Source organism: Eurytemora carolleeae, unplaced genomic scaffold (genome assembly GCF_000591075.1).
Source record: "Eurytemora carolleeae unplaced genomic scaffold, Eaff_2.0 scaffold1636, whole genome shotgun sequence".
Classification (NCBI taxonomy): Eukaryota; Metazoa; Arthropoda; class Copepoda; order Calanoida; family Temoridae; genus Eurytemora; species Eurytemora carolleeae.
In genome coordinates this window covers 1-61,111 of record NW_019397525.1, presented here as the reverse complement: position 1 = coordinate 61,111, position 61,111 = coordinate 1, and the positions used below count along the sequence as shown (strand labels likewise).

Below are 61,111 nucleotides of genomic sequence, written 5' to 3'. Positions count from 1 at the left end.
CAATAGTTCAAAAATCAAACGGCAGTATAGTTCAAATGAACATTAACTACAGCCACACATGCCCATCATTCATTTAATTAGCGATAAATATCACGAAAATTATAACATCATTTCAATTCGGCCGAAACAACATGTTTATATAATAAACAAACAAGTTGCGGCATTCTCTCAAACTTTTGCATTTAACCGAGGGCCCCGAAAACAAACAAAAAATCTAAATTTTTATAAATAAAAAAATAATTAACACTAAACTATAAAACAACGATGAAAATGTAGGAACATACAAATTTTTTTTTAACAAATGATTATCTAATTAGGTTTCAATGTGTCTTCAGTGCTATCTATCGATCATCATTCTATCTATCTATCTTTAAAAAAATCCACCAATAGGAGAAAAATAAAGAAATTTAGCGGCGATATCAAATGGACTGAATTACTACTAATCATACTAGGGTGTGTATGAGACGCAGGATGGTTAATACTTTATGTAGAAACCACAGTACAATAATAATCAAGTTTAAAGAGAAATCAAGGATATCTCAATTATTTTTTAACATAAAAAACCTTTTAGGATAGAGATTCAAATCGGACATGCTGCTTGGTATATGTAGGGTCACATAAAATCAAGTTAACAGTCCCTTTAGTTCAAACTTTTGTTAAGAATTTGCGTAACAACATATTTACATTTATTTAGAAGTTTTAAGAAGATTATGTAATCAAAGTACATAATGCAAGTTTCAGAAAGCAAATTCAATGTAAATGATTTGGGAAAAGTTTCAAACTCTATTTAAAACTTTATTGGATTTAATTTTCTGCAAAATCTTTGATAAATTATGTATGCATTTACATACACACACCATTATCAATCAAAATAAATTGAATTGCAATTTATATTTCAGAAACTATTCAAATCCAATAAAAAAGTCACTTGCCTCTAAATCCCATGTTTGATGTCCAAATATGACTAATTATACATCATTGGAAAGCTCTACTTTTAGAATCTGCATCAAAAAATTGAAAATTTGCAAAATGTTTGCAAAAAATAGTGTGCAAAAAAAATTAAAAATACATTTTGAAAAACCCTTATCCATGCCATTCAAATATGCAAAAAATGTTTGCAAAATTTTAGATAACCTGATGTGTGATTAATAAAAACTAAAAATGTGCAAATTTCTTTTGACGGGTTGTATGCAAATAATTTGCAAAAATTTCTTTACAAAACTTGAGCAATACCTTTCCTTATTTCATAGGTTTAAAAAAATTAAAATTTATCAAAACCGGTCAAAACAAAGATTTAGTTTGTTGAAGGAAAAAGTAGTCAGTCAGGCGGTTTGTCTAGGGACTCATGTAGTTAGTATTAAAGCCTGGTTTTTTACCTAAAGGGAGGGCAAAGGAAAAATTCAACAGCCTCAGACCAGTACTTTTTCAGTTATGTAAAAAAACTATGGAGGGGTCAAATTCCCCCCCCCCCCATAGCAGAAATAGGGTTAACTGTTTTCCTGTAAAAGTTGGATCAAACCTTGAACTGAAGACAGGGACGCTCTTCACCAGCTCTAATCATGATCCTACCTAAACAAAGTGGATTTTTTTACAATTTATTATTAGTTTATTTTAAAAAAGAATAGTATAGATTAACATGTTAAGAACGGATTGAGTTGGAAGTGTTACATCGCCCCTTGGTCTTTGGTTTACCTCGCAAATGTATTTCCATTTTTTGTGGTCCTAGACATCCAAATTTAAAATGGGCCCGTTTCTAGATTTAGTTTATAAGGGGTAATTTGCAAAATCCTTTTTGGGTTCAAAAATTATCTTTTTAATCGCTTTATTATTGGTTTGTAAGATCTACAAGTGGATAAACACTTCTTCAAAAAGGTTTTTTTTCATGGGTAAGATAATAATCAAACGTTAACATTTAAAACTAAAATGAAAGGACACAGAGGCATCTTGAATGCCTAGCATATTTTCTTTCTCTTGGCAAACTTGTTTTATAAATACTCCAAGAAATTGTCCATTTGTGTTCACAGCTGTTTTATAATGCATCCATTTAGAAAAGCAATAAACATTTACAATATAAACGCATACAACCCCTACTTTTGAATTTGAGGATAACTAATTGATCCCTCAATCAAAATTATTCATGCAGGGTATATTCACATGGTACACCACGTGATATCGAAGTTATCAAAGAGGAATTAAATTAATCAGTATTCAAAGCTTTTTAAGACTAAATATTTTTATTTTCCGTATAGAAATATTCAGCCTTAAAAAATTATTATTCAAAGCTAACAATTTTCTTTCTGCATTGCAAAAATGAACTCATTTTTTATTTGTAATAAAAAGATATTTTACATGGGTGTTTTTCAAAACCATTTGTGTCTTGTTTGCCATTACCTAAATCTTAAGTTCATTGTTTAGTATTTTAAAGCATTTTTTTTCATTTCTATCTTTAAAATAATGATTTTTGAAAAATTTATTCCTTCATAAACTGTTTTAGGTTTAAAAATTGCTGTCTAGAGGAACATAGTAGAGTAAAGAGATGGCACCAAACGATTTAATGAACAATAATTTTGAAAACAAAAGAAATCAATTTTTATAACGATTAAAAAAACAAACGTAATGAGTTATTCGCAAACTATGAACGAACCAAATGAATAAAAGTCTCTACTTCCTGATTTTATTACAACAGGTTACTGACTATTATGATATCAATAACTATTTCAATATCAATAAAACAAAAGTTTTTTATTTCAACCAGACACTGGTTGTTCCATATATTTGAACATTATGAGTCGTCCTATTCTCTTCAAGGTCCATTTCTATCATATTGTTAAAAAATCATTATCGATTGTAAAGTAACGATTGTAAAGTGTTCTTAAATATTAAATTTGGATTCTAAATCGATCAATTCCATGGCTGTCATTATTTTTGATAGTTCTTACAGCAGGCTACATAATGATTACCTATCTCTGTAATGTATGCCGCGTTGTTTTCATATTTCATCTCAGCGCCTGACTCTCCCTCGTCTTCCTCTAATGCAGGGCAGACCATTAGATGGATCCCAGCTTCCTTAAGCCGATCACATGTGCTCCTTCAACAATTTTCAGGGTGCCCAACCTTGTGGATTAAATCCCCAGAAGTGCCAAATCTGGGGATTTTGAAACCCCTTGGGGATTTGTAGATATTCTGGGGATTTTAATATTTATTCTGATATTTCTGATATTCTGTCAAAAATTAATGAAAAACATGTCTCGAAATTATAGGAAAGTTTTCAGAAATAAATGTTAAAAACTCTCATAAACCCTCCCAAAAAACTCTAAAAAAGCTGTTTTCTGCAGGAAAAATTCAGGATTTTCTGGGGATTTCTTAGTTATTTATTGAGGATTTTGTGGATAAAAATTTGCCTTTCAGTGGATTTTTGACAATTTAGAGTTGGGCACCCTGACAATTTTACTCAGAGCCCGAAACTTAAGTATCGTAATAAAACCCAGTTTTGGAAACTCGGTTTCAGAATGAGGGTTAGGCAGTTTAGTAGATACAAATATTATTAGAAATATTAGAAATATTATGCGGTTTCTTTACATTCTCCTTTTGTTTTCTGAATTCTTAACTTAAAATCTACACAAATGCAAAGACCTCAAAAATCAAACTCGGGAGTTTCGTTTAACGAGACTCTCTTAAATTTCCGGCTCAAGGCAACTGGGACTTGGAAGTAGCACATGATTACAGGATGTGACTTCAGAGTTGACCGTAGAGAGAATTTTTTCAGCCTTCTGTCTTACATTTGTGTGGTTCACATCAGCTACGAGCTCTTTTTTATCAGATAATTTATGCATAATAAAATGAAACACAAATTGTAAAACTTGGTCTCCTTTTGATAGAGTACTCCCTGTCACTATGTTTTAGATATTGCAGTGAAAAAGTCTGTTCACTATGCCTGAAGAAATCGAGGTAAAAAGTAGGAAACTTATATGCCTGTTTTCCACCATGTGAAATATTCTTTAAACCCTTGTAATTCTAAAATTATAATGTTTTGATTTCTACATTTTACTAAATAAATATTTAAATCTTAGAATTTTGTCTTTCAAAGACAATAGGTTACTTATATTCCAAACCTTAAAATGTACATTTATCAGGAAAGAGCAAGCAATATTTAGATGTGTAAGAAATATTAGGAATTTTGCCAGAAATAAAAAAAAACAGTTTTCTGTTTTCAAAATTTTTTAGTGTATACAGAAATCAATTCCAGAAATGCCTAGGCTAATGGTCCGTTTTTTAGAAATTTTCTCTCAGATAAATTTTTTCTTTTTATATAACACAAAAAATGAATATTGTGGTACTGAAAAGAGTTATAAAAGTATGTTTATTGCTCTCCATAGGCCATTCAAGTTTCAAAGATCATATAATTCTTTCCACTCAATTCTGTTTTATAAAATGTATAATTTGATTCTATCTGCTTTGATTTTCAAAAGATGTATTAAAAAATAAAATAAATTTAACAAAATCCGGCAATGTTCAATGATAATCTTTAAAACTAATAAATGTCTAAGTTTTGAATCCAAAAAAAAACAAAGAAAGCTTCTGAAATGTTTCCTAAACATTAAACAGATCTTATTTGAGGTAATTTTAATGAGGGTTGGACATCTTACAGTCTACACTTCAAACAAACCAAAAGGAGAAAGTCATTTTATGAAAGATTACTAGTCCAACTTTGTGACATCATAGCTCCTCTTGTTTTGATTTTACAAACAAGTATTAGAAAATAAAACTTATTAATTATTTACTTTAGTTGGCAGTGAATAATTTCTGGTTTCGACTTGACTTACCCTCGGCCGTGTAAACTTTAATATTTAAATAAACTGCAGAATTAAAAATTAAAAAATATTTTTAATAAAATAAAAAAAATAAAGATATGTTGGTTTACCTTAGTTCTTCCTCTGTCTCTCCTTCACAATCACGAGCCAAAGTTTTGATTTAAAATAAAGAAAAATAAATAAAATGTTAAAAATAAATTATTTAATGTTTTTTTTAATTTTGTCCTAGAGAACTAATACTTTTTCATAATGAATTGTTTAAAAAGATAAACAAAATTAGAAATTGGTCCATTCCTCCAACAAATTGCCTAAAAATAAATTTAAATATATAAATTTTAATCTAGTTATGATTAAACAAATATTTTGTTTTTGATTTTTCATTTAATAAAGTTTTTAAGGGACTGTGCGTATTTTTAAGTGACCGTCCATTTGTAGACAAGGGACACAACTTCACAAGTAATATCAGCTGTGTTGGGTAAGTACGCTAGCGTACACCTCGGTTTTAAGGCAATTGAAACACTTACCCTGAGGCAGAAGCCAAAAGGAGTTACGCACATGCTGCTTCGAATGACAAGACACAGAGAGCATGCGCGTAACTCCTTTGGGCTTCTGCCTCAGGGTGATTGTGAACGGAGAACCCCTAAATCTTGAAAAGACGACAACTAGTGTTATATCTGTATTGTTATTAATCTATGCTAGTAACTATGTTAACCTGTAGAACGTTGGCCGAGCAACCATTGCAAACATTCGTTCGCCAAATAATTGCTCACATTTCCGCATAACTAACAAAGCAACATATATTAAATATCAAAACTAAAAATTCAAACTTACTGAACTGCAATCAGACAGATTTCTTTATGGTATTTTAGAGAATTATGCTTTAACTAGTTTGGGAACCCAGCTTTGTGTGAAAAGTAAACTTTCGCTACTATAGGCAACATATTAACCAAGCTAAGAACATTCCAGAGTTTCCCCAATCAAAATTTTAGCCAAATCACCTCAGGGGTTTCTGAGTTATGATCAGACATCCACACAAATAGACAGAGATTACTACTTTATATATAAGTATAGATACAGGGTTACCCACAAAGGAATACAATTCAGAGAAGGAAATTTGACGAATTTACAACTGTCTGTGTCTTATAGATTCCCTGCAACCAAGTGAACTTTATGATCTTTATAATATTTTTTTGGTTTATTTAAAGTTTGATCGGCTGAAGAGATACAATTATAATGATACACTCTCTATTAAAGGGAGTGTTCGTGATAAATATAAGGGGGCTTACGGCGTAAAAATATTTGAATGATTTGTTTGAATTGATTATTTATGAAACAAGTCGTATATTGCAACTTTCTGAATTTGTATGGACGCTATGTTCTTCAGTATAGGTCGTTTTTAACAATTTTCTCCTTATAGACGCAACAGATAGAAGTAAAATTAGCAGCGATCAAAAGCGATGAATGGATAAACTTATCTAATTAGTTATTTACTTTTTAAATTTATATTTCATTCAGTAAATAATCAATTTAAGAATTTCAGATTTATAATGTTTGCAAAAAGAAATTACGTAAAATAGAAGAAATCTTTTAACAATGTGTCGTATGTGTTCCTGGCAAAGCATTTTCCACAAAGCTGTTGATAGAGCAAATTTTTAGTATAGCCAGACTTCTACAAAAATAATGCAAAATTTATAAATTTATATATTTAACATTTATATTTTGTTATATATTTAAACTCAAGAGTGGAAATAAAAGAAATATTTTGAAAAATAAACATTTTAGAAATCAGCTTTTCACATCACAATGTAAATATTTATTTGAAAAAATAATAGTATCTAAATTTACTTTGAAAATGCATTTGCACCTAATTAATGACGATTTTTTCTTAAATTAAAAAAATGTTCTCTTTGAAGATTCAAAATGCACTAAAAAAGAAGAAAACAAACAAATTATAATCTAAAATATTGAATTAAACACCATGACGGGTCAACGGAAAACAAGAATATTATTTGAATATGACTGAAATGAACATTTGCCACAAATCTAATTGCATGGTCTATATATCTTTATGTCGTAGATCTTGGACTTTGCTACTTCTGATAATATAATTTTAAAAAAAATATTTACACCACAGGTGAACACAATTTTGGGTTTAGAAAATTATGTTTAGGAGTAAGTGTATTTTGTTTCTTTCTTATGTACTGAATTGTTCATTTCTTATGTACTGTATTGTTCATTTCTTATGTAATGTATTGTTTATTTCTTATGTACTGTATTGTTGTTACATTTACAGTTACAGTTACAGTACACATTAAACAAGTTATAAAATTGCATCTGACGAAATATGTCTCTAAAAATTAAGTTTAAACTATTTTGCATTAAAATGAAGTTTTCTTGTTGTAAATTACAACATACTTTAGTTGAAAAGAATTTAATAAAAAAGTTTTGATATTTTGCATCAGACCTGAGTAAGTCTCCAGTGCTCTTAAATCTGAAAATAAAAAAAATGAATTGATATTTTTTGGGCTCAGAACTTACATGAGAACCCCCCCCCCACCCCACCCCACCCCTCTATCCCAGGATAAACATAATATTACGCAATCTTGTTCGTCTGAAAATCAATGGGTGGGGGGGGGGCACTCATGTATGCCGAGTCCATTAGCGCCTCATCCAATCAGGGTTCAGTCATGTGTTTGTTGTCGATTCTAAACAAGTAGAAATAGTATGGCGGTATCATATATCTTTCTATCTATCTCTTTACCCAATAGAGTTATGAATCCTTCAATGGGAGCTAACAGTAAATGGAAATATTTACTTCTACTGAAACTATGAGGGGGGGGGGAAGTCAGTTTGTCCTACCATAGCTATTTAGTTTAATCTTTTTCATATTTTCTTTTACTGGGAACTTGATTTTATTTTCTAAAAATTTAGAAAACTTTAATATTCTAACACATCTGCAATATTAAGTTACACTGCATTAGCATTTGGCATTGATGATCATTCAAAGTTTATTTTTGAAAAATATCAAATTATTCCAAAATTTAAAGTTTGCAGAACCGGGACATTTTGCAATTCTAGAATGAGAAGGGTGAGGGGGGGGGGGGTAGAACAGGAGATATTTATTTTCAAACACCCCAGATGACTTCTTTGATAAATATATAAATAAAGAAATTGAATTTTTTCCTCAAACTAATCCCTATATATTTGCAACCTAAAAGTGCAAGCCTTTGATATTTCAAACTTTTAGTTTATCTTACTTCATAATTTGGAAAATCAAAGGTCTATGGTGTAGAGATCACAAACTAAGAATCCACAAGAGATGGAAGGATAAAATCCGGGAAGGATGAAAAGAGAATCCAGGAGCCAGTCTGATTAGAACCAGGAAGAAGAGAAGATCTTCAAGCTTAATTCTCAACATATTTATAGAATTTGTAATATATTTATATCCTAAGAATATCAGTAAATATATAATCTTCACAATGGCATTGTTTTGCATAGCTATAGAGATTTTAAATCAGGTTAAGGTTTTTAAAAAAACTTCGTTTGGTGATTTTCTTGTGGTTTTTAACATTTTTACAATCGATTGTTTACCCAGACCGAAATATATTTTCAAATCTTGATGATCTTGGTCAAATGTTTTATGATGATTGATGTATGGATTGGTAAGGGGATTGGGGGTGAGGGTTGCGTGATCCATCGAGAAGGCAGGTACTCTCCCAGTGAATGGGATTTGGCCCCAGTGGGGGATCACACACTAATCCCCCCCTCCTCCTTGTAATATGGGGGTAAATGTTGATCTTGATCCAATATTTTTTGATGATCATGAACATGATATACCGAGAAGGCAGATTTCTTTGTCGTAGTTGCCGCTTACCAGGGGAGTATTCAGGAAATTGTCTAGGGGGGGGCTCAGCACATGTTGGGGCCTAAAAACCCCCTGAAATCAATAGATTTCACTGGTCCAGGGGGGGGGGGGCTTAGCCCCCATAGTTCCACCCCTGAAAACGCCTCTGGTGCTATACTAGTCCCATTATTTAGATTACATCATGGGACTTGTGTCTTTATAAACATTAAAATTAATTGAGATATATAGTCGATCTTTGATGACAAATAATGACATGGATAATCTTTAAAAAGGTCAAAATAGGGCCAAATTAGTGCAGATCACAAAGTACTTTCTTTTAAAGACGGAGATTTTTTTAAATTCAGACATTTGTGAACAGTTTAATTCTTAAAATTCAAACTTTATTGTTTACACATTTAAATTTAAATAGCAGAGAGAGTATAATTTTGGAATTTCAAAATTAGGGAGAAAAGTGTATTTTGTTTTGAGTTGATGCGCGATAAAAAAACAAATTTCACATTTTTGTAATAAAGTACATTTTTTATTTGTAAATTTTTGACACTTTGCGTACAAATGTACAATTTGTAAACATATTTTTCTAAATTATATAACAAAAGCTAAAATACTAAGAAGTTAATCTTAATTGTCGTCTTTTATCTTTCAACATCATCCTTCAACAGTAGGAATTCGTCTATATACGACAGAAACGCAATGTGGTTTATTAGGGCACCCTTAAACATTATAAACATTGAAAAGACCTGAATACTTTTTGATGGTCTGAGAAATCTAGATCCAATGCCTAAAAATATAGAAAAAAATTATTTCCATGAAATTGTCTATTTTTTTTAAATTAACTGTTAGAAATTATAAAGATATAGACATTGTTAGGGGTGTATAAATTTATTTGTTAGACAATCCTAACATTCTGTCCATAATTTGGAACAAAACGTTAATAATTTAGTACACAATTTTCATAAGTTTGAACAATAATTTTCATGATCTTGAACAAAATGTTCATAATTTCAAACGAAATATTCATAATTTCAAATAAAATGTTCATAATTTAAAATAAAATGCTCAAGATTTCGAAATGTTTTCAGTAGTTCGATCTTCAGAACCAAATGTTATGTTTCTCTAACAATATGTTTGTCAAGCACGTGGCGCTAATTGTTGCATTATCCAAACCGTTACAAGGATTTACCGATCTAATGATTACTAATTGAGCCTCTTACTCGTTATAGACTAACCAGCGTAAAGTTTTATGATACAAGGTTGGCTCGGTGTATATAAGGGTGTACGGATTAAAAGATAATATTATTTAAATTATTGCATGGTTTCTAATATCTTTACCAATTATCAAAACAACCATAGAGAATTTGAAATTTAAAAAAATTCTCTAAATGGATGTTTTGCGTTTTAAATAAGTTGTTTAAATATTTAAAAATATATATATAATACTCAAAACTTTAATTTAGCATTACAAACCGACCACTTTATATTGTTCCTTGTGATTTAAATGTCAGCCTAAGTTTTTTAGGCTAGCTCTAGGATACAGTTGTTTTCAGATTGGTTGCATATTTACTGAATATGATCTGTTTGCTTTAAACCTACGATTTTTATACAAAATTTTATATATATAAATTTTCGTATAAATTTAACACAGTTTTATATCGATTTCTCGAGACAGGATGAAAACTCTTATGGGGCTCGACCAACTCATAAAATGCTCAGGTTTCAGTCCCTTTCACCTGTTGAGAGCTAACACTTCTAACTGATATCAAATGTACAGGATTCAACCATGGAACACCTAAAATAAAAGAAAAAAATGGAATATTTGTATTTATATAACATCTAGAGAAAAACAGATCACAAATCTAAATATACAACAAACCATTAAAACTATATTCTCCGCAATACTTTCTATATATATGTGAAATCCATCATTTTGTAATCTGTATTCGTGATAATATTCAATGGAAGTAGATTATTTGCACTTTATTCAACAAAAGAAAATAAATTTTTAGAAATTATAGAAATGTATACAAATCTTATACCTATCCCGGTCGGGGTATTATTGTATAGTAGGGTGGGGGGGTGTCATGATTTTCTCCATAAAGTTTTTAAAATCATGACTAATTTTTGACCATTTTCTACCGCGAACTTGAATAGGGAGGTGTTGGATAAATAAAAAAAACTTTCAAAATGTCTTTCGGAAAAAGGTAAAAATACAATATGTGATTTTCAAATTGGAGCAGAAAGTATTTCATGAATAATTGATAGCTTGTCCGTTTTGTATCTAATAAACGTCAAAACGACTGAACCGATAATTGGCTCTACATTTTTTTGTGGCAACTCACAACTCTTCTACACCCCAAGGTTTACGACTGGTCAGATTTAAAAGATGTTGTTTATAATTTTATTGTGGAAATTCATTAAATTGAAATAAGAAAAAGTTAATATTATTATAATTTCAAAATGTACAATAGGCTTTACAACAAAACCTAAACTTTAATTTAATTTTATTTAATTTAATATTTTATTTATATATTTCTTTAACATGCGTTTTCTCCATAATATTAAGTAAACAGAATTGCCTGATAATTATTATCACAATACTGGGTAATTTACTAATGTTGTTTATTTATCGTTAACTAATATAAACTTTACAACAATTCTGGTTTATTTTTTCTACATCTTATTCCTTAATCATGTTTAAAGGGACAGTAGACTATTTTTTTAGAAGAGTGGTGCATTTACAAAGTTACCCTTTAACAATTTGTACTGATCATCAATATCAAAGCTTCGGAATGGACAGTTTTGACTTTTTTTTAAAACGTTGGTTTCGTTTTGTTAACGATGAAAAAATCTAAAATCGAAACGATCTTTTTTGAAAATGATAGTTTTTTTAAAGGGGATGAAACTAAGTTATGAAATTTTTTAGAAGAAAAAGCCTAACGGCGTTTTCAAAACGATCGTTTATGAAAACGATCTTTTTTTTAAAAAAATGGAAAAACTATCGTTTTGGGATGTAAACGATGGTTTTAAAATAGATCATTATATAATAAAAACGACAGTTTTGTAAAAAACGATCTCGTTTTGTAATAAAACTATCATTTTGTAATTAAAACGAAAATGATCATTTTGAAAGTGATCGTTTGGAAATTACGATCGTTTTGGATCAAATGCGACATGTATATAGCATTTTGATGAAAAATATAGATTTAAATCTACTTTGAATCGCTTCAAACGAGAAAATTTGCATAAATAAAATTTTAAGAGAAAAGATCTATTTTTTTTAAACTTTAGTTTAGTCCTTTCGTTTTTTGATTTCAAAAGCTTAAAATTAACACATCTATTATAGTTTTAATAATTCGTTTTTTTCTTGTATTTTGTTAGTTTTAAAAAATCCAAAACGAAACATAAAACGTTTTTGAAAACGATTTCCATCCCTATGTCGAAGCCATCCTTGCTTTTCTGGCTTTTGTGCCTGGACACTGGAATGTACAATTGCACTGAACTTACACACATTCACTGTTTACTGTCAATCACATTCATTAAGTTCACTACTAGCTAGATAGATGAAGACAGTCAAATTTATGTAACTTTACCGGCACAACTTTGTAACCACGTTGCTTCTGTACTTTTGATTTTTCGTAAACGTATTATGAAAAGCAAATTTATCTTTTTAAATGTTATAAATGATAATATATATAAATGTACAAAAGTCGAGAACATGATCTCACTGAAGATTAGTCCATGACAATTGGTCCATTAAACATTGTGTATGAGGATGTTTATCTGGTTTTTTGATTGAACAATAAATTGAATATCTGGTTAAATATTATGCATTTTAAGCAACTTTGTTCTACTCAATACTCTTCAATAATTGAGGAATGATTAAAAACTGTTCTTTAGAGACTTGAATCGTTCTTCATGAAATAACAAAGAACATAACGGGGATGGAACGATTAGAATAAGAACGAATGAGGAAAATTTTGTATGGTGGGACAAACTTCTTGAATCATTCTCGATCAAGAGCACAAAGAAAAGAACAAAACGAGGTTGGAATGATTCATAAAAAAGTTCAGAAAGAATATATAATTCTGAAAGATTTTTATTTGATTAATAACTCCCACATCTTATAAAACTTGAATACTCCTCTGTTCTACGGTCTCCCCACGCTAAGCCAACGAATTAATTAAATTGTACAATAAATTAATTCAGTTTTTCCCAAAACCTTAAATATTATAATCTCTTTATCTGGGCACCCTGATGTTGTGATATTTACAGCTTTGGCTATTTAGTCCAGTAGAATACATAATTTGAATTTTAAAAGGTCTTAGGCATGAGGTTTCAATGATCTAGGGGTTAGGGAGTGACCGGCTCTGTAAGGTAGTTGAACTGAGTATGGAGTGTTATGGAAAGCTTCTTTCGGATTCAATTGAGACATATAAAACTTTTTAAAGATCTGTAAATCCTGAGTTTGAGCGCAAATTCGACGTTCAAAACTCCTACTTTGGGGGTGGATACATTTTCAGAATCGGTTTTTTAAAAATTACTAAATAACGACGTCGATGACGAAATATAAAGTAAATATCATACAGTAATCTAATTAGATCAGATGGTTGGGAGCATATTTCTCAAAAGAAATTTGTCAATAAATTAATGCTAGAATCAATTATTTCGTTTTCATCATTATATTGAATTTCTTATTTTCTTTGAATTTATTTGCAGATTTCTTCAAATTCTCCAAATGTCGTCTTTTCAATAATAATTCAAGAAAATCTGCAGAAAATGTTTGTGTATAATGAGACCTAGAATATTGAGAAAATAGAAACTAATAATTGAACAAGATTACTTATTTTCGATGATAAGATTAATTTTTGTTTTCTCAACCGGTTCCAAAACAACTTATTAGTTTACTGTAGAGTTTTGTTTACATTTTGTCGTCGTTATTTAATAATTAAAAAAAAAACTAATTCTGAAAACGTATCCATCCCCAAGGTAGGAATTTCGAACGTCGAATTTGCGCTCAAACTCAGGATTTACAGATCTTTAAAAAGTTTACTATGTCTCAAATGAACCCGAAAGAAGTTTTCTACAAAACTGCATACTCAGTTTAACTACCTTACATATCCGATCATAGCCGGTCACTCCCTTTAACGAGTATTAAAGAGTATTAATTTTACTCTCAAAATCTACATTCAATCAAAATTGGAAAGTACATACTACATACATACATGTGTGTTTATTTATAATCATATATCTTTACACTGCATGGATACAACATTTTTTATTAGTATTCTAATTAATCCGCATTGTCATTCTTAAAGGGAGTGTTCGCGAAAAATGAAAGAGGGTATAGGCTTCATTATCAAAAATTCTCGAAACAGGAATTAAAAATTTATAAGTTAATCTCAGATCAAAAAAAAATAAAGAAAAATTATGAAATATAAACTATATATGAATGCGTCGAAAATTGGGTTGCAGAGATATAGGGATAAAAAATTCAGATTTTGTGGCAAAGATTCAATTCCTTAAAGCACAAATTGCAGAATTTTTGAAAAACTACGCAAAAAGTGTTTGTAGTCTAATCCAAATATCAACAACAAAAAACAGTTTTCTGAGTCAATACGATAAAGGTTTCCTATCGATTCACAACGTTACACTTAAAACCTCTGTTTCTGAGTAACAAGGATAAAACAGTATTTTCTGGTTGAAAATACGTACTTAAAAAAAAACAGTATAAGCTGGGGGAGGGGAGGGGGGTAATTTGACCCCCCTCTAAATCCGTAGTTATAAAGATAAATATGAAAATTTGTAAATTTTTGGAAAGCTTTTAAATAGTTCAATTCAATTTTGACAAAAAAACGGTTTATGAAAAGCATGGATTTATCTGATAATTACATTTTTTTTCATTTCTGGCCCCTTTTTATTGGATTTTTAGCAAAAGCGAGTAAAATAAATTATATGAATTGATTATGATTCGACTTTAGAATTTTTGATTTGCAAAAAAATATGTAATTTTTTCAAACTAGTTTTGACATTTAGCACAGTGAAGCAGTAGCTGAAATATAATTGAATCTTGGCCACAAATCCTGATTTCCTTTATTTTTGCAACCCAGTGTCGTAAACCTTAGCTATTTAAAACTTTGAATTTGATTAAATTTCAAAGGTTTACTTAGTCAGGTTGTGAAGATATAGGGATTGGAAAGGGGGGAGGGGGAGATAGCTATTCGTTTGGTTACAACACATTAAAAATTTAAATGTTTTGCTCAATAGCTCTTTTTCAATACAAATGAGTTATGATTGAAACCATGAAAGGGTTGAAGCCAATGTGATTTGACGTGTTTATTTCGTAATTCCAATTACATAAATAAAGTTTCCTTCCTGTAATCTTTACTTTTAATAAAGTTTATAATTTTATATTTTTGCTCTTCTTGTAATATCAAAAAAAAGTCTATATTAAACTTAGAAATATCCTATTATTTCACGCATGAAATGAGATCATGAGAAGCTTTTGTTAGATTTGCTAAAAGTTAACAAAATCGCGCAACACATCCTCTAAAAAAATCATTTTAATAAGTATTTTTATCTAAAGTGATTGTAAGCGTAATTTCAAGTGCCCTATATGCAGAGATAACAATGCCAGATTCAAAACGATTAAAATGTTTTGTCTTATCAAGTATTAATTAGATATTATATTATATTGGGTTCTCCTACGAAAGTGACTTGCGCATTTACACTGCAGGAAAACATGAAAAAATAATCTAAATTAGACACTTTAATTTCTAGGAAAACGACAACATCTTTCACAATAATTATCAGATAAAGGTTTACCATGTATCGTTGTGAATAGGGCATTGTCAGGAATGGAGGTTCACTAGAACTTCTGCTTACAGTTCCTTTAGTATCAAATATGTTATCAAGAAAAATCTCTTTATTAAGCTGGATAAAAAGCTCTCTTCTTTCATTAACATGAAATATAAATAAAGTCTAATTTGCCTTCTTTTACTTTGCTTCAGTTTATATCATACTCAAACACACGCTATACAATGTTTTAAAACGTTTCCGTCCAAAAAAATTTTCCCCCTCTTGTATAAAATTTGTTTCTTTCACAGACTGTTTAAATTAAATTTCCTGTCGCAAAATGTTTCCTGTCTCAAAAAACTTCCTGTCCCAAAATGTTTCCTGTCTCAAAATGTTTCCTGTATCAAAAAGTTTCCTGTCCAAAAAAGTTTCCTGGCTCAAACAGTAACCTGACTCAAAATGTTTCCTGTTTCAAAATGTTTCCTGTCTCAAAATGTTTCCTGTCTCAATCTCAAAATTATTCCTGTCTCAAAATGTTTCCTGTCTCAAAATTATTTCGGTCTCAAAATGTTTCCTGACTCAAAATGTTTCCTGTTACAAAATGTTTCCTGTCTCAAAATGTTTCCTGTCTCAAAATTATTCCTGTCTCAAAATGTTTCACGTCTTAAAATGTTTCCTGTCTCAAAATGATTTCGGTCTCAAAATGTTTCCTGTCTCAAAATGTTTCCTGTCTCAAAATGTTTCCTGTCTCAAAATGATTTCTGTCTCAAAATGGTGTCTGTCTTAAAATGTTTCCTGTCTTAAAATGTAAGTTTCCTGTATTAAAAGTTTCCAGTTTAAAATGTAAGTTTCCTGTCTCCAAAAAGTTTCTTGTCCCAAAATAGTTCCTCCCTCAAAAGTAAAAAAGTTTCCCGTCCAAAAATGTTTCTTGCAACAAGATGATTCCAGTTTTATACTTTTTTTATATGCTCCAGAAATCTAAATTTGTTAATCCAACTTAGACTGGGACATCCTGCATATTCGTGGTTGCTTTTTGCATATTCTGGAGAAAATATAAAATATTTTGCTGAAGTGTACAAGTATTCATACTTAATACTTTTCCTGTCATGCATAGACACCGGAAACTGGACATGCACCCCCCCCCCTCCCCCTGTGACAACATTCCTAAGACTAAAATTATACTGATGCAGAATAGAACTTTTAAGGTTTTAGGAGTTTATGATGTACAATGCAAATATACTGTCGACACTCTCCTATAGGTTTAAGCATTTTAAAACTATAATTCTGTAAAAGTTTGCTTAAATTAAAATATGCAATACTTGTATCCCAAGTAAAAGTATAAGGGGAAAAGTGTATTCATTTAAAATGATCATGTCTAGCTTCAGATGTTTTTGGAACCTTAAAACTTCAAAGGGATTGTTCTACTCACGTGAAACCCTAATTTTTCGGATTTTAAACACAATTTTGAATGGACCATAATTGCCGTAATTTTAACCCTATCCCTGCTGGGGTACTTGAAAACCAAAATACGCTGACACCCCCCCCCCCCTGCTAAATCCCCTTTTGATGTCTAAGTATGACAAATGTTACATCATTAGAAAGCTCTTGTGCTCTACTTTTAGAATCTGTAAAAAAAAAATTCAAATTTGCAAAAATAAAATTTTTATTATTATAAAGTTAAAATGTTGGCAAAAAAATGTCCAAAAATAACATTTTCGAAAAGCCCTAGACCATGGTATTTCAAATATGTAAAAATTTTTGCACAATTTTAAATAATCTGATTTGCAAAAATTTCGCTGCAAAACTTGTGCATTCCCTTTCCTTGAACTTATAGCATGGCTTTCCAAAAAGCTAAAAATTATCAAAATCTGACAACTGAAAGATTTAGTTTGTTACAGGAAAAAGTAGTCATTCAGGCAGTGCACCAGAGGACTCGGGCAGTTAGTGTAAAAGCCTGGGTTTAGCCTTAAAAGAAGGGCAATGAATAGACCAATAATAGTTTATGAGCAGGAATAGGGATAAGTGACAGTCCATTTAAAAAGAGGGACATGCCTGATTCACGAAAGTACCTTTAAACTCTTAATTCATAAAAAAATGTTCAGAAATCGTAAAAATAAAATATTTTTTTATTCTTTATTGTTTAAAGACATTAAAAACATGACATTAAGGAGAGTTTTATTTGTTAATGTGATCTTAAATTCCAAAATTAAAGGTTTTCATTTGATTTAAAATAAATCAACACATCCTTTAAATCCATTTCTAGGCATTAAAAAAAATATTCAAAATTTAATTTTCAATTAGAAATAAAGCCCAATAACGGTTTTTGGAGTAAACATTTTCTATATACGGTAAATGGCTGTATTACAAATTACAACTGTTTGCAGTCAAAACATAAACAAGCAAACTGTGAACATAGTAGACGAAAATCTTACGGATTACAGCTTTCTACGTAGGTATCACTGTACTATATCAAAGAATTATTAAAAAAGACTATATCGAGTTCGTTACTGAATTCCTTTGTTTATTGGGACATCTCTGTATAAACAGTCTCTCACAAGAAAACATCTTTTAGATTATAATTTAAATCGCAAGTCAGTATTTATTTTCTGAAATGTACCTGTCATGAGAAAAATGAATTTACTCTATTTTCTTAATTGAAAAAAATGTTATGCTGAAGGAGGGTAATTTTTTTTAGAAAATGTTAGATGATATTTTTGAAATAGTGTTTAAAACAATATACACAGTGATAACCAGAAAACTGTAGAATAGGAAGACGACATGAAAGCAGTACCAAAAGTATTTGATGCTGTTACAAAGCAAATATTTTATCTAGTAAATTGTAACATCAGTTGTTAAGTCATTTGGGCCCTTTTACTCCACACAACTGTGGTGTCTCATGTTCATTGCACTTTTTAAAGTCATAAATTGAGTCTGAACGTCGTCTCCCTTTTCCAGAGTTTTATGGTTATCACTGTATGATCTTTAATCATTATTATGAAAGGAAATCGATAAATTAATGCTAATTCTATACAGATTCCTATTTCTGAGCTCCGGATTAAAAGTAATAGGGAAAATAAGATTCAGATCTAAGCTGATGTCATTGAGAACTAATTAAGATTCTAGCTTTGGGATTTCAGTTGCAACAAATTTCCGTAAATATAGTCATATGAAAGAAAGATGAAGTTTGCAGCAGCATATTGGGTCCCCTTGGAGCGGTGGTCAGTGGAGGAAATTGTATTCAGCAGAGGAAATACACAATTTAGATTCAATGCTAATTACTCCACCGGAGTGATGGTAATTAACACTCAGGACACTAATTACTTAAACAGAGGGATGTTAATTAACTCTCAAGACACCAATTACTCCATTAGAGGGATGGTGATTTACACTCAGGACACTAATTAATCAAATAGAGGATTGGTAATTAAAAAAATGGCACTAATAACTCAACCACAGGGATGTTAATTAACACTCAGGACACCAATTACTCCACCGGAGGGATGGTTTTTAATAATTTGGACACTTTAATTTCTCCACCGAAGGGATTGTAGTTAACACTCGGGACACTGATTACTTCATCCGAAGGATGGTAATAAACACTCAGGACACTGATTACTTCATAGGATGGATGGTAATTAACACTTGGGGCACTAATTACTCCATAGGATGGATAGTAATTAACACTTAGGACACTGATTACTCCATAGGATGGATGGTAATTAACACTTGGGACACTTATTAATCCATCGGAGAGATGGTAATTAACACTTGGGACACTAATTACTCCATCAGAGAGATGGTAATTAACACTTGGGACACTAATTACTCCATCAGAGAGATGGTAATTAACACTTGGGACACTAAGTGCTCCACCAATTACAATCCAATTATCCAAATAAGTCTCTGAGAAAGTATATCTTCCGATATCAAGAAAAAATATTTTCTATTTTAAGAATTTAAAATTTTTCAATGAAAAAGGCTATACGTTTCTTGAAGAGTAATTTAAAATCTGATTTAAGACATAATTATATTCTGAATGAAGAAAGACTACTCCTATAACTATAATCCCTAAACAACAAATCTCAAAATTACTTTTCAGGGAACTTTAATTATGACACTTTTAAATAAGGAACTTTAAACTGCTATTTTAGATCAGAAATCTTGACGACGCATTTCAGATTTCGGACGTGGAAATACAGTGAAGAAAAAGCGGAAAGGGTAGAATCCAGAACTCAGCTCAGGAGGAAATTATGAAATTTCCCAAGGGTACTTTATAAACCTTTGTAAGATGAAGAATTAAACCGGTTTTATTAGTTTTGTAGTTACAAAATTGCTGTTTTTTTAAGTTCTCATTTCTCCATAAAAAATTATTAGCGGATTTTTGGCGAAGAAATAATGCAGAGAATTTTCAGAATCATGTATAAGTAGAAAATGATGTTATCTTCGCAATGAAGTTTTTTATTTTAATGTGTACCGTATACTTATAAATATGTACATGTGTAATTAAAATTTTGAAACTTACTGCATTCAAGTTTTATAGTTAAAATGAGTCTAACATTCTTTATCTAAAATTCCCAAAATTTTTGACAAAATAACTATTATGGGACTCCATAAAATCCATAAAGATTTTAAGATGATATTTATAACTAGAATTTATAATCTTTCTTCTTCAAATTTTCTTTCTTGATTGTATCCTATAGAAATTACGAAGTGAATAGACTTTATATTCAATTTTGATGGAATTTATCACACCTAATATTTACTGTTGTAGGGTGATTAAGTAACTTTATCGCCTTACAACAGGGCAAAAAAAGAACTATTAAAATTTCAAATTGCATACCTAATTTGCCTCATTGTGGGGGGATACATTTACTTAATAACCCTACAACAGGGTGATTAAGTAACTTTATCGACCTGCTTTTAAATAATTTGAGTAAAACTGAATAAAACTATTTATGTTTTTGAAATAGGTATCATGCTTGCAAAAAAATGATTGCTGTGATTTTCAATTTTTCTAGTTTGTTTTCGATCAAAATAAAATACTTTCGTTTTGATCTTAAACAAACTAGAAAAATAAAAAATCCCGAGAAAAAATTGTTCGCACTTAATAAGAATTTAGCACTTGTATAGCTCAACAATCATCAATATTGTCCACAATATTGTTCAGATTAAGGTTTCAAGGCTGCAGTTGAGACTAGAGAAATCGAATTACGCTTACAGTCCTTTTAAAACGAAGTCAAAAATAATCAAACTTTCTCATCATCGACCTAGGACGGTTCGATCCATCGAATGCCCTGTTAAAAAAAAGTGCGTTTTACTTAAAGTCGATCCTTCACTTAAAAATGTTATTCTATGCTTACCATAAATCCATTTTTTCGGGAGCTCTGTATTTTTTGCTCTTCCATGATTTCCAAAAGTTTTGTAGAGTTTTATCTGAAGCATTGTGAGCAACATCCTAATGTTAAAGGAAAATAATATTTCTTCATTTCTATTTTTGAATACTAACAGTCCCGTCCACCCTTTATATGGCTAAAGTAAATATTTTGTATAAAAAAGATTAAATATACATTCGTGTCTTCTAATCAAATATTCATTTTCGAATTAATATGCATGCTATGATATTCATTAGAAAATGTTTATCAAAAGCTTAATATTTATAGAAATAATAATTTGATAAAGAAATAGCTTTTCTTCAAGCCAATATAAGAACTACTACTTTAGTAATAAAATCATGTTTAATCTTGTATACGCTATACAAACAAATGTAATTAGAATTTATCATTGGTCGGAGCATTGAACTGCTAAACCAATTAGAATTCATCTTTTTAAAAACGGTACATCGTACAAAAATTGGAGTGCACGATGAAAATGAAAGGAAGTACAAGATGAAAACGAAATAAAGAACAAGATGAAAATGAAATGGAATGCAGAATGAAAATTATATGGCGTATAGCCTTACAGGATAAATGAAATGATAACATGATAAAATTGAAATGGAGTACAACAACTACAAGATGAAAATAAAATGGAATAAAGAATGAAAATGAAATGGAGTACGGGATGAAAATGAAATGAAGTACAGGACGAAAATTAAATGGATTACAGGACAAAAATGAAATGGAGCACTGGATAAAATAAAATGAAGTACATAATTAAACAATATGGAGTAAAATATTAAAATTGAAATGAGTATATAATTAAAATTAAAAAGAGTTTTGAAAGAAAATGAAATGAAGTTTAAAGTAAAAATGAATGGAGTAGAAGATAAAAATAAAATGGAGTACAGGATGCAAATGAAAAGGAGTACAGGAAGAAAATAAAATGGAATACAGGACAAAATAAAATGGAGTACAGGATGAAAATGAAATGGAGTACAGGATAAATAGAAATGGAGAACAGGACGAAAATGAAATGGAGTATAGGATGAAAATGAAATGGAATACAGGACTACAGGATAAATAGAAATGGAGAACAGGACGAAAATGAAATGGAGTATAGGATGAAAATGAAATGGAATACAGGACGAAAATGAAATGGAATACAGGATGAAAATGAAATGGAATACAGTACGAAAATGAAATGGAGTACAGGATGAAAATTAAACGGAGTACAGGATAAAAATGAAATGGAGTACAGGATGCAAATTAAATAGAGTACAGGATAAAAATTAAATGGAGTACAGAATGAAAATAAAGTGGATTAGCTTAACTACCTTTGCTGGTCACTCCCTTTCCGTTTTGAATCAAGAATTAATTGGCAAAATACTGATAAAGGTATGCTCAAAGGGAGTGAAAGTGTATATTTAAATGATGACAATGCTAGATTTACAACTGCATCTTTAAAAGCTATGTCGGATCACTTATAAATTATATATAAACGTTTTTTGTCATTTGCGCTTTCCCTGCAAAAGTGACTTGCGCATTTCTTGCTTAAAAAAATAAACACCGGAGAACCAGTCAGAAAAAAAGGTTATCTTCCACCTTGACCTAAGGGACCAGATAAAGGTTTCAAGGGTAGCATGGTAAATCGGGCATTGGCATCTTTACATGGTCACCTAAACTACACCTGCAGTCCCTTTAAAAATGTAAATATTCCAGTTCATAGTCTTTACCATGAAAGCAGCTCTAAAATGTCTTGAGCACATTATGAGAAAAACTCATACCGATTTTAAATCCCACAAATCAGAAGTTGAGAACAAATAGTTTGCACTCAGGTAGTAAACCTGATAGAAGGCAAAACTGTTTAACACAAATAATTATTGGAATTTTTCCATTTTTTTACAGTCTTTGAACAAATGTAATTTGATGTAGAAACTGGTGCATATTTGTATCACAAAAACTGTGTATTGAAAACGAATTCACTTTTTGCGAAAATTGCAGTATTTTAAATTCATGGATTAATGTGATGAAGAAAGTTATGCTTCTATGCACTGCACACAATAGAGAAAAATTGTAGAGAAAATCTTTAGAATTCTTGGCTCATAAACAAGATCTCTTGACAGCAATCATCACTGGACAGTGCAACACTGGAAGTTTACACAATCAAAGGAAATACATAGTACAACCCAAGAAACTCTGGAATAGAAAAAAAAAAAAAAGGTAATAAGTAACTTTTCCAAATTGCCGGTTTTAAAAGTCAACAAAAAATGAAAATGGAGAATGAAGGAGAAAAAAAGATGACAAGAATTATTAACATCAAATTTTTGTAAAATCTCTGCCCAATAGTTTTAAAAAGTTAAAATTTAACAAGAAATAAATGTTAAAAAATACAATCAAAAGAAAATTTGTTTGAACACACTAAATGGAAAAAAACAGTTGAATTGAATTGAATTGGAAATTGAAGATGTTTGCGATGAATAAATTGAAATGAATACTTCAGAATTCTCTGAAGTAAACCCCTTCAAATAGAACGCAAACAAGTCAGGATTAGTAAAAACAAAATTTCTGAAAAATTAAATGAGACTGAGCCCCAAACTTACAAAATACTTTTTTGGAAAGTTATTTGGCCTAACTTTTACAACTGGATGCACCCTCAACTAAGCTTTCGGTGTTCTGCTGTAGTTTTCAGTACACTGACCAAAGATATATAGTGTTTAGTAGATAATGGATTAAAAGGTAATGAGTCTTTTCCAAAAATGTTGATTTTCTTATCCCTTTTATCTTTGAATCCATATGTCCAGGCCTTTTATTTCAAAGTATGAATAAGAAAATAATCAAAATTTGAAATAGATCAATTCTATTTTATTTAAAATAAGGTATAAGCTTTTTTGTTTTTGAACATTTATGAAAAGAAAAGTATTTTCTACCATTTTATTTGTCAGGAACACAGAAGGGTTATACAAATATTTGAAGTGATAAAAACTTAATTACAATCAACAAAAAAATAGAAAATTTAATACTTGAAAGAAATGTTTTGTCCAGTTTGAGATTGATATCGATTTGAGAATCCCAATAGCCCATCATTGTTTTTTAAAGTTTATGTTTGTGTGTTTATTTTTGTTCTTTATTCTCTAATGTTTAATGTATGTAAATTGTGGTTGATTATATAATATACATACATATTAACCAATATAATACCAGCTTCTCTTGTTTAGTTTTATTTTTAGTTCCGAATATTCATATATGACAAGCTAGGATTCCAAGGATTCCAGGTGTCAAGAAGGGATTAGCTTTATCCAGAATGTGATATTCTACAATATCATATACTTGAAGGGACTGTTCTCATAAATTAAACTGAACCTCAATGTATAGACTGCCATGTTGGATTCACAATGTTACGCTCAAAATCTTGTCAAATATAGAATGAATTATGTTTCTACCCAGTTAACAAAAGTAAGGAACTTCCTCAAATTCTCTAACTTTGGTGACTGGATTTGAATAATTTCTGGAGAATTTCTAATGAACGGGTTCTTGTGACTGATTCCTCAGAAATTCTCAGGTAATTCTTCTTTACAGATCCCCAATTTCAGAGATTTTTAAAACTTAGTTTCAAGGAATTTCTGAGAATTTTTTTGGAATGTTTCCCTGAAAATTCTCGGGAATTTCACAGGAATATATGTGTGGAAATTACTGAAAAATTGTAAAATCGTGATTTTTCTGCAAAAGATATATTGATTATTAAGTTTGAGTTTGTGGCAAAAACTCAATTTCTATTTAATTTTTAAAATTCTTAAATATGTTAAATATATTTTAAAAATTAAGGTAATATGCATACAAGTAGCTGTGATAAAATAAAATAAAAAAAGATAAAATTTGTAAATGCAACAAACTTTGTAGTAAAACTCAAATTATAATCCTGAACATATCTAGATAAATTGCGTTGTACATTGTCTGTAAAATCCCCTGTCTGTAAACTACGTTGATAAAATCTGTATTGCGATAAACCTAATTACGTTTGTAAATAACTATGTAGAACTTGTAATTACGTTCAATAGAATTCAAATTATAGTTATTTATAATAAGACTCTGCTTGATAATGGTATTAGAGTAATCATCCTAGTGTAGCAAACAAGACGGAATTGACTGTATCTTAAGACAGATACCTAAGATTATTCAGCGACCTGGAGTATGTGATTGCATGTATCTTGTAAGACTGATACCTGAGATTATTGAGCAACCTGGAGTTTCTAAGGAAACGAAAGGTTATACCTGGATTGGTACTGAGCTAAAAGCATTTGTTGGAGTAGGGAATTTACCACATAAACATATGAAATATACTTTTGGATATTAAAAAGTATTTTTTGAAAAGTATCAAATATTCTCACTGAAATGTTGTAAGTATGCTTTCTGAAGGAAACATGAATAAATTGATGATTAGCTTACCTAATTAGAAACATGTTGTGGTTAAAGTATACAAGAATATTGCTTTAATTCTCTTGGGATTGCTTCGGGTTACAGTTGTATTTTTTTTTTTACAGACATCTCATACAAGATAAATGCCAGACTCATTTATACAAGTTGAAAAATACTCCATCATCATTAATACATTGGTCATCTAGAAGTCAGTGATCTGAATATTTTCTCTGATTCATTTTGAAGCACCGGCCTGACTTTTAAGCGGCTAGAGCAAGTTGTGTATGTAGAAAATACAGGTAACATGATATTTTGTAAACCTGCAGTACGTTGTGTATTATTAACAATCTATGTTTGTAAACTTATACCTAAAACCATTATTCATTGAAACTGCATTTCAATTGAATATGTAGCATGACTAGCTTAAATCATGATATATATTATCTTAATTATTAACTTTAACTTGTAACCGAAAATACACTAGTTAATATAGAAACTCTGCTTTGATTACAGTATAGAGTAATTGTGTCCTCGAAACACACAGGCTGAGATCAAACCTTGGTATTTGGTATATTTTGTTTAGAGCTTGTTTGATAACTACACTTGTTTCCCTGTGTGCAATTTAGGGCTTGGTTAAAGCTTGTTTGATAGCTACACTTGTATCCTTGTATGGCATTTAGAGCTCAACTAATAGCTAGTGTCCGTACAGAAACCGATAACTAACAAGATCATACACAGTGATAGTGTCTTTCTTTGAAAGTTCATGGGATTGCAGCCGTTTGGATTGTGTCCTGGTTGACTTTTGATAGCTGACGGGTTTGCATAAATAGATACGTTTCAAGGACTTGTTATGGATTAGGCGTTTACTACATGTACAGTGTTCATCCAGCCTATAAACTGTAAAACAGGACAGTGTAACCTACACTCTAAGAAATTTCAAATTTTCATCTAACAAAATTTGTTAGAGCACCGGACTCAAATACACCTTAGTAGAATCATTCGTCAAATTTTGTTTAATGTATTTTCAGTCGCCTTAATTCAAAGTTTGTTACATGATCTATCAACCGGTGTTTGTCCGCTCGCTGTGCAACCCCTGGACCGCGCCTCCATATAATTATCATCTCACAAAGTTTGTTTCATGTCGATTCAACCAGCGACACTGCACGGTTTAAAAATTAGCATGCGTCAAAATTTGTTGGATNAGAAAGTCAGCTGATTCTCCCCCTCCAGCCAGCCGTGCGAGCCGTGCCAGCCCGGCATATGGTTCAACGTTTGATTGATCATAAATCAAAATTTGTTTAATCTTACACAAACTAAAATATCGGCTAATTACAATGAAAGAAAACTGTCATATGACAAAAGAAAGATGTCATATAACAAAGTTTGACACATGCTGAGAGAACATTGTGTAAGCTATTAACAAGTTTTGTTAGATTGTAATTTTGGGAAATATTTAACAAAATTTGAGTAATGAAAGAAGAAATTTGAAATATGAAATAAGAACTTTGATGTCTGATGCTAAAGACCAAAATTGTATTTTTTAGAGTGTAGACAAAAATTAAGTGTCAAATATATTACTGCTACAACTTTGTGCCCTCCTAGCTCCTCTAGTTTTGATTTTCCGAACACATATTCGCAATGAAGCTATGCTTGAAAGCATCTTATGTGCAATATAGTTTGACATGTAATGTTTTTGGGAATTCAAGAAAACACTGCATAACTATTTAAAGATTATTAATATTTTTATTTAAAAATGTTATTTATTACTTCTATCATATCTATTCTTACATTCACGGGTAGCGCCAGGTAATTTTAAATACTCATCTGCCAACATGAAGTCTAGGAAACCATTTTGCAGGGCTCATGGCGGCCTTACACACCCTCCCTCGCAGTAATAAATCATCTCTTAATAGGAAATTAACTATGATTGATGCTTTAATATACTGGTATCAATAAATACAAAATTTCATTTAAATGACTGCACTCTTTTAAATTTTAACTGAAGATAGGAGAGTACTAAAATACATATATAAGATTCTAATAAAAATCTGGGATATATGATATTACCAATCGATTCCCATAAAGGGACTAAATTTCAATAATTTCTAGTAACCCTTCATTTTACATACAGATTGGCATATCTAATTCATCACGGTACCCTTTGCAGATTTCTTTCATCAATATCAAATGAGAACTATGAAAATCATTCATTCCTAATTGTGGTTTCTATATAAAAATGTATTGCACATTTCTGTTACTGATACAACGGAAGAAATTGCAGAATTGAACACTTTTCAATCTTACATATTCTCGAGAAGATAAAAGGTGAAGGTTTAAGGGTACTGTTGTGAAGCAGCCATAAAAATGAAGGGTTATAGGAAATATAATATTTAACTCGACTAAAAATATTTGTATTTTGAATCAAACTTCAAAAAAGAAATACAGATATTTGTTAAGCATTAATTTAATACATTTTTGAATTTAGTTTGATTTTTATCAATGTATGTGACTGTGAGTTAAATAAACTAGCTGATAAAAAAGCACAAGTTGTATGGCTTTCATTATGCTAACCTGTTCTTAAAAAAATAATTCAATGAAACATACAATAAGAAATAATTATCATGTTCTAGAAACAAATTTGATTAAACTTTAAATTCAATTCTTTTTGATTTATGTGTTTTCTAAATCAAGAAGCCTTTTCCCGTTTTGCATATTATATAGTTAGACTTTATGCTAAAAGGAATCGGAGTGAATTATGTGAAGAGGTCTGGAGGTCTGGAGGTCTGGAGGTCTGGAGGTCTGGAAAGAATAGAATAAAATTTGGAATTTATTGGTATTAGTGTAATTTGTGTGTCAAGATTTTGCCAAATACTGCTGTAGAACGTATTGAAGCTTTAGATTGTAGGTTACATGAATGTGTTTTTTAGGAGAAATATTTAATTTCTGTCGTTTTCATATTTAGGATGAACTTGAAAATATCGGAATTTTTTAAAGTATGAACCGGTTTCATGTAGAAAGGTACGTACATCATTATTAATAAAAGAATATATAAATATGTGTTTACTTATATATGTAAATTGGTAAACTCTGTTTTTGTATTTTTGTTTGTTTGTTATGATGTATGATTTTAATTGGAGAATTCAGAAAACCTACAGAAATGTTCTTAGCTTTTATGTGAGTTGACTTCTTACAAGGTAAACTCTAGACAAAGCTGGGTTCCAAAGTTAGTTATTCCATCATAAATTGTATTTATTCTATTCAAATATAGAAGTTAGAAGTTTGTGCTGTGAATCTTATGATATATCAAGTATTGATATCCATCTTGAGGATTAATATCCCATGGTATAGTCATATTTTGATTAAGGGATCAAACACTTTATATAAAAGTACACAAAAAAAACAACCTTTGATTTTATTGTCATTTTTATAAGAACAAATCTTGAATTAAAACTTCTATATATTTTTGGCTTGTCTGATTTGGTGTCTGTCTGTTTGTTTGTATCCAATAAACGTCAAAACGCCTGAACCGATCAGGCTCAAATTTTATGTGGGACATCACGGGACCACAGGGAAGGTTTATGAATGATAAAATAATTTTAAAAATGTGTTTAAAAAAACATGTTCACAATTTAAATAGAAGATGAGTGGGAAGCGCCCTAAAAGCCTAAAAAGAAGGGCGCAAAGCACCTTGAATTTCTAGTAAACTTTAACTTTACAATTTGTTTTTGGTCCCACTATTACTAAATGTTAAATTGAAGGAAATCTAATTTTTCCAATCTTGCAATTTATTGGTTATACACTATCACTAAAGCACTCTGGCTTTAATGCATACATCTTTGCAAGCAGATTTTAAAGACTTTTGATACTTCAAACTATAAATCATGTCAGATCAAATATTCTAATTTTGAAATATCTAAGGTTTACACCATCAAGTTGCAAAGATAAAGAAATTGACATTATTTGTTGCAAAAACTGAGTTCCTTGAAAATACCAAAGTTATGACATTTATTTAATCTCAACTAATTTAGATTTACTGGAGTCTTTAAAAATGCTATCTTATCTCCAACCTCGCTCTCTCTTATTTTCTTTGAGTAATTTAAAATTACATTTTATTTATCACAATATCAATACATTACATTAAATACTTACTAAAAATACATTTAATATAATTACTATTAGTTGTTTTTCTCTTTTTTTGGTTTCTCTAACTTGAGTCATAATGAAATTTAGAGTATATATAATTATTTTTAAATTTATTAGATTAACAAAAATTTAGTTATGGATTGATCCTTAAACCATTTATTTTCTGTCAAGAGTATTGGATGAAAATATTCTTAATGTACACCCCTCCCAGCAAATTTTGTTGTCCAATTTTGATATTTCATGATATTAAGTTTTTCGAAAATAAAATTTTGAAAAAAAATAACATTTCTGGATTATATATATTGAGAGCTGTTGAGTGATGACAGTGATACTTGGTACATGTTGGGACATTAACAAAGTTCAGAAAATGACAAAGTTTTAATGATGTGCCTTTATAGTATATATATATTTATATATATACAATATATATATTATATAAATATTATATATTTTTCCAGTATCTAAATAGATATAAAGAAAAAAGTTTCCATTATTTAGTGTAAATGTTTAGTTGACATATCTCTATCTAGTAAAATGCTCTGTTTGTGTGTGTTGTTGTAAGTCTGATTAGATTGTATGAACTCATTGACCAATTTGCCTCAAATTTTGATCGGGGAACTGGGTAGAAACATAATATTTGTTATATCTTAGTTAAGAAATTTAGAGTAGTTTGACTTTGTTTGCAGGCAAAGCTAGGTTTCAAAGTAGGTTTCCCCATAAAAGTTGATGGACTTTTGCAACATAAAACTTGTTTACCATTCTAAGAAAACTGCCTGTTTCTATTAATTTCCACAATCAATTTGAGGCAAGTATGTCAAGAACCATACGTTCTATCAGACTTACAAAGAGACAAACAGACAGAGAATTCTACTTTGTATAAATCTAATAAAGTCAAAAAAGTCTCAGACTTCTTTGACCATATTTAGAAAACATGGATGTTTAAATTTTAGTTTTAATAAATTACAACACTATTACATTATATATTACAACTAACAACAGCTAAACAATATGGTTTTTTTGGTTGTTTTCATAAATTTTAGATCTGATTCTTAATAAAATAGATTTATGGTATTAGAAGAAATGTTTTATCCTAGATTTTCACTGGAAACTAAGCTTGGGAAAATATGACTTTTTTCATCATTATTTTTACTGCTTTTGTTAATTGGTAGCTTTACTAATTTTGATTTTACCACCAAGTATGAGTAGCTGGTTACGTTCTAGAAATTCAAATCAATTTTGTTCTTCTAACTTTGGCTCTCCACTAAAAGTTATAATTTAAATCTTATGTTCTTCAGTTTGATATTTTTATTTAATTGTATACATACATGTATTTTTCCATTTCCCTCTTAAAAAATACAATGAAAGGTTACACATGTGTCTCAAATTGTGCAAAAACGGATAACTATAATTCTAGCTACAAGTTGGTGTTCACAATAAATAAGTTTACAGTCAACTATTATGATTAACAATCACATACACATTTCTAATTACAAGTTTTATAGTTATTTCATCATAATAAGTCAAATTTTGGTGTAATTCTTATATAAAATAGTATTTTTTGGAATTTTGGGAAAATAATGGAAATAATTTTTTTCTAAAAAATATCAATCCAACTTGATTTTCTGAGAAATTTTATATTGTGGCTTTAAAAAATATTATTTACTTTATTTTAAACACAGGTACATTTACAACATTTTTTACAACTTATCATTTCTACATTTTACAATTTTTACATTTAAAAAAAATTCTTTTTGAAAATATACATAATTTAAAAAAATATATTTTAAAATAATTCATATCAATCAGTATTTTTCTAGTTAAGTTATTTCTGTGTGAACAATATTCAATGTTTTGAACGAAAGATCAAGTACAAAAATCATCACTTTAATCAAAAACTATTTTTTCTGTAAAAATCATTATACTTAGCTGTAAATCAAATTTTTTATTATTATTCTTGGTCTGATTTTTTTAAAACAATACATTTTTATTTCTTAAATGTTTCAAAAAAGATTTAAAAGTTTAATAAGTTCTATAAGAACAATAATGAATTCATTAAATCAAAGTTTAAGTCAAATATTGAGATTTAGTCTAACAACTTTCTAGACATGCTTTTCATTAATACAAATTTTGGAAAAATATTTCAACCCTGTACCGGTTTGGTGGGGAGGGGGGGGTAGTTGGCATCCCCCCTGCTTTCTTTATAACTTAAAACAGCTTTCAAACTCACAGTTCAAATATTTTTCTTACTTTTAAACAAATGTTTAGTATCTCGCTTGAATTTGATGTGTCTAAAATGACTAAGCCTGAAGTCATACTTTTTGTACTCGACCTCAAAAAAAAACCTCACCGCATGTGGATTTAACGCGCGGTTCTGTCAATATTCCAGAAAGCTGTGGCTTTCGATCAGAATTTGACTCATTAGACATAATTTTTTACCCTTTTTGAATACTTTTTTGTCGGCATGCACATTTTGAATGAACAAGTATAAAATAAACAAATCCGTAAGGTAAAAGATTGTTGAATTATAGACCAAAACACGTTTGATTTCAAATTGAAGAAACCGAATGCTGCTCACTCTGGTTAGTCCGGTATGACCGGGATAGGGTTAAAACTTAACAACAAATAAGAAATGGTAGAAAATAATGTGATTTATTTATTTTATTTACTTTATCTTTTAGATTTTTATCATTCCCAATCCCCTGAAACTTTGAAGTTTATATAAGCATAATGCAAAGTTGAGAGCTTACAGAGACTGTGTCCGAATTTAATGAATTCAAGCCACGTCTCAAATCCCCCAAAAACCGGTTTCGATTGAAGGCCAGCTTAAATCTTGAAAAATTCAATACAATTTTATGTGGAACCAACCCTATTAGAGCCGCAGCTTAACTTTAAACTCTTTAAATTCAACCACTGTATTCTTTACTTAACAACAATTGTAATGTGGTTTGTGTGATTAAACTTTTAGATGATCAATATTCCGAAAGATATCATAGTTTTTCTCGTTTCTAGTTTTTTTCCCTGACAAATTCATGCAGGAACAATATAAATTTTGTTTCATTGAACTTATTTTATAAAGCTCACTTCAACTATATACAAAAAACAGCTGTGCTTTTCTTGTAGTCAATGGACTGCAGGGTTACCCACAAAGGATGAGACTGTAAAGACGACGTGAAACTCGTTAAATATGACAATTGCAAGGTTAAAACAAGTCTTCTTTCTAAACTATAGTCATTTTATGGCATGTTCAATAATTTGAAAAAGCGCTGAATAAGTTTGAAGTTTCAGAAAACCATGAATATGAGGAAAGAGAATACCGTACTATCGTCTCTGAAGTCTTATCCTTTGTGAATAACCCTGTAAATCCCATCATAACTATGCATAAATAATGATATGGATAATATATTTTGCTCTATTGACTATTGTACTTTCAGAGGAAAATATCCTAAAACTGAAATCTTCTAATGTGTGCACAAATGTGACACCAAGTGTTTCTCCTTGATTTGAACAATTTACCTTCTACCACAGATAATTTCAACTCTTAAAGAACCCATGGACGATCTCTTTTTCTTTATTGGTCTATGATCGTCTAATCCACAAGTTTGGAGTTAGTGTCAGCTTGTGGTAAATACGTAAGCATTAAAGTTTTTCAGCTTTCTTTAGCTAACTCATCATTTTTTTTTGTATTGGATGAGTATGGAATTGAATTGAAGAGGTTTCAGGTATCTAGACAGCTTCAGGGGGAGATATAGTTTTCATCTCTGTCCCATGGGGTTTACCTTTCATCTCGATTTGTTCCACTGGAGTATCACTCCTGAAGAAATAATTGTTTTTATTCTTGTTTATTTTATATTAAGATTAGTTGAAAGGTGTTGCCGGGGGTTCATTATAACATATTTTTATTTTTTATAAAATCATAATAATGATTTTATTTTACAATCAATTCTGTTTTTAATTTAGAATAAGGAGAAATCTAACAAAAATTGTCCAGTGTAAAGTACAGTTTTAGTTTCTTCTTATATACAGGGTGTCCCTATAATCATTGGAACTGAGAGACGACTTAAATATCGTCTTTGATTTCCGATAATTGATAAATGACATAAAGTGCATTAAAAAAAGATTTAACGTTTTGTTGATTTTAATGAACAAATTTCTTAATACTTCCTTCAATTTTAAAGGTAAAAAAACGGTAGACCACATTTTGGAAATCCCGAGACTAGTAGTTTTCGGTGTTTTGAATGTTTTAAATGCGAAATTACAAAATTATATCCACGAAATAATCCCGCTTGGAAAAAAGACGACATAGAAGTCATTGTTTATTAAGGCACCATGTAATATTTGCTTATCCAAGTTTTTAGTTTGTTTCTTTGTATCCAATAAACGTCAAAACAACTGAACCAATCGGGTCAATTTTTTGTGGGACCTGACATGACCCCAGGGAAGTATTTAAAAAAAAAAAATTTTTTTAAATCCACAAAAAAACGATGAATTCACGAAAATTAGTTGTTATGGTTTGATAATTTAAAAGAGAAAATAAAAACCTGGTTTATAACAATAATGTTTTTATGAGATTATGAAATATTACATACTTGAGGCAGGGTAGGATCCTTGAGAATTCAGTTCTGAAGGAACTGTTTAACCAACCGTAGAGGATTGGGTTGTAGCAGGTGGAGGACATGGCTCCAACATGACAAATGAAGAAGGTAAAGTAGTAGTATTCCCAGCACTCTGCAATTAAAAATCATCAATCATCAACAGGGGACCAAAATTAATGAATTTGAGCCAGGTTACTAAACTGCCGACTATTACCAGTTCAAATCTTGAATCACCAATGTTGTATTTTCACCTTCAATCATCTCAGAGCAATGAATCAAACCCATTTATTTTATAGATAATGATACATTGTCTTCTCTTCTAAGGTTCGGGCTGTACTGAATCTCATCCCGTTGTATCTAAGGGACTGTTCACTCTTATTGAGATCAGTCTAAGATACAACACCAATTTAAAGATAAAGATTCAGGAGGATTTGAGTCGGTTTTTCATTAAATTAGATGTGTTTAATACTTAATATACAAAATTTTACATGGATTGTTTAGTTTTAAAACGAGTCTATCAAACCATTTTAACTTTCTTTTGCAAAATGTATTAAAGTAAGAGTGTTAATGAAAAATAAACAGTTATAAGTCGTTAAAGCAATGTAAATAAAAATGCAATATTAAACAATTATCTGAAAGGGACGGTTAGCGTATTGTCAAGTGACCCTTTATGCAAAGATGGCAATGCCTGATTTACAACGGTACCATAGAAGCTTTGTTTTCCCAAGTATATATTAAATATCAATGTTTATAATCTTAAAATAAATAGGGTTCTCTTCATTTGTGACGATCTTTCCCACATTATTGATCTGATACATATTTCAAGGCTACTGTATACTGTCAATACAAAATTGCCATCTTTTCATGGAAGGTCACTTAGAATTACGTTCTAAGGAAAAAAATTTCTTCATATATCCTAAAATTTATAAAAATAATCCTACCAAGGTTCACCAGATCTCCTACAAGGTTGATAAGGTTGATTGGAAACCAGGATGTACCAAAGATGATTACCATTGCAATCAGCATTCTAAAAAAAATAAACATTCGCATACTTAGGGAATAATTCATGGTGGCAACCAAAGTGTAATAAAGCAAAATTTAGTATGATTCAGTCAGAAGTTTACATGCTAAGTGCTGAGCGCTGGTACAAATAACTAGGTATATAACTAGGTTTATTCTTATATGAAATATATTGATATTTCCTTCTCAATTGTTNTAAGCTCGTGTGCAATCAAAGGAATTTTCTGATTCTTATATTTTTGTAACCTAATACTGTAGAACTCTGTTTATTTCAAACTATGAATACTGTTAGATCAAATATTTTAAGTTTGAAATATAAAGGTTTAGATCTGTAGCGTAATGTCAGATGCAAAGCATTGAAATTCTCATTACAAATACAAAGCTTTATGTTTTGTGTTAGAAAGTTGCAAATCTATCTAGAATAAAACAGAGACATTTTAACCAAAAGAAAGGATTTTGGGAATTGAAAGATTTATCGTTAAGGCCATTTTGCTGAGACTGTTATTTTCTAGATCTACAGAGAAAGAGATAAATAAATAAATTATTGTTTATAGCTTTCTCCCTTTCCTTTGAAGCGTTATATGGAAATCTATGAGATTAAAAACTAATACAACATTTGTTTAGGGGTACAGAGCTGAAAACTTTAGAACGAGATATCCATTATCTTGATTAGTATCCAATGGACACACTTTTGATTTTCTTCTTAAACCGTCTTCCTCGGATATAGTAAAGAAAAATCCAAAACCGGTTTTTAAAATTTGAGAGTTCTTCCGTTTCTGTATATTAATCTTAAATGGCGCGCAAAATTTCAAATTTATCAGCGTCATATTTTATACACTTTTCAGGATACTAGTTCAAGATTAGGTTAGTCTCGATATTAAGAAAAAGAGAGGATCAAGCCTTAGTCTCGATATCCACCATTCTAAAGTTTTCAGCTCAGAAGTATTAACACTTTTTAGACAGTATTTAACAGTATTTAACAGTATTTAACAGAGCGTCACATATTATATTAGATTATCTCCAATCTTTAAGGCCAAAATACGGAAATACTACTCGAAAAATCTAGCATTTCCTGCAAAAAAAATTTCTTTAAGCGTTATTAAATTTTTCAAAATGATTCATTTTTCTTAAAAAGGGTAGTTAGAGGGACGGGGGGGGGTAACCTCCAAAAAAGTCCTTGGCAAAAAAGTTTCCGGAAAAAAATCCTAAAATTTCATACTAAAAAAGTCCTTTTATTAAAAAGTCGCCGGAAATAAAGTCCTAACAATTCGAGACTTTATTTTCTAGGACTTTTTTCTGGCTCCAGTATGATTTTATACAAAAAAGTTTCCGGAAAAAAATCCTAAAATTTCATACTAAAAAAGTCCTGTCGAAAAAAGTCCTTTTATTAAAAAGTCGCCGGAAATAAAGTCCTAACAATTCGAGACTTTATTTTCTAGGACTTTTTTCTGGCTCCAGTATGATTTTATACAAAAAAGTCCTCGGAAAAAAAGTCCTCTAACAAGCGAAAATGCATGATTCACAATGGAAAAAAGTCCTGGTTGTTAACATCCTATTAATAATCGTAGGCTTTGATATTTAAACACCCCTGGCTATATATTCAATATGGAAAAAGTCCTTTTTATGAAAACCTCTCAGACGGTATGTTGGCAAGGGTAAATAATTTTCAAAAAAGAAATATAAAATATATTTATCACGGGTATAGTTAGCATTTTCTTTTTCATATTACTTAAAAATATAATATAAAACTAGCCCTGTATATGATGTATGAGTTCAAATTTCCCGAGACTTAGGACTTTTATTCAAGGTTTTTCTTTTCCTCGGATTTATTTTCTTCGAGACTTTTTTCCTGAGATCTTATTTCCTGAGACTTTATTGGCAGCCCCCATACTATTTTCGGAAAAAAAAGTCTCAGGAATCCAAAACACAGGACTTTATTTCCAATGACATTTTTTCCAAGGACTTGAGAAAATTCGGACTTTTTTTCCAAAGTTTTTATTTCCAGGTTTTTTCAGAAACTTTTTTTTTCCGGGACTTTCTCAGATCAATTTACATTAATTTCACTTGTCTGTCTGTTTGTTTGTCCGTGTATCCCTATCTTGAATTACTGGGTTCAATTTCATATTTCGATTAAAGTCCAGTGTCGGTTGCGTTCGTTTACAAACAACCAATATACAATTGTACAGCCACCGAAAATGGTGTATTCTGAGTGCAAAATTCTCTCATGGCCTTACCGTACATTAAGTACACCAACCCTACTGTAACCAAGAATGTAATGCAAGGAAAGTTATTACAGTGAAACCCTTAATAACGAATACATCGAAAGAATTCATCAAATGTCGTATTCTTCACTTTCTGATAATGGAATGTTGCAGATATTTAGTTTTTTAATTAAATAATTATATGGAACTCTTTAAAAATGTTCCCGCATATATTTATGGCCATTTATTTATTTTCGCAAATACTGAAATATACGAAATATAGTATAAAACTCGTTGAAAAATTGTCAAGATGACATTTGATAAATTCTTCCGATGTATTCGTACTGTATGTCAGTAGATTGCACAGCTGAGAGATTTCATATTTTAATAAATCATATTTAATAATTTAAAATATGTTCTATATTCTATACTGGTTTATGGCCCAGGAAACAAGATACAGGAAGAAATATTGGATTCCAATTTTAAATCCATTTAGAGGGGAAATTTTGAGACTTTTAATGAAAAGTAAATTAAAGGATTTTTTGTGAAAAAAATATTTTTTTTAATTTATAGGGTAGGGTACAGGGCAGAAAAAAAATTTGCTCTGTGAGAAAAACATCTAAAATAGCCAATAAAATAGCCCATAACTAAACCTACAGATCTAAAAACTATAATTTTAAAAAGCCCTTGAAAAATGCATGTAGAAACATATGTGTCACACAGCACTCTTTGATATTTGTTTAAAACAAAAATTTCTATATTCTATCCTGGTTTATGGCCCAGAGTTGAGAGAAACAAGAAACAGGAAGAAACATTGGATTCCGATTTTAAATCCATTTCACAGGGGAAAGAAATAAATCGGCAGATTATAGAACTTTCTTTTCAATACAACTTATTCCATGGGTGTAATTTCTAAAACTGTATTTCTAAAAAGATTTACATATTGACAACTTTCAAATTTCTTCATTAAATGCGAAATTATTTCGAAATTTGTGCATTTTTAACAAGAAACGTAAGAAAATCTTTGAGTTTTAACTTGGGTTTCCAATCCAATGATTAGCTAATAATTTTCAAAAGCTGAATTTAATTAGAACGTAATTATTTAAGCCTAACAATTTAATTTTAAATTCAAATATATTGTATATCTCCATACCCCCGGCCAAGTAATGTTGTCTTTACCATCACTAAATCCAAACCAACCAATTTCTCCGACTCTTCATCCCTACTTTGACAAAGGAAAATTGAAACAGTGAAATGTTTCACTAGGGAAAAAAAATTAAAATAACTTTGCATTACATAGTATTTACAAACGTTTTAAACTATTATTGCATCAAACCTTCCAATCCTTTATCACTCCTTATCACTCTGACATGACAAAATAGTAAGTATTTAAAATTCAATAATATTTATACATTGACATTTTTTTACCATACCTTCATCTTATTGCATGTTTCAGACACATTCGTTTATATGTAATGTTTGCAAACCAGACCCTTCAACAAAACCTGATTTTTCAACAGAAACAGATCCTGTAACTGATCCAGATTCTTCAATCTAGCCAGATTTGTCAACCAAAACAAATCCTTCAAACAAACCAGATTCTTCTACCAAACCTGACCCTTCAACTGCACCTGATCCTCCAACCCAACCAGATCCTTCAACCAAGCTAGATCCTTTAACTGAACCCAATCTTTCAACCAAATGAGATCCTTCAACCGAACCAGATCCTTCAACCAACCCCTATCCTTCAACCAAACCAGACACCTCAACCAGCTGTACCTCTTCAATGGGGAAAAGAAACCACAGCCTCAGGAGCTAATTTGCGGCCAAAGATCGAAGGACACATACAAATATTTCGCTGAGATCGTAAATAATTCAATTACATTTAAAACTGCTCTTTCATCGCATCACAACCTACAATTGCCGAATGCTATTCGTTACATTCGTATTCAGCTGATATTTCAGAATATTTTTTATTTCGTTTTTTAATTGATATTTTGCAGTTCGCTTAATTTACAACTTGTTTTCTGATTCTGGATTTTCGAACATTACTGGAAAATATGAAAATATCGTCTTCAATATCACAATTCTCGAAACTGTAATAAATATTTGAAAAAAAACTGTTGGATCACAAAAATAAAAAATATTATGAAAATATCAACTTTATACGAATACATTGAATTGAATTAGAAAATTGTAGGTTATGATACAGTGAAGTGAATCCCAGATATATGAATAGATAGACCACGCACCCCTGACCCTTCAGTAAAAGTAAATTCCGCCTAAAGTCTGACCACGTCAACCTTGTTGCACCGGCTAGTCCTATTGAGTGTTTGCTTTATTTACCCGATGTCTGGGCGATACAGTACAAACTGGGACCGGAAAGGTTGACCCTGCTCGGAAATTCAAATTTACTACGGCTGCCCGCGAGACCGTCATGCGTTATTTAATAATCCTAAAGAAACTTCTTTTTATTTTTAATTCAAGGTAAATTAATAGCCCTGAAATATGCAATTCATATATTAATATTAAACTCATTTTTCCGCGGCATTTGATCTTAAATATGTAATACAACATCAAAAAAAAACTCTTGCTATGTATTCATACATCTGGGATTCATTGTATCTGAATGAGTAGTATATAGATTTAGGAGCACGATCATTTGCTATCCACTCACTTGCTGTTCCCTCATTTGGTATCAATTCACGTGCTATCTTGAGGCCTCACTTTTTCTCGCCACACTTGCTATCCAGCCTCAGTTGCTATCAGTTCAATTTGCAATCAGGCCTCACTTGCTATCAAAACTTTTGCTATCTAGTCTCAACTACTAACAATGCTTATTTGCTATCCAAAACTAGTTACTATCGAAATACGTTGCTATCAAAAGATCGAATTTAATACGATATCAGCCTTTACCCCCCTTTCTTTTTTCGCGAACACTCCCTTTAAAGTTGATTAACTTGCAAATAACTTTTTACTTCTTGTATAATAAAGTTTGCAATAATTTAGCTGGTATATGAAGATGAAGTACCAATATCTGCCCAGGTTTTTAGTCCATGGGTTCCTTCAAAAAAGTTTGGTCCAGCCATTGGGCTTGTTACAGCGTAAATATTTATATATTGATTAAGAGATAGTAAAGAATTTCTAAAGCTAAACTTTTTACTTTTTAACCCNAAAAAAGGGGCTGGTTCAGAGTTTAGTCCGTGAGAAAACAAATATTAAATGGCACACTTTAATTGGATTGCATTTCAGCTTTAATAAATTACAATATTTGAATTGTTTTCTTAACTTTTTGAACAAAACTTAGTCATAGAATCAAATATTCTCTTAGAAATAAAATGTGACAGGGTTGAAGTTTTGCTAATTTAAGTTTTCTGAAACTTTGAAGCTTGATGTTTCCTTTGTAAAATATTTACCTGTTGGTCCGTTTAGCCCGTTCCTCTTCTTCCTGTCTTTTCTTAGCAGATCTAAAAGTTTAATTAATAAATTTGTTTTATTAGGTTTGCAGGGCGCTTCGCGTCCATCTTCTATCTCAATTGAAAAACAGTTTCTCTTTGTATACGTTGTAAAACAAAACAAAACAAAAAAGTTTGCGGATTTTCTAAAAAAAATCATGGATTTTCCAAAGGAATTGAGTCTTTGGAGCAAAATAAAATATTTAAACCTCAATATCTTAGAACACGATGTTGTAAACCTTTGATATTTCAAACTCAGATTATTTGATCTAACAGAATTCATGGTTTGAAATATCTAAGGTCTGCAACATTTTGTTCCAAAGATATAGTGATTAGGAAATTAGAGTTTGTGGCAAAGACTCAATTCCTTTACTGGAAATAAAATTTTGTTGGAGACTAATTTTTGAAATTTTAATCAAATTCATAAACCACCCCTACTCAAAATTTGGGCCCGATTGTTTTGACGTTTATTGGATACAAACATATCAACAGACAAGCAAAGTACACATAAAGATAGGTATGTGACATTTTTATAAATCTCGAAACACCATTTATATTCCTTTTCAAATGAATATTTTGAGCATAGATAAATCTAATCTGTGTATGAAATATTTCAAAAGTATTGATTTCATATGAATTTTAGATTCAGGACTGACCCTTTTATGTGTAGATGAATTGAATAGTGATTTATGTTTTTTGTGAGCTTTTACTCCTCTTTTTATTTTATCTAATGATTTTTATTTTTTCATATTTAATGTATACATTTATTGTTTATACTTTTAACTAGTTTTCAAATAATATTCTTAATCAACGTAAATATAAACAGAAAACTATTCAAAAATAATGATAATAAATTGATGCTGAATTTTGTATGCTGAAACAAAAGTTTCTTTTAAAGCAATTTACAATTTATTCTTAACTATACTTTATATTGTTATTAGCTTTCCATATATGGTTTTATCAGAAAACTTGCGTAGTTTTTAATTCCATTTACAAGAGAAGCGTACTGTATATTGTATAATTATCATAAAAGCATAGAAGTTTTTATATTCCTATTTTCTTTGAGTTGTTATAAAAGGTAAAAGTTTGTTCATCCATCAGATGCATTATGTTTCATATCAAATATTCTATACATGCATTGTATTGAAAAATATAGAAAGAAATTGTGGAAAATAAAACATTAATTTTCTTCAGCAAATACTTATCAACCTTAAGTTATATTCGACTAATATCCGTCATATTTTCAATCATAACTTCTATTTCTATATGAGCTAGAAATATCATCATATTTGAACAGCCTCAGACCAGTTATTTTTAATTTTGAATAATTTAAACAAAAAACCCTGATATCAACTCTTATACCAGACTTAAACGAGTTGGGTGATTGGATATTATTACATATTATGGATACTGAGTATGTTTCCGTTAAAGGAGTAAAATCTTTTCAAACTTTTTTTAATAGCAAATTTATAAATTTATTTGTTGATTATTTGGATTATGTAAATAAATTTTTAAAGGATTTACATTTTTGTAAATTTTTCAAATGTTAATACAATTATTATTATTATTATCATTCTGTATCTTGATGTAAATTAATTTACCTAGAGCCTGGGATGCCATTTTTTCTCCTTTCCTGCAGCCTGACCATTATCCTAAAATATTATATTTTTTTATTTCATTGTTATAGGTGTGAGAAAGTTACTTTTTTGCCCTGTTGTGAGGCGATAAAGTAACTGAATCACCTTATAACTAGGGTTGTTAATGGTGTTTAAAACGATTAACCACTCTAGCTCTTTAAGTTAGTTTAAAAAAATTTGAAAAAATGTTTGCTAATGAATCTGAGTTTTATGACAATTAATTCCAATTTTTTTCAGAAAGATAAGTTTCTGAATGTTATCTGAAATGTTTTTTTTTATTTTATTGAGAGAAATAATTCCTGGATGTTTACTGACCTTAGGGATTTTTGATCAAAGGATTTTCCGACCAAAAAATGTATTTTGTCTTAATAACCTTGTCAATGATCATTAGAGAAGGGTGTCGTTAACGGTCGTTATTTTTGAATATTATCCTTTTTAACATTTTAACATAACATTTGATCTTAAATATTTTCAAATTTAGCCTACATATTTAATATTATCTTAAGATCTTTTAAGATATCCTAAAATGTCAAACATTGTCCTAAGATACAAAAATATTATTCTATAATTTTTACAATTTTCATAAAATATAAATATGTAATAATATCCTAAAATATTTGATAATATCCTAAAATATTTAATATTATCCGAAAATATTTAATATACTGGGCTTTTGAGGCGCTTCGCGACCACATTCTATTTCAATTGTGAACATTTTCTCTTTGTATACATTGTAAAATAAAAACAAAATGTTTTAGGATAAAAACAAAATCGCGGATTTTTTAAAATTATTTTGTTCATCTATAAACCTTTTCTGGGGACATCTGATGTCCCACAAAAAATATGGGCCCGATCGGTTCAGTCGTTTTGACGTTTATTGAATGACACCCAGACAAGTAAATTATACATAGATTTGTTGACTTTAAAAGTCAATATGATAAAATAAAAGAGATCTAACGGTATTTCTAATCTTTATTTATAAAAACGAAAGGTTATGAAATATTTTCCTCACAATCTAGCGTACATTTTCCTCCATTTGTCCTGACGGGGCACTGGGTGGGAGTGATGCTTTGTGCTCACTTTCATGACATGATAACATGAAAAATGAAAGCATATCAAGCCTAGGGCTGTGTAAAGTTCCGGTAACGAAACAGGGGATTTCGAAAATTAACGGAAAAGTCCGTAAATGTTGAATCATTAACGAATCTGATTAGCCAAGGATGAACGAATGAGTTTTAAAATAAAGACAACTTACGTCCTTTTTTTTGCTATGATTGCATGAAATTTTCAACAACAGTAAAATCTCTCTGTATTTTAATGTTTTTAAATGTCGTCTTTCCCCCTTATATAATAAAACTTTTAAAGAATTTTTTGCAATTTAGTGACGGCTTGTGCCGTAAATACAATTTGATAAACCGTTAACGATTTTTTATGGAAATTTTGGAGTCTTGGCAAACCGTTAACGCCTTTAATTGCAGAAGACAACCGTTAACGGCGGAATATCTTCTGTTATTGTAGTTAATTAAATAGAGATTGGTAATTAACGGTAACTCAAAAGAAAGCTGTTATCTTTAAAACTAAAGAGCTACCAGAATTTGTTTTTTAACTGTTGAAACTATTAGATAACAAAACACCTAGAAAAAAATTTAACGTGCCTTTCCCTAATTATACGCCACAGGAAATTATTTTTGTAATTATAAGTATTATTCCTGAACAAAATTTCTTTGATATGGTTTATGCCCGCACTTTAGCAATAAAATGATTAACATTTTTGACAAAAATGTTGAATCACTAATGAAAATGAATGTTACTTTATCCGTAGTCATTTACGAGAAAAGTGTACTGTATATTGTAAAATTATGATAAAAGCAAAGAAGGTTTTATATTCCTATTTTCTTTGAGTTGTTATAAAAGGTAAAAGTTTGTTCATCCATCAGATGCATTATGTTTCATATCAAATATTCTATACATGCATTGTATTGAAAAATATAGAAAGAAATTGTGGAAAATAAAACATTAATTTTCTTCAGCAAATACTTATCAACCTTAAGTTATATTCGACTAATATCCGTCATATTTTCAATCATAACTTCTATTTCTATATGAGCTAGAAATATCATCATATTTGAACAGCCTCAAACCAGTTATTTTTAATTTTGAATAATTTAAAAAAAACCCTGATATCAACTCTTATACCCAACTTAAACGAGTTGGGTGATTGGATATTATTACATATTATGGATACTGAGTATGTTTCCGTTAAAGGAGTAAAATCTTTTCAAACTTTTTTTAATAGCAAATTTATAAATTTATTTGTTGATTATTTGGATTATGTAAATAAATTTTTAAAGGATTTACATTTTTGTAAATTTTTCAAATGTTAATACAATTATTATTATTATTATCATTCTTTATCTTGATGTAAATTAATTTACCTAGAGCCTGGGATGCCATTTTTTCTCCTTTCCTGCAGCCTGACCATTATCCTAAAATATTATATTTTTTTATTTCATTGTTATAGGTGTGAAAAAGTTACTTTTTTGCCCTGTTGTGAGGCGATAAAGTAACTGAATCACCTTAAAACTAGGGTTGTTAATGGTGTTTAAAACGATTAACCACTCTAGCTGTTTAAGTTAGTTTAAAAAAATTTGAAAAACATTTTGCAAATGAATCTGAGTTTTATGACAATTAATTCCAATTTTTTTCAGAAAGATAAGTTTATCAATGTTATCTGAAATGTTTTTTTTTTATTTTATCGAGAGAAATAATTCCTGGATGTTTACTGACCTCCGGGATTTTTGTTCAAAGGATTTTTCGACCTTGTCAACGATCATTAGCGAAGGGTGTCGTTCACGGTCGTAATTTTTGAATATTATCCTTTTTGACATTTTAAAATAACATTTGTTCTTAAATATTTTCAAAGGAATTGAGTTTCTGTCACAAACTCAATTTTTAAATTCCTATATCTTTGCAACCAAGTATCGTAGACCTATGATATTTCAAACTATAAATTATGTTAGATAAGTTAGTCTAAGTTTGAAATATCAAAGGTTTACACCAACAGGTTGCAAAGAAATAAGGATTAGAAAATTTGAGTTTGTGACAAAAACTCACTTCCTTTAGCCTACATATTTAATATTATCTTAAGATCTTTTAAGATATCCAAAATGTCAAACATGGTCCTAAGATACAAGAATTACTTACTATTTTCATAAAATATAAATATGTATAATATTGTCCTAAAATATTTGATAATATCCGAAAATATTTAATATACTGGGCTTTTGAGTCGCTTCGCGACCATATTCTATTTCAATTGTATTTCTCAATTATTCAATTTTCTCTTTGTATACATTGTAAAATAAAAACAAAATGTTTTAGGATTAAAAAGAAAATCGCGGATTTTCAAAAATTATTTTGTTCATCTATAAACCTTTTCTGGGGACATCTGAAGTCCCACAAAAAATATGAGCCCGATCGGTTCAGTCGTTTTGACGTTTATTGAATGACACCCAGACAAGCAAATTATAGATAGATTATACTAAATTATATAATGTTATTTTAACAAATTTTGTTCTAGAATATTTAATATTATCCTAATCTTAAAACATCATCATTAAATATTATGATTTATCCTAAAATATTTAATATCTAGAGGAAATTTCTTTTTCAAAACCTAAACTTGAAGGGTCTCAAATCTCAAATCAGGATTCAAATCAGGATATATCTCTAATTACAAAAGATAAAACTTAGGATAGAATTACTTTAATTAGAATAACTTTCTCTAAATTACAATTAAGATAAGAGAATAAAACGAAAAATAATTAAGATTGATGATAAAAAATTAAAGATAAGAAAATAGAGTTTGCAATGCAAGCAAACTTATATTGCAATTTTTCTCAATTTCTAACAATTTTACTTCTTTTGGTTAAAGGATTTAAGTTTTTACATCTCACTCAATTTGTCTAACCCCAACATCTTTGAAGCCTAACCGTGAACACCTTAGATATTTCAAACTTAGATTATTTGATCTATCAGAATTAATTCATAGTTTGAAATATCTTAGTTCTACGACATTGGGTTGCAAAGATATAGGAATTAATATGGGAGAATGTTGCAAAGACTCAATTTCTTTGCAACGAACAAAAAAATTGAGTTTTTATTTTAATTGAAAAATCTATTCTTTTCCTTCTTGTTTTAAGTGAAAACAATAAGATATTTTTTCTCTGCAGTTAAAACAACCTTTTCATTGTAGATGAAAGCCAATATTAGATATGCTTTCAAATAAAACAAAATTTTAAAAGAAAATAAAAAAAATTTTCTATTGTATTTTTTAAGGCACGAAAAAGGAAAACAGGGCTAAGATAAATTTCTAAAATTTAATCATTTTTAAGAACTTTTAGAATTATCTGAAAGATTAGAGCCTTTAGTCTCCTAAACATTTTTCTTTAAAATAAATCACAACAAATAATACAAAGAGAAACACCTCCACTATGAATATTTATTTAACACAAAAATGTGCTTCATTTTCTGTGAGACAAAACTAAGTATATTAAACACTGCAAGTTTGGTTACAGTCATCCTAAAACTTTAGTTCACTTCTTTAGTATTTTCCATTTTAGGCCCAATTAAAGATATTGACAGGGTATTATCAAGTGGCCCCAAGATGTTCAATTTACAACGGTACCCTTGAAACCTTAATCTGATCAAATATATTGAAGATAACAAAATGTTCCTGCTTTAAAAAGTGTTTGATTTCGGTAGTTCTCCATAATAAGCAAGAAATGGGCCAGGCCGTCTTTTTCAAAGAAAATATAAAAAGAAAAACTCTACCGCGCTTTGACAATCGGGCATTTCCATCTTTGCATTACAGTTCCTTTAATGATTTATTTTGTCCAGCTAAGCTGTTGAACGGAATATAGAACTAGAATATACCTGGTGTAGTAGATGATAATGGTGGTGAACGGAATATAGAACTAGAATATACCTGGTGTAGCAGATGACAATGGTTTTGAACGGAGTATAGAACTGGAATATACCTGGTGTAGCAGATGATAATGGTGGTGAACGGAATATAGAACTGGAATATACCTGGTGTAGCAGATGATAATGGTGGTGAACGGAATATAGAACTAGAATATACCTGGTGTAGCAGATGATAATGGTTTTGAACGGAATATAGGACTAGAATATACCTGGTGTAGTAGATGATAATGGTGGTGAACGGAATATAGAACTAGAATATACCTGGTGTAGCAGATGATAATGGTGGTGAACGGAACATAGAACTAGAATATACCTGGTGTAGCAGATGATAATGGTGATGAACGGAATATAGAACTAGAATATACCTGGTATAGCAGATGATAATGGTGGTGAACGGAACATAGAACTGGAATATACCTGGCGTAGCAGATGACAATGGTGGTAAACGGAACATAGAACTGGAACACGTTTGTGAAAGTTCCAAAGATTACTCTGAAAAAGAAAAGAAAATAAAGATCAAAATTGAAATTGTTGCATCAGCTTTCAAAAACTTTTAACATAAAGTTTTAACTGACCATTAATTTCAGGCATATCCTGTCTAATTCATAGCAATACCCTAAACTTTATCGGAGTTTTAATTATTTAAAAAGATAATTTTTTCCTTTAAAGAGATAATTTTAATATTTATATAGAAACTAAAATTATAAATCTTTTAATAAAAAATAAGGATATCTTTGTGTCATTTCTGTCCAGACATGTCTTTAAAGGGTACCATAATTCTTTACTTTTAATTAGCTAGTAGACAGACCCTTTCAATTTAATATTTAGAAATGCCAAAAAATATAGAAATGTGTCCAATCATGAATTGAAATTAATTTGTTTATCAAGAAAACTATGAACAGTTAATAATTATAAGAAATGAAGCCTTTTGTTCGATTGTTCATAAAATTTAATGTCGTTCGATTTTTAATTTATTATAATTGATTTGTTTCTTTTTTGTTAGTTTAAAAAATTCGTGAAATTAGATAATAGTACGACTGACGGACTTATTTATCTACATAAACAATTTTAATTGTATAATTACTTATCAAAAATAGCAATATTTACTTTCTAGGAGTCGCAGAATGTAATTGAGTCTTTGCAACAAACCCTGATTTTCTGATTCCAATACCTTTGGTACCCAATGTCGTAGACCTTAGCTATTTCAAAATATTAATTCTTTCACATTGAATAATATTTTGAAATATCAAAGCTTCATACCACTCGGTTGCAAATATATATGGATTCGAATATTTGAATTTGTAGCAAAGACTCAATTCCTTTATAATATTTGCTTAACATTTTGGAGTCGACGCTGTACGTTAGCATACACTCTAACTCCTAATTAAAGTAAAGGAATTAAGTCTTTGCCACACACTATGATTTACTAATCCCTATATCTTTGCAACCCAATGTTGTAAACATTAGATATTTAAAACTATGCATTCTCTGTTGCATCAAATAAGTTAAGTTTAAAAAATCAAATGTTTTTACAATCAGCTTGCAAAGATATAGGGATTGACAAATCCGTGTTTGTGACAAAAAATATGACATTAATGACATTTTGGAGAGCGCAAACTATTTAATTTTGTAATAAGCACAGGTTCATCGTAATATTTTCAGAATTATTTCTGAGGAAAGGAATGTGAAAAATGTATATATTTTGCGTCCTAATTAGTTGTTTATTGGGAATTGTTATCATTTCCATATTGGGTTCCATTACAAATGGGATTGAGTATATACCCATTTGCCTATTCCCATTTCTGGACAGATTTTCTGTTGTAATCTATTTACGTAGATTAAGGATATCCAAGCTATTACTTAACCATATCCAATGATTGAAGGGAGGGGGGGGGGGGGGTCACAGCCTGCGGGGTCCTCTGTGAGGTTTTTAAACTTACAGGGTTACCTACAAAGGATGAAACTTCAGAGACGACTGTACGGAATTCATTTAGACCGTTTGCTTGCATTCAGAGACTGCAGCAGGTTTCATGTAGGCCAAACCGGTTTTTTTCTTTGCTTAATGATTTTGTAAACCATTAACTTACAAAATTAAATGCCAAAAAAAAATCTGAAATCGTCATGTTTTTAGATTTCTCAATATCGGATTGGTCAGGAGAATTTATTAACACTGGTATATAGGCTTTTAATTAAGATTTTTTGAGTCTTTGTTTACTAATATGTTAATGTCATTTCCGAATAAAATAGATTAACTAGACAACATTCATTCTAAAGTTTTCTGGTAAGCACTGTGACCATGTTCCATAAAACAGAGTGTAAGTCGTTTTTAAGACATTAAAAACTTCTTGCTTGAAAAATGTTTTTTTTTCTATGTTCGTTAGCTTAGCTGTTTAAATACATAGTTCATTCCAATTGTTTTTCTTTTTTAACAATTATTTTATTGCAGTTTTCCTATTTCCATGCTGTTTACAGTTTGTTTATCTGCAGGTCATTAATGATGGTGTAGATCGTTAACGATGTTCTATTTTTAATGATATTGATTATTTAACCTGCGGTTAAAGATGCCATTTCTAAGAAAAATTAAAATAATTCTTGATAGTACATTTTATGATCGCCCATCGGCTGCGAAAACAGTACCGTTTCATTAAAAAACTATGCATTCAACGTTTGTTAATTTGTAATGATTAGTTACTCAACGAAAGTTTGTTTTCTTTTATTGAAAAGACTAGATCGTTTCCTGTTGACGGCACCATGACATTCATATTTTATGGAATAATTGTTTAGCTTTATTTCTAACAAAAAGATTTATAACAACTGAATGACTTTAATTTTGCTTTATTCAATGTAGTTGTATGGTTTAAACGACACCATAAACAATTCGTTTTCCATTTCTTAAATACAGATATGAATATGCAGAGTTACAATTGCTAAATATACGTATTTGTATATTTTGCAAAACTCTTGATTTAAAATTTCTCTCATATCTCGGCTGGGTGGTCTGAAATCCTTTAGATTTAAAAGGATTTAAGTTTGAATAGGACTTTGTCAACAGTTCTAAATTTCCTTTGTTTGAATTTGAAATTGAAAAACTAACTTATCAGATTGAAATAAAAAAATGTATGTAAAATGTAAAAAATGTAGGATGACGATCTAAGTAGTAATTGAGTAAAGGAATTGAGTCTTTGCCACAAACTTGAATTTTCCCATTCCTATATTTTTGCAACCAGATGGTGTAAGTCTTAGATATTTCAAACTTAGATTATTTAATCTAACAGAATAAATACTAAATAGTTTGAAATATCTAAGGTCTCCGACATTGGGCTTCAATAATATAGGGATTAGAAAATTCGTGTTTGTGGCAAAGACTCAATTCCTTTAATGTTCTTACAAAGAATTCAAAGGTTACAAGTTTTCTAAACAACTTAAGCCAAGGGGTTTGCAAATTGCATGTGTCTCATGTTCAGTGACCTAGGCATAACTTGAGTCAGTAGGTAGACCTCCCATTCCAGAGTTTTCTGGTTCTCAACTTAATCTTTTTTTAATGTTTTTCAATCCTATTTATGTTGAAAATTTTTTTATTAATTACAAAATAGTTCTGCTCACCTTGAGGGTTTTTCCCAGGTTTCCAAACAGTTTTGAAGTCCTGTATCTTTATCAGCTACGACCTCCATTACGTAGGAGAACCTTAACAAATATTCAAATCGCCCTTCTTAGGTCAAACAATTGGAAAATTAAAGAGAAACTTTTTATAAAGTTCCTTACTACTACCCTCATTTTCAAAGGAAAAGAGTTTTGGACATAAACTCAAATTATCTAATCCCTATATCTTTGCAACCTTTTATATTTCGTACTTAGAATATTTTATTTAACTACAGGTCTACCCATATAGTTGCAAAGATATAGGAATTAGAAAATCAGCATCTGTGGCTTTAAGATGTTCGTGAGATGGGCATCGTTTTGTGAACGAACTAAATTCTTCTTGAACTATGGTGCTGTTCAGAAAAAAAGCAACAATGAACGATGACTTGGATCGTTCAAAGAAATGAAAAAATATTTTTTTAAACGAACCAATTTTCTAAAAGATTTTGAAAACAATCGTTATTTTCGAACGATTTTAGCGAACAGAACTAAAAAAATAAACGATACTTTTACTGAACGATTTGCTATACATACTTTTGAATCGTTCAGGGAGAAAATGAACGAATTTTTAGGAAAATGAACATTATTTTTTTTTGAAAAAGCCAGAATAAAACATACCAGTATAATTTTTTTAGTTCCAAAATAATCAAAGATTGTCATCGCATTTTCTTCAAAGGAAGGTAAAAGAGACGCCTTTAAGCTTTAAGAGAAATGTGTTCCCAATCCTAAAAATTATTCTTAAAAAGGTGAAAAATCCATTTAAAAGATCATTTTATTCATCATTTCTTAGAAAAACGTGCGAGTGGTTAACTATAAAATCTATTGTATTAAAGAAAGCTTTATTAGAAATGTTCTAATCTCTAAAAGCAATTCAATCTTTTAAATGAGGTGACATAATTCTCTTAAATATGCAAAATTATGCACAAATAGGCGACATTGATCATTACTCATTACAAAACATAATTTATCATTTCAGTTATTACGTAATCATCGAATCCTTCAACATTTAAATTATTCGTTCTTGTATTAAAAAGTTCTTGTAAAACCGGAACTTTACATGCATGGTCCTAAGGGACATCAAAATATTTCATTTGTTTCTTAACTAACATTTTACAGAACAATCATTTGCAATGGAACATAAATTTCTGCCAAGAACAGTGTTAAGGTCATTCTTCCATAAATTAGAAACTATGTTGTATTGAATCTATTGTAAAAGTTTTTACGATTGTAATTTCAAGCTTTCAACCCAGAACAGGCGATTTTATTGTGTGACATTTTTTAAATAAAAATGTCACATATAGATAAGCTAAAATGTATGTTCCTCTCATAAATGTTAGAAAACCTTTAGATATTTATATCCTGATCTCTAAATGTTTAAATTACTGTCTTAGCATAGCAACGAAAAATACAGTTTATTTTATACCATTCATTGCATCATATTTCCAGACCCAGACGTCTATATCTTTGTAACCTACTTTCTATCTAAAGCCCAGCTCAGTCAACTAGGCCGCGCGCCAGACCAATCCTTTACCAGCTTTTTGCGTACAATTCTGTACCAACCAATGAAACCATGTATATCAAGGAATTTTGTTATCTATAGTATTGTATTCTTTATATATGTGTGCGCAAATGCAACCCTTTTAGTATAAAAACTATGTATGTTATATGTATTATCACTCTTTAATGGCACTACACACTGTACACTCTATTCTCTACCTTTGTGAAATATATTCTGACAGATAAAAGTAAGTCATTTAATATAGTTTTTACTTATAAAGTCTATAGTCAGAAATAGTCCATCTTTGAGAGTGTTGAAAAAAAGGAATGTTACAGTATTGCAAATCAAATCTCTAGAAACATATCCTGGGAATATTAGCGAAAAATCAGAGTTTTTAAGCTCTCCGCATTGCTTAAGCTTTGCGTTGCTATTGTCTTTACAAAGACAGTTTTTGGGAAAAGTTTCAGAGTAACAACATATGGACATTTTAGCCTAAAACATTCATATTTACATCACTCTAAAATTTGGATTCTTTCTGATTATATAAGATATATTAAAGCTTCATTTCTAGTAAAAAATATCACACCTAAAAAACCTAGTTTTGTAGCAAATTAATTAAAGAACTTTAAAAGCTAGAATTGTAGCAATTGAACTAGCAATTTTACTGAACAAATTTTCTCAATGAACAGACAATTTAATTCAAGAATAATTTAAAAAATAAAAAAATTTATATTTTTACTGAAGGACGGAAAAAAATGAAATGGGTCGTGAATGAAGCAAGAACAAACTAATTTAAAAAAGCCGAACGCATCCATCTCTATTTAGAACACTGGCTTTGAATCAAATAATTTGTCAGGGTCTGTGAAGATTTAAATTAAATTATCTGTAAACATTGCAAAGTATTATTCCATTCTTGATTTATATTGTCTGTCTTTATGTAATTTTTTCAACCAATACAAAGTGCCAAGGGGTTTGGAGACATAAGCTAATCACAAAATTGGCCATTTAATCAATGCAATACAGCAAAGTTTAGAAAATGCTCACAGGAAGATAATGTTGTCATCATCAGGGATATGAATAATTTTGATTCATCAAATATTCCGTTATGATAAAATTTACTTACGGTGCTGTAACCACCATGGCTAAAAGATCAAGAGCTAGAACAGTGTAGATTGTTGATCTTTCGTTGGGTCGGGGTGTGAAGGGGTGAATGATGGTTTGATATCTGGAAGAAAAGAACAAATGAAAATATTATTATTAATAGAATTCAAATGAAGTTTATTTGACTGAAGTCAATACTTTTTTCCCGTTGGGTGTATACAGGCAGATTATTGTACCCTTTCAAAGCTTCAATTAAGTTTTCATTTTGCAGAAAGTAGTACAAAAACAAACATTTTAAAAAAAGTTGTAGAAGTATGGGAATGAGTTTAGAAATATGAATTTTGAACAAACTTGAAATTAACTTTTGCTTGGTTCTGTCAGGTAGAAACTTACACTTTTGCACTCTGAATAAATACATATATATAATCGTTGTATAATTTGTTTATTTTATAATTAGATTAAGACTTTTTGTAATGTGTATTAATGATTAAGGCTCATCCCAGACCCCATGCACAGAACAGATGATATTTTGCTACTGTAAGCAATAGTTTTATAATTGAATCTAAGCCCAACCCTGTACAGAGTAAATTCTTAATTTGTTGATAGATTTTCGCTTGCATACTGTAATTCTAGGGATTTTGTAGTCGTTCCGGTTTTATTTCATGTACCGAACCGATTCTGAACCTGCTATAGCCTGCTGTACAGTACACACATATCCTGCCAATATAAGGCAAAACGGGACGGTACGGCAAATGAACAATTCCCCTCTAGTGAAATTTATGGGCTAAGCCAACTATAACTATATACAATTGACGCAAACAATTGGTGCTTTAGCTGAAAAACTTAGCCTACGTTTTTCTAAATCGTTTCGTTTCAAAAACTATTTCTTGAATAAATGATTGTTTTTGGTTCGGTAACCGTCTGGCAGCTGACTCTAAAACGTGCATGATCCGAGCCGGTACACCATGTACTGTATAGTGCACTATATGTACTTAGGCTTACGTCGAAAAATACCGATCAAACGTAGCGTCCATACAAATTCAGAAAATTTCAATATACAACTCGAATCGTTAAAAAAAATCAATTTAATTCCAAACAAATCATTAAGGTAATACAACCTATAATCATCGATAATTCGGATAAAGTTAATATTTCATTTGATTATTGATTTCTTTTTAATAATATTTAGCTTACAGCTTGTTTTAACAGCTGGTGCTGAATTTACGAACATTCCTGGAAAATATGAAAATGTCGTCTTTATTATCAAAAATCCTCGAAACAAGAATAAATGTTTTCAACAGACCATAAAAAATTAAAAATATTATGAAATATCGATTATATACGAATGCTTTGAAAAATTAGCAATGCTAATGGGTTGTAATATATATAATAGCGCTAAGTTCTTTGGTATTAGTCGTTTTTAACAATTGTCTCCCTTTAGCTCCAACAGATTTGCAGATAGTAGCGATCACAAAGAGTATGCAATGGAAAGGAAGATATAAATGACGCTGCCCGCCCATATCATATGACTATACACCCTTTGCAGACGGTACTCCATTTGGATAAGAAATATTTGTCTGATGTACAATTACCTGGTTTACAATAACTTATTCTAAATATTCTAATACAAATGGAGTACCCGTCTGCAAAGCATGTATAATATAATCATATTATAGGGCAGGCCGCGTCAGTTGTATCTCCCTTCTATCCATACTCCTTGAGCGATCACCATCAATATTTTTTCGACGTAAGCGTATACCCCCTTTCATTTTTCGCGAACACTTTCTTTAACAAACATTTATCATTAACAATAGTTAGTCAAAAACGACAGTTCATCGTTAATGATATGTGATCATCAACGATGTCTTATATGTGTGGAAAAGTGTTCCCTTTTTCTAATTGTTTATAAAAGCTGTTAAACTATTTTAAACTTATATTAACATCGTTAATGATATGTGATCATCAACGATGTCTTATATGTGTGGAAAAAGTGTTCCCTTTTTCTAATTAATTATAAAAGCTGTTAAACTATTTCAAACTTATATTAACTTAATTATAGACCAATTAAGAAATGAGCCACTGTCACATGCTATAAAAAGAAATTTCTTTCTTTAAACTTTTAATTAAATGGACATTCTTAAACATTGTTTGACAAAGGAGATGTTATAAGAAAGTTTTGAATTCTTGAAACATTATCAAATATCACAAGGCGCATTTAGCTTTTTCAAAACAAACTTTTTACTTTTTTCTAATAAATGCATTCATTAGTTTTTTTCCGTACTTCATTTCCCATTTTGTGTTTGTTAATTTCGTTCTAAATACTTCATTTAACTTTTAAATATTTGTAGAATAAAATTCAAATGCTTGGATTTCATGTTTATAATAAAATAACCAATATATTGAACACAACGTATTATAGGACAGCTATTGGTATTTAAAGGAACATGGAAGCGTGATTTCAAGTCACGCTAAATACAAAGATGGCTGTTGATTGGTAATAGTCTTACTTTTCAAAGACAACTGTGGCCGGATGAAAAGCCGATTTTTCGTTCACTATTTAATGTTGTTGTCAATATTTTGGGGATCAAAATTAATTTCGAATATAGAATTAATTTGTAGTATCTAATCGTTAATTGTAAATGTCATGATTTTTAAATTTTTTTGTCTTTTTGACTTTTTATGTCTATTTCTGTTTCTCCTTTTTCTCCGGCCACAGTTGTCTTTGAAACTAAGACTAATTGCAATCAACAGCGATTAGGCTGTTTAGTTTACCCTGCAATTACCCAAATAAGTAAACGGTCCCTTTAGGCATGATATTTTAACAAAAAATATCGACCTTTATAATTTTTGAAAAAAGACAGTTTTTGGCAAAAAAAGAAGCAAAAGTTAAAAGTTAAAGTTGTTAAGGGGGCACGAATAGGTCTATGGTATCATGGATTGGATACAGATATTTTTGTATTTTTATACTTGTTTCACTTATATATAATATTGAGGAGAACTTTGTTCTTGATATATTTATCTGTATATTTAATATATTTTTCTCAAACCAGATACTGCAGGATGAGTATCAAAATATAAGCCTACCAATCAGTCACACTGAGCTAGAGAAAAAAAGAGGGTCAAATTAATGCGAAATTATAGGTTTGACTTGGTGCATCGTAGCTGCTCTAGTTCTGATTTTACGCATAATTATTAGAAAATTATTAGAAAAGCGAATTTTACATCTATATATAAATTTGGCTTGTNGTTAAAACTTAAAAGCAAAATAGTCAGTTAACTTTTTTAATTTGGAGGAATCTTAAATAATACTTTGTAGCGATGTTTAAATGACAAGAGAAGTAAACAGACTGAATATTTATTATGTAAACGCAGTATTTATACCAGATGCATAATCTAAACAATAATAAACAAATGCATAATCTAAACAATAACAAACAAATTGTTGTGAACTGTATTCCTGGAATCCAGGGGCGCCACACTAGTATTATAACTCAAACTCAAAACCTGTTTGTTCTGTCTAATAGTTCTGTATTAGCACGGCTGCAATATCAATAATTTTCTATAAAAAAAGTTACAACTTGCATCATTACTATCGTTTTTTTACTCAAAGAACATTATTAATGAACAACCGATTTTACTGAACGAGCAACTTTACTGAACGAACGATGTTACTGAGCGATTGTTCAGTGAGAAAATTAACAAAATTAATTGCTGGAAAAGTAAGGATCATTTCGAGTAAAGACAAAATCATTTTTTTAACGATTGTAAATGAACGAAATGGTCTGTTCACGAACGATGAAAGCACACATTGAACCAGCTCCCATCTCTAGTTTTGAATGTTAAAGCTAAAATGGAGGATATGGTTTTTCATGCAAACAATATCATTATCTTTATTTTTGATGTATTTGTGTAGACTAGCGTCACGAATAATAAGATGGAGAAAATAAAAGGTGTCTTTTTTATGTGAATTAACTTTTTTAAAAATATCCAGCAATTAGATTATAAAAATATCATCTTAGTTTAAAGTGATGAATTTGGTTTAAGTAGAGTATACTATAATCTAGTTTAAATCCGTGGTTATTGCTTAATAAATGGATGAGAGTGCTTTTTAGTACAACAATATTTACATGGTGCTCACGCAAAGATTAAAGGATCAGAAAATCAGAGTTTGTGGCAAAGATGCTATTCCTGATTTAAAGGTTATCCTCGTAAAATGTTCCTATTCATTGTACAGAAAGCCAATTATTGGCAATATTAATAAAATTCCATAAATGTCAGTTTTACACAAAAAGAAGAGAAGGGAGGGGAAGATAAAAAAATAAGCACTTATCCTTTTTTTTCTATATGTAGTACACAATAGTAGAGATGATCACGCTCGATTTTTTCATTTTATTAAATCATTGTTCGTAAACGACCCACTTTGTTGGGTTTTTTTATTTGCTCAATCAAATTTTTCATTCTATAAAATCGTTCTGTCAATAAAAAATCATTTTTTCAAAAGTTTGTTAAAAATCGTGCGTTCAGAAATAAAAACTATTAGTTTTTTCAAATCTTTTGAAAAATTTGTTTGTCCAGTAAAAATACTATTAAGTTTTTAAGGTTGGTTCAAACGATTGTTAATCGTTCGTTTAGATTTAGAAAAAGAAACATTTTACATTTATTTGAACAGTTCAAGTCTATCGTCAATCGTTCGTTTTTTTCTGAACAACATCATCACGAACAATTCTGTTCGTTCTCACAAATGATGTTCGTTCACAAAAACTTCTCAGTCAAATATTTATGATGGGTAAAGTTTGAGACTATAAGATCTCTTGATATTTTCCTCTTTCCAGATATTTGTCGAGAAAGGTAAATAATATTTCTTTTAAGTTTCTGAAAACATGGTTTCCCCATCAATCAGATCAAAACTTTCTACGCTCACTGAACCATGTCACCAATAAAACAAAACTTTATTTCCAAGAATGATACATTTACACTGGTTGGACCCAAGGAGTATGGAATAGAAGGGAGATACAACTGACGCGGCTACCATATAACGGTACTTCATTTGAATAAGAAATATTTGTATGATGTACAATTACCGTTTATACAATAACAACCTATTCTGAATATTTCTTATACAAATGGAGTACCGTCTGCAAAGCATGTATAATCAAATTGTAGGGCGGGCCGCGTCAGTTGTATCTTTCTTCTATTCCATACTCCTTGGTTGGACCGAATTTAAGAATTATACACCGGTTGTAAAATAATTTTTATTTTTGGTTCTGAATCTTAATTAATTGTACATAACTGAACCCTGCTTGGATCAGACGCTACCATGAAGATGAAACAACGGTTTGGCTACAAGACTAATATATTCAGCTTTCGCTAATTATTTTTCTTTTCCATGTCTTTCAATACTGCCCGCCAATTCTGAATTAATATATTTAGGGAAATTATCATATATTTATATCATGTTGATTGCTTCTGATAATCCAGGTGAATATATTAAACCCACAATTCCAAGAAGATTTGTAAACCATGGACCTTTTCTTGAACCTGATTTCTATCCTTGTGAAGGTGCTAGAATTGAGCCATGTAAAAAAGTTTCCTGTGATCTTTGTAAACATGTCCATCCGACTAAATTGTTATATCACCCTTGGGATGGAAGAAATTGGACAATTCGTCAAAATATCTACTGTTCCATTAAAAACATTGTTTATCTAACTTACTGTGCAGTCATGTTATAGGATCTACCATATGAAGAAAACATGGAGGAACCACAGGTTGGATTTTATTAATATAAAAACTACCAAATCTGGCCTTGCTTAACATTCTGTCCTTCAACACTCTATGGTAGAAAAGTTTAAATCAATTACTTTTCTAAAAGCAATTTTTCTTGAAAGTGTACAAAAAGAAGATAAACTACTAAGTAGAGAACTGTGGTTGCAGTACAATCTTGGTACACTCCAGGTCGGACTTAATATATAAAAGTAAAGATACAAGAGCAGTGAGCCTTCAAACCAGCCGACTTACAGTTTAACTGTGATATTATATATTATATTTTGTTTACGTTGTTTGTTGGTTTTTGTTTTGATTTTTAGTTTTATAGTTTTTTTTTTTACTTTTTGTTTTCTCTATATACATGATTAAACAAGCCGGATTTACTAGTAAATCTTGATCCCATCATTTCCTTTTCAAAATATGCCCTGACGATAAAAAATACCCGATATTTTTTTTAAAAGAGTTTTGTTTCACGGCTGTGAGAGCGTATCTATATAGAATTATATCTATCATTTGTTTATAAATATGTCAAGATACAATACACATATATGGAACTCTTCAGACAGAGGTATTATTGCTATTTTGGAGCACTAACCCAAGGGAGATCCCAAGAGAGCTATACAAATTATTTATTTATTTTTAAACCAGTTTGACCATTGAAGTGTCGTGCCCACTTGGCCTTTGGTTTGACCATTACACAAGCGTAATTTTTTAGCCCTATAGACATGTACATTTTATAACTTCTAGTTACCACATACTTGTTTCTAGCTTTTATTTTAAAGGATTATAGATTACAGAAATTCAGGTAGAGTTTTTCGTAAGAGAATTGCAATTTTGGATTACAGTATACTGTAATTTCAGTAGAAGTAAATATTTCCATTTACTGATAGCGCCGATTGAAGAATTCATAAATCTAATTGGATAATGAGATAGATAGAAACATAGATGTTACCGCCAAACTATTTCTATTGTTTGAACGATGGTGCTGTTCAGAAAAAACGAACAATGAACGATGACTTGGATCGTTCAAAGAAATGAAAGAATATTTTTTAAAAACGAACCAATTTTCTTAAAGATTTTGAAAACAATCGTTATTTTCATGAACTAACGAAACTGAATAATAAACAATATTTTATTTACTAAACGATTTTCCATGCATACTTCTAAAAAAACTATTGTTCTTTCTCATAAACAATTTACAAAACAATTATTTAGTGAAAAATCTTTCAGAGAGAAAATGAATGAAATATATGGAAAATGAGCTATAATTTTAAGAACGAACGAAATCATTTTTTTTTGAAAAAGCCAAAATAAAAATAAAAGTATAATTTTTTTAGTTCCAAAATAATCAAAGCTTTTCATCGCATTTTCTCTAAAGGAAGGTAAAAGAGACGCCTTTAAGCTTTAAGATAGGTGTGTTCCCAATCCTAAAACACGTGGATTTAACGGTTCTGTCAATATTTTAGAAAACTGTGACTTTCGATCACAATATGACCTCTTTCACAAAATTTTATCTTAATTACTTTTTTGTTGGCTTATAGATTTCGAATGAAAGAGTAAAAAATAAACAAATCTGTAAGTCTAAAGACTGTTGAGTTATAGACGAAAACATGTTTAATTTCAAATAAAAGAAACCGAATGCTTCTCTCTATGGTTAGTTCAGGGTGAAAAATCCATTTAAAGATCATTTTATTTATCCATTCTTAGAAAAACGTGAAAAGGTTGAACTATAAAATCTATTGTATTAAAGAAAGCTTTATTAGAAATGTTCTAATCTCTAAAAGCAATTCAATCTTTTAAATGAGGTGACATAATTCTCT

General features: G+C 30.0%; 2 protein-coding genes across 3 annotated transcripts; both read right to left on the bottom strand.

The window, feature by feature from the left end:
• Positions 1 to 1,466: 1,466 nt before the first annotated feature.
• On the bottom strand, positions 1,467 to 20,926 carry LOC111714724 (hydroxyproline dehydrogenase). Of its 2 annotated transcripts, XM_023489886.1 has the most exons (10): positions 20,826 to 20,926; positions 10,404 to 10,462; positions 9,414 to 9,454; positions 7,276 to 7,302; positions 6,422 to 6,480; positions 5,524 to 5,593; positions 5,106 to 5,119; positions 4,922 to 4,943; positions 2,961 to 3,088; positions 1,467 to 1,569 (listed from the first exon to the last, which is right to left on the bottom strand). In XM_023489886.1, exons 1-10 carry the CDS (start codon positions 20,917 to 20,919, stop codon positions 1,514 to 1,516), a joined length of 570 nt encoding a protein of 189 aa, XP_023345654.1. In that variant the 5' UTR covers positions 20,920 to 20,926; the 3' UTR covers positions 1,467 to 1,513. The 2 variants fall into 2 exon arrangements, with proteins under 2 accessions (XP_023345654.1, XP_023345655.1); XM_023489887.1 differs by lacking the exons at positions 1,467 to 1,569; positions 2,961 to 3,088 and adding an exon at positions 3,276 to 3,934.
• An 11,856-nt stretch (positions 20,927 to 32,782) lies between these two features.
• Positions 32,783 to 53,652, bottom strand: LOC111714726 (neuropeptide F receptor; the record flags this gene model as incomplete). The annotated part of the gene is made up of 8 exons (XM_023489888.1): positions 32,783 to 33,210; positions 33,986 to 34,124; positions 34,933 to 35,018; positions 40,629 to 40,679; positions 42,269 to 42,319; positions 47,708 to 47,782; positions 50,894 to 50,974; positions 53,551 to 53,652. Coding segments are annotated over 8 exons (673 nt in total), but the record flags the coding sequence as incomplete, so codon positions are not given.
• Between the last annotated feature and the right edge of the window lie 7,459 nt (positions 53,653 to 61,111).

Coding starts and splice junctions, on each gene's coding strand:
- LOC111714724 (XM_023489886.1), bottom strand. CDS start 20,919: ATGTTGCTCACAATGCTTCAGATAAAACTCTACAAAACTTTTGGAAAT. Junction 6,481..7,275: donor AGCACTGGAGACTTACTCAG/GTCTGATGCAAA, acceptor TTATTTTTGTAG/AAGTCTGGCTATACTAAAAA. Junction 3,089..4,921: donor GAGACAGAGGAAGAACTAAG/GTAAACCAACAT, acceptor AAATTGTTGAAG/GAGCACATGTGATCGGCTTA.